The sequence below is a fragment of the Eucyclogobius newberryi genome, unplaced genomic scaffold, assembly GCF_026437365.1.
Source record: "Eucyclogobius newberryi isolate DKJ021-1_F unplaced genomic scaffold, fEucNew1.0.hap1 SCAF_6, whole genome shotgun sequence".
In the NCBI taxonomy this organism is placed as follows: Eukaryota; Metazoa; Chordata; class Actinopteri; order Gobiiformes; family Gobiidae; genus Eucyclogobius; species Eucyclogobius newberryi.
The window spans coordinates 18,740,421-18,812,509 of record NW_027316278.1 but is presented as its reverse complement, the minus strand read 5'-3'; the positions used below and the strand labels follow the sequence as shown (position 1 = coordinate 18,812,509).

Genomic DNA, 72,089 nt, shown 5'->3' with positions numbered 1-72,089 from the left:
GATGATCATTTAAACAAATATGAATACTGCTGTGACAAGTTGGCCACTGTCCAGGGTGTACCCCGCCTAAGGCCCGAAGTCACTGGGATAGGCTCCAGTCACCCGCGACCCCGAAAGGGAACAAGTGGTAGAAAATGGATGGATGGATGGATGAATACTGAAAATAATCAAATGAACCAAACAAAAGGACCGCAGTTGCATTTTTAGCAAAAATCTATCAATTATCACTTGTTATTTCACCTTTGTGTGATAAACAGGCTTTCGGGGGCCCCAAACACAAGTCATAGTCACATCTATGTACATTTCAGGTGGTCAAGTCCAAGACGGGCCCAGGTGAGTATTTGAGAAACTCGCTGTGGCACACGGGCGATACTGAGGACCAGGTCCGACTGCTGTGGAAAGACCCGAGGAATGTGGGCTGGAAGGACAAGGTTTCCTATCGCTGGTTCCTGCAGCACCGGCCACAAGTCGGATACATCAGGTACTTTTAACAGCAGCAAAAAAGACAACATTTTTATTTGTTTTGTTCATGTGCAAAAACAAATTTACTATTTACTCTCAGTAGTGTTTTCAAAAGCCATCTATGTTTGTGCAATAAAAATATTACTACGTATATGGAATTATTTGTTGTTGTATTGTTGTTCAGTACAAGCTTTGCCTGTTTATAAATTCAATATTTTAAATTTGTGCCAACGTCAGTAAAAATGTCTCAGAGTGTGTGTGTTTTATCATTAAACCATTATTTTTTAACTGTCCATTTACTTTTATATGGTTATGATAATATTACACACAGAAGGTAAAAAAAATGTATCCAACTTTATTGCTGAGGTTGTTTGTAGGCTCAGGATGGGCCAGACTGATATGTCTTCTACACATTTATCAAGAGTTTGCTGGCCTGGTCAGGAGGGGCCAGTCTCCTATTAATGAGACACTTGTTATAAAAGGCTGTAGACGAAATACAGTTCCATAGAAATACATCATAATGATAGCAAACTGGTGCTATGTAAACTGTGATAACATACTACAAATGAAAATAAACACTTCATATTTTTCTCATGATCAGGATAACCGACTTGGGTTTGCCGTGTTTCGTTTTAGGGCTCGGTTCTTTGAGGGTTCAGACCTGGTCGCGGACACAGGAGTCATCATTGACACGAGCATGAGAGGAGGGAGACTGGGAGTCTTTTGTTTCTCTCAGGAAAACATCATCTGGTCTGATCTGAAGTATCGCTGCAATGGTTAGTGTCCGACATTTAGCTGAATATTACAGCGCATGGCCTAAACATTATTTTCTGTTTCGATAGACACAATTCCTGTGGATTACCAGCGCCTTGATGCTCAAAATACACGGTGAATTTATCGCAATAAATGATATAGAAGAAACTAAGGGATTTGAGAAAACATGACGACTCAACACTTCTATCAAAGAGCATCATCTATAACATTATGCCAAGATTAGCTAATGCATCTGCTCCTGCAATTGTTTCTCTTTGTAACACTCATATGAGCAAAGTTTTACATTTTTGAAAAAGATATTACGTTCAATAAATGCTGATGGATATTAAATAAAAAAGACTGGGTGTGTGTATCCATAATCCTTTATTATTATTGAATAAATGCAATTGTTCTTGTTATTTATCAAAAAGAAATGCAAACAGTTACAGTATTTGGTAAACACATCTTTGACCTAGTGTATGGCTGTATTATGTAGAGCACCAGAGTTTCTACATTCATTAAACTATTGGTTACATAAATGTATTTTCAGTAATAATAGTTGAATGACACCTAACAATTATGACTGAAATCTCCAAATAACTTAATATAAAAGCCTATTAGTGAGGATAAGTCAAATTAGAAGCTTGCACAATACAGTATATACAATACAATAAAATGTATAACTTGTGAATATATGAATGTCTAAATTCAATTTGGCAGTAAAATCAACATCCAGTGTTGAATAATTTAAACACAAACACTCTCGCTACATGATTTCTACCGTCAGAAGCCACATGTAACACAGTAAAGGCAAAATGCAGTCAGCACTGCATGAAAACTCTTGATCTTAACAGTCTACACATCACACTGACTTGTTTTTTTAAAAACACAATGTTTCTACCCTGTACTTTGGTAAAGGATAGTACTACGTTAGTGCAGTTTGACAGATCTTCTAAAAAGCCCTGCCTAAAACAGCTGACAAAGTGTACAGGTGGTAATGATGGTCCTTCAAATAGATTAGGCTCAAAAGGAGCACAGGAAAATCCAAAAACATATTCACAACACAGATTCTCTAATATAAAAAGCTTTGCATAGAAAACGTCTACAAAAGGGCAAAATGTAACAAAACATGAACAAATACAGGCTTCGATTAACCTGAGCTTAAACAACTTTAACAACATCCAACTATTGAGTTTCTTTCACATACATGGAACATAAAGATCGATTGATCGATTGAGATCATGTTTATACAAGTAAAAACAATGGTTTGATGAAGTTTAGGATTCAACTGAAATGTCAGGCATTTTATGAGAAACACAAGATGAAAAATGAGAACCAAACAAAGGGGACAAAAAATACAACAGATCTAGTCCTCACAATGCAATTTTGAATGTAACAAAAACTTTAAGAAGTCAGTGGTTGTAAAAACAGACCAAATAACCATCGAACCATATTTCAACGTAGCAAATACTAGAGTAAGAAACAAAAGGCAATAGTCCACTTGCAACACTGAGTGTAGCGTCAGGTTGTGTTTTAAGGTAGGACGCAGTTTGAGTTGCAGTGGTCCCTCGTTGGCTCAACCTGAAGCCTACAGTCTGGTGATAGGAGAATCAAGACTGGCTGAGTGAGGATTAGGTCCTAGGCTTCAAAGCGTTTTGGGCAGAGCATGGGAGCTATGAGGGTCAGCATGTAGAGGAACAGACAGACCCAGCTAGAAGCCATCTTTATCCAGAACACAGACCAGCTGTCATCCAGCAGCTTCTCGATCTTGTGGCCGTCGTAGCTACAAAACAACAAAGACATTAAGTTGGACGCAAAACACACATATATATTCCTGGATAAGATTTGTTTTATGCTTAATTATATGTATAAAATAAAACACTTACTGAAACCAGTTGGTGGCTGTCATCATAACGTAAAGAGAGCCTAAGAAAAAGACAAAGTGGAAGTAGGCGTAGCTGTAGACGGTCCCTTCACGCTCATCGTACATCACATTCTGGCCTGAACCGGTCTTCTCCTCATCAAACTCATCTGTGAGAAAAATATACACGTTATGCTGACATGGTTCCATTTCTTTCCAGCAGAGGGCGGTGTGCACTACATATCTGGCATGGCTTCACTGTCACACTGTTCTCCTAGTAACAGTGACATCATGTGCGTTTGCTGACCAATACTTTCTCACTATCCTCTGTCAGGCTGAAGAATAGCAATGAGCAGAGGCTTCTGCATGCCAACATGAGCTGCCAGCACATTATAGCACACACACTTAAGTCAATGACAACAAAAATGTGCACACGGTTGACTTTGCTCACCAGTGTCATCTCCCAGACAGAAACAGCAACGAGCTCTCTGGAATACAAAACAATAGCTGTAGGCTGTATATTTAACTTTATATTTAATTGGTGCTGTTAGATCTTTAATATTTACCCCACTCTCAGGCTCACTATTTCTGTACACTCGCAGAGCAGCAGAGCTTCTCTTGGTGGTGGATGTCAAACTAAAGGCGAGAAGAGGTGGAAAATCAAATGTACAGCAGATGAAAACATTGTTAGGTCACCATTTTTCCAGTAATTTGCATTGCCGAAGACAAATTTGTTCCATTTGAAAAGTAACTAAGATGTGAAATGTCAACCTGAGGCTTAGTGGTTTGATCCTAGCAGTAGTACATACCATACAGTTGTAGTTTACAGTATCTATCTCATTTACATCATTTTTATAACGCATGTGTGAACCTAAATTAAAGTTAAAAAATGCACACTGCACCGCCCGCCCCTTGCCTCGGATCCAGATGGAATCTGCTTGGTCGGCAACTTCATCCTCTCTAATATGTCTAATATGTTGTGTGTTTGTGTGAACACAGTCAATCTGCCCCAGGGCAACTCTAGACACAGGTTTGCCAATGACTGTGACAAGAGGAATTGATAAATAATTAATGAGAATGTTGAGAAAACTTCATGAGAACTTTTGGGATCAAACTACTTTTAGTATCAAAGACAAAGGCTTAATAATAATGTAGAAGGCATGTAGATAAATGAAAATTAGTACAGCTTTTTCCAACCCAGACACATGATCGGTGAAGACACTATAAATGTATTTACAAAACCTAAGTATAGCACAACTTGTGTCTTACCATGAATACAGAACACAGGCAAACAGAATAATAGTTCCAAGCACCGTGACAATCTTCCTGTCGCTCTCAGAGCCAGAGAAGCCAAATACACACACCGTCTGGTTTTTCCCATCAATCTCCATGACTGGAAAGAAAAGAAAACGAGACAGATCAGATTAATGTAAATAGAGGGAGTCTTGTAAGAAGGAAGAGCTTCTGAAACATGTTTGTTTTGGCTGAGCTACACTGAAGAAGGACAACCGAGAATGTGAAGCAATCGTACACCTTATTATAATAAAACTGTCCTTACTTTCTTTTGGTTTGCTTGAGAAGGCAGAGAAAGTGAGGTACATCACATAGACACTGATGACCCCCGGCTGCAGCAGGCCTGATGTGGGCTGCACTGTAAAAACATCAACATAATCAGGTAAGAAATCTCAGCTTCCCTTAATGAACGAAGCAATATTTCTCTTACATTTCTGTATGCACGGGGAGATGGCCAACAGTGAGACAATGAGGCAAAGACTTCCGTTGATGCCTAAAAATATTTTGTTGAGTAAACAGGCCTCAGGGTGAGTGTAGAAGAGCCACAGGAAGACCACCGCTCCAACTGCAGCAGTGAACAGCAGCAAAGTCACAAAGGCCAAGGCTGCGTACCAAAAACGGTTGTACTTTACCCCCGAACTCCTGTAAATGGGGGAGAAGGACAAAACACACACCAAAAACATTTAGAGCAAATCAAGTAAACGTCAAAAGCTAAGGTAAAAACTGAAAATCAACCTGAAAACAATATGGTAAATCAATGCTAGTTGAATCATTAAGACTTATTGGCAGCTTTGCAGTAATTTACAATCTGTTTTAGTGGGCCTGGAAAAGGTTTCTTTTTAACTTCCAGTGCCTACACATGTTGACAGTAGGCTACTTTGGAAAGGGGGAAACGACACCATACGCATCCTGTGAAGTTACACAGAATAGGCACACTGCCAAGATTCCTCTTCCCATAAAAAAACAACATGACTAACTCCTTCCAGTCTGCTTGAGATAGAAAGTATTTGAGTGGATCTTACTCACAATAGCTGATAAATGCCAAGTAAATTCAAAACAACAAAAAATTATGTGCAAAGAGCTCAAATGAAAGACAAAGCAATAATATGATTGTGCTTACCAGTTTGTGTTCCATCTGTGTGCGAACTCAACCAACAGCACGAGCTGGATGAGCAGGAAAATGAAACCTCCACCAGCCCCTACATAGCGCCAAACTGAATAAAGAAACACAATTAAATAAATGTTTTTAACAATTGTCATAGCCCCCAAATATGACTTTCAGTATATTTGACTAAATAATCTGATGGTACAATTAGAATTAAAAAAAACATTCTCCAGTAGTCACTGTATTAAAGAGCGTATTGTTTACCTTCAAGAAAGGTTTCTTGTTGAGGGATAAAGAAGGCTCCAGTGCAGCACAGCACCAGCACAATGAACTTAATCAGCCAAAATCTGACATCAAAACAAGGAGGAAATTAAAGTCAAAATTTAAAGTCACTGAATAAACAATCAAATATTTTGGTAAAGTGTGTTCAATGAGCATTTACCCATTATGTACAGCTGCCCTGCAGCCGGTGCTGTCGTTTACACGTATGGTGAAGATGGCGAAAAATAAGAAGAAGCAGGCCATGCCAAAGCTCATCTTATAAACCGCTGAATAACCAACCAGGGTCTGGCAGTTTTCACCCGCATTCAGCTTTTCACACAGTTCACTGTAAAATGGGATCTGGAAAAGAGATGTCAAATTTAAAACAGATTAGTTTGTATCAAACACTGTTATCAGGTATTTCACAATGTTTTAGACTTTGTGCTGAGCGTCAAGGCTCTAAAAGGAAAGAAAAGAGGAAACAGACAGCAACAACAAGCCCTGTCGGAGCTTTCTTCCCCTACAGGGCTGTTTGTGGGGCCTTACAACCGACTGTCAGTGTACACAGACCAAAGCACAGATGAATAAATTAACCACCTTTTGTGGGCGAGTCCAACATGAGCTAGAATGAAGACTTGGCCATGTCCAAACACAACCACAGAGACAAAGGACATTGGGACGTTGTTGTAAGCTTGATAAAGAAGCATGAAGTGGTTCATTGACAAAATTAACCAACATATGAAAACTGGACACTACATTCTCACTGACAAAACCATAAGTTCTTCTTTTCCACTTGAGTGCAAGTTGATGGTACAACAAGTGCCGATGTGAGAAGCCAAATGGATTGAGTTGTTGTCACCATAGTAAGTCTAGAAGAGGCTAACGCAGATCAGCACATGGAGTAAAAAGCCTGTTTTGGAGCTTTTGTCTCATGTTGAGAGCCATATTAGCATGCCCATAGGTTGTGATTACGAAGGAAAGGGGCCGGCTGCTGTAAATCTCTCCAGAAAAGACCAACGCTCTCAGACGCACAATGACTGCTCTTTTAGCTGGGGCGTCCCACTGGGCCCACTCCCAGTATATATGTGCCGGGACTTTGGTGCCAGGGGGAACATCAGCTTGTATTAAGATGCACATTAGAAATTGTATTACACCATTATTTTACAAACAAAAAACGATAGGTGCACTTGCATGTCCTGCAACATTTCTTTTGATATATTTTTGCCAAGTATATCAACTAAACAGAGTCAATTACACAGAAAACACACCTTAAATCAACATTAAATGAAAGCAATAATACAAACAAAGAACCAGACTTCATATATACTTTAAACTGCGAGCTGTAGACATCACTGCAGGGCTATATGACAAAAATACTTACGTGGTCTTTCATGGCGTCCTCCACAGTGGGTGACATCATGATGACACAGATAACGGTGACCAACATGAAGTAGAGCGCGTACATGAAGCGTGTTCCTGTCGACTGTTTGATGTTGGGGCAGCATTTACAGCAACAGGAGCAGGCCGCGGAGCCACAACAGCAGGCCAGCTACAAACAGACAAGAGACAGAGGACATATGAGTACATTGTGTGGCGTTAAGAGGTGAATCGACAGAAAGGCCTTTTAAACCTGCACTTAACCTTTACTTTCTGCATTCACACTAAACGCCGGTGAGCACATGATCTAATTTATTTACACTTTACACTTTCTGGGTCAAGCCAAGTGAGAGCCTGTAATTTAATAAACTGGCTCCTCTAATAATATTTTTAGCTTAGTTTAGTCTTTATTTGAAGGGACAATGTACAGAGACGTTAAGCTCATAAAAAAGCAAAGATGTTCCGCACCCGATTGTAGCTAAATGGCTCATTTCCATCTGTAGTCCCTGATTTACAGGAATAAATAATACAGTGCAAACAAAACACATTCAACAATGCGATCATTTCACACAGTCCACATTCTGACCCAAATACACACAGCCACACATCTCACAACAAGTATTTACATAAACATAAGGCGTATACAGGACCTACCAGTTTAGCTTTGTACAATTAAAAGAGTCAATAACATACATATTACAATGCATTGGTCAATTTGTCCAGTAAAAAAAGACTAATTATTCATGGGCGTGTAGTTACATATTTACATATTACACACACATTCCTGCAGCATGTGGTGTTTCATGTCATAAAATGGTTAAGAACTACAATAGACTTATTAAGGGGGAGAATGTTTAATTGTTAAGCTCAGTTTTATTGTTCCAAAGCCACTTTCTAAGTTCCACAGAGAATGTTGAATAGTTTGTTTAAGTTACTGTGGTCCGTGTAAATTTGGCAGCAATTTTTAAAGAAGACACAATTATACGGTAGAAAGTAGACATTGACTGTCGAGTTCATTTTTAGTTTCTAGCTCAGAGGGAAAATGTATGCACATCCCTCATAAAGCTGTTCCATTACTCTGTGTTTGCAGGGACCGAGAGCACCAAAATATAGGCCTTGAGTGCTATTTACAGGACAAAGGATAATTATAAGGATCAACATTAAAACTTTTCCAGAGAGCCCCACCTCTGTGGTGAGAGGTGAGCAGTGGTGGTCCTGCTGTGTTTATCCTGAAATACATTTAAACAGCAGTGTATGAGAGCAGGGCAGCTGTTCATGGGCTGTGGATAAAGTGGTTCAAGAAATGGCTTCAAAGTCTTCTAGCAGAAAGGCTTGTATGTCAAATGAAATAACTTGGATTTTATTATGAAAATGTTCCTTCTTTTGTGCGTTTCCTTATTATGGGCCTAAGTCCAGAGGCAAACCCTGCTTTGAAGTAAAACTGGTGTGAAATGTGGCACTGCCTTCAAAATGCCAGTAATGTGTGGTGAAGGTCATCGTCAAGTCAAACTCTAAACTATCACTATCAAGAGATCACATTCTTTCTGCATTCATTTTTGGTCAATATGACTTTTGTCGGCCTTTTATCAGAGATACTACAGAACCAACTGTAAATAGGTCACGGTGTACAGTATTAGGCGACTGAACAGCCGACAGAAGGGAAAAAAGGATGTGTTGTTAACGGCAACACAAAGAACAGCTGTGAGGCCGTCGGTGACACACGGACAATAAAGGCTTTGATTCTTCATAACAGTGACACATTTAAATGAATAGCAAATGGGAAAGTTGGTTAATTTTGTGAAATATGCGTCATGCTAAAAAATGAATGAGAACGATAATAGCACATTAGCAATTCATGACAGAAGACACTTTGAACTCGGAGCAAACGCAACTTAACAGGATAATCCATGTGCTTTGTCTCAGCAGAGCCCACATGTTTCGCTCAATGGACATTTAATTAACCGCATCACACTGCAAGTACGCGAGAAAAAACAAGGCTATTTAGCATGAGAGGGTGTTTAGATTTCATTAGTTAGGGGGTATTTCACTGGAGGACAGCACACAGCGAGGGGCCCCAAGAGCAAACTCGGTAGAACGGATGGGAGGGAGGGGAGACGGGGCCAATGGGGCGTCCAAATGAATTCCACCACACACGGAAACAAAAAGAGTATCCATGGTAATCCAGTGACCCTACACCCCTCGAGGGCGCGCACATCCACTCCGCTACAGCACGCACCAACGGGCCGACAGGTGGTCATCGTGTCTGCTTTGTGGCAGGCTCTTCTTTCAGCGACACAACAACTGTAAATGTTTAACCCACTAACTGGCCCACTTTAGATATTCAGAACAAGACATTTAGATTAACATCCAGTCATAAATAAAGTGGAGAAAGGCTTTACTTTTTTTTTTATTTTCAACTCAAACTACTTTTATTGAGAGTATAAATGCACATACATACTTTTAACAACCAGTGTTAGCAGAGAAAGTACTGAGGTCATTGCATGATTCACCTAATATTACAGGCTACAGCCAAAGCAGAGTCTGTAAAATATGAATTAGGAAAGCACTGTTTGAGAAATACAACATGCAATAATATTTCTTTGTAATATGGTTGCAAACCTCTCGATTGAAAATCACTGAATTAGGAATGGTCCCATATGGATTTTTGGGATGTATGCATCGAAGCTAGAAAAATCATCTTACTACATGATTACATAAACATACTGTCATGTATTGTGGCACAATTGTTCTTCTAGTGCCATTTGTACTCACTAAATTGTTAAAAAAGGAAAATTTGACCAAACCCGATATCTGGGGAAACCCTCTGATATACCAACACAGGACCTCGAAAAGCTTAAACTGTTATATCTATTGTGCAGCCATAATGTAAATAGTACAGGCAAAGTGGGATATTCAGATCTTTCTTGTGCCTTGGGTGGGAGCCGCAGTGACCACAGAGAGGGCCCTTCCCTAAAAGTCCCAGGAGCCTCGTGACGCTATGGCTTGTCTATTACTTTCTTTGCTTTTTCTTACAAATTTGTCGCTATAGACACCAGTGCTGCTTTCCAACTCAGAGGGCTGCTTCTCTCACACAAAGCCTCAATGGGGAATCATTTGTACTTGGAGCCATTGCACGGGCCACAGTGTAGAGAGAAGCCTGAGGAAGTGAAGGCCGTGTAAACCAGACAGTCTTTGCTCAGATGTCCTTCCTGGCTTTCTCCTCATGTTGAAACAGCTGACAATAACCCACAAGCACAAATGACTTACACTGTATTGATTACTAGATGTGACTTGAATAGTTTGAGAATGGTCTCGATCCATCTCAGAACTCAGAAGAACTGGCCACATAAAAACATGATAGTGCCCACAACAGGTCGGACGACTCATTGAACTAACTTGAATCTTGATTAAAATTATTAAAATGTTATCACATAGTAGCACTTTCATTTCATTTCAAGTTTGTAATTGATGGCATCACACTAGGAAAGTCCCCAGAAAACACTGGGCAAAAACGAGAATAAGAAAAATAAGAGTGACTTTATTTTGTTGAATTAATGTTTTAGAGGGTCAAAAAAGTTTTAGAGATAGATAGATTTTTCTATGTTTTCTCAACAGATATATCTACTCGATTGGTGTAAAATTATCATTAACAGGTATAAATATACAAAATAAAGTCAAAATCAGAAATTTGTAAAAACCTGTCATACTCACTTTAGCTACTGTTATTATCGTTGGTCGGTATAGAATCTTTTTCTTAGAATCTAAATGGAGTTTGTATTTTAGTTGCGCAAGATGAAAACAGGAAGTAGTGGTTAGCCCAAATCAAAGACATACATGCCCGTTACAAAAAACTGGGTCACTTGTGCCACAGCGTGCACCACCTCAATGGATAGATATGAAACTAAGGATGTAAAATAAGGTACATATGACAAACGTCTCACAAAGTACAGAACAATAAGCTTCTTTGCTTGAATGCATTGTGTTGTTGCAGGAAAAGCTAAAGAAACAGAGGGAACAACATAGACCATGATCCTTTGCTCCATTTCAGTGCAGACATAAGGAAGCAATATTCAACACTTTTATCATCTTATTAAGTTTAATTTCTACAATTCTCTTTATTTCTCCACTCTATTGCAAATAAAATCATACCATGTAATGAATATTGTGATAATATTGCACTAAGATTTGCATAGTGTTACATCCTACATGAAACTACAAAAAGTTTGATCAACAATATATTTGTTGTTTCACCTGGAGAACATTAGACAACTATTAAAAGATAATCCAAATTTAACTGAATTATTTATATCACAGTCCATACGCATAATCTAAGAATTGTGAGAGTGTTGTCACAATAGTAAAATTCGGTTTTGATACTATTAGGAATAGGTTCAATCCCAGATATCAATTTTGAGGCCAAGTTTTTTTTAAGACAATAGGCATTTTCAACAGAAAGTAATAGTACTTTCTTTATGTTTCTACATAGTCTAATACTCGTCCTGATCAAACTCAACATCCCTCTAAAACTGTTCAGAAAAGGTCAAATTTGATCTTTTCAGTATTGATACTTGCACATTAGTATCTGCTATACTATTTTTAGTATCGCTTAGCATCCGTATTTTGACTCTTTTGACAATCCAACAAAGAATAAATGTTGTATGTGATGTTTGTGGTGTTGCTGCACAATTATTCATTACATCGTCAGCCAGTTGTACAAGTAGAAGTCCGGTGGCTGGATGTTTATCTCCATGATTCATAGCAAGACACACCCTCATGTCTCAGATTACAACAACCCTTTTGTTGAGACGATGTAATGAAACCAAATGTTGAAAAAAAAAAAAAGGCGAGAGAAAGGACCGGAAAAGAAAAAAGTACAAGAAGCTTAAAAAATCTCATATAACTTCATTATTATTTGCGCGATCAACATTCAGAAAATCTAGATGTTGCTTCCAGAATTGGCACGATCATTATCTTTAGTTCTTATTGTGAACTGAATAATCACAATTGTGGATCAACATAATAATCTTGACATACGGTACATCATTTTTAGCACATGGCCTTGTGTTGTGATTGACAGGTTGACCACAGTCTATATACAAAGCAGAAATGTATCACTGCTCTGTTTCCCATATACAAAAGAAAGTCTTCCTTTCTAGCAAATACAGCCCCTAGCAACACTCAACAAAGCCCAAGTCCAATGCAAAGATTTACAGAATCAAAACTAAGAACAAAACCAGACAAGCTTTAGAGGAACCAAGAAGAACAAGATTTATCACGAAATTGCAATCAAATCAAAATTAAGTAAGTAACAATTTCCTCTATATAAAGACATTATTATCATGTCTAATGGGAAATGAATGAATGAAGTTTTGTGCTTTGTGCGAAACTGCTAAAAAGACCTTGAGTTATTGCGATCATAAAGCTTCACTTAGTGTCCGGTCCAAACTGGTTTCATTGTCCCTCTTCTTTCCCCAAACTTTCCTGTGTGACGTGTAAACTTATGTATGAAACTAATCAGCCACAGCCCCTTTTGAGGAAGATTGTACCTCTGCACATGATGGACTTATGTCTCCCCTCTCTTTGCTGTTTTCCTCTGATTTTCTCATTCATGTCAATCCTAACATGTCATTACTAGTTGTGGTTTGGGTATCAGACAAATGTTAACTGCCTTTACCCACAAAAGAGCAGAAACATATCCCTTATTTGGAGGCTTACAACAGGCTGTAGTATAGATATTTTCAATATTCAAATGTTGCATAGCTTCAAACCAACATTCAAATATGATCCATCTCTTGATACTCTGCTCACCTCAATCTGCATAATAGATGATTGTGTTGTGCTTCATGTATAAAGCTAACCCCGCAGCAAATGCAAACAGAACTGTGCCAAAACTGAGAACAAAAGGCACCACGCCGAGTTGGCATTACAGGTGGTTACGTCATCTCCACATGAACCTGTGCTGCCGTAGAGACACTAGGGCTGCAACTAAATGTAATGAAGATATTTGGATTAGATTTGACCCAGATGAAGCTGAAGTGAAGCAGTTTGAGGATCCTGGTAGAGCACATTTGTGGACTAATAGTGTTTTCATCAAATACAATGACTTCACAAATTTTCCACATCATCTTCATGGAATTATGGCTCAATTTCAGTCATAAAAACTGCCTGTCAGCACATGGCATGTTTTGGAACGTATGTAGTAACAATTATTCTATTACTAGATTAGTTGATGATTATTTCAATACCTAATTAGTTGTGATAAATCAATTTACTTGTTGCAGCCCTAAGACAGACAGTATTAATTTATTGTTTGTCATGCAAAGACATAAAATTGAAAAGGCAAACATAGACTTCATCTGAGGCGATACAAGTTGTTTTTTATTGAATTTATCATCGATTTACATTAAAAAATAAATCATTGCAATACTTGCCCACATAGATATGAGATTCCACTTTAAAAATGACCCATAATCTAATTAATATTGAGCTATGCGTTTGTATTACAGTTGTGGTGCACAAAATATTGGAGGAGGTTTTTAATCTAGCAGACGTAATAGTTTGGCCAGGGATTCCGTTTAAAGAGCTTTGCTTTTGGGATGACCTGTAGCGCAGCATCCTGCCCTAACCCTTCATTCATGCCAAAAATATGCTTGTACTGGCTGTGCCCCGTCCAGACCGCTGCATGGCCGGTCCTCACACCGCCAAATGCTCACAGTGCCTGGATAAAAGTCCAATAATGAGTTACAGCTAAACCCCGGCTCACAACATGGCATCCACCACTGATCCCACTGTGAAATTACACCAGTCCAACACTCTCCAAGCCAACTCCCATCCTCCCATCTGTCTCCAAACGGGCTCGCCCTCCAGGAAGAGAAAAGAAGAAAGCGACCACACAACATCTGACATGGACTTGTGAACAATGTCACGATAAAGTAAATGTGCTTTTTGGACCAGCTAAATTGAGATAGTCGATACAAGCGTTCATATTATAAGAGATGCAGTGCAATGGGTGATGGCATTAATAATTCAGCTTGCCTACTTTTAGCCTATAGTTAAATAATAAATAGCAGCAAAGGCATACAATAGTACAGTGAGAGTATAAAGTAGGGCAATAGTTCTGGCTGATCTTTACAACAAAAAGCATGGGAGGAGACAGTTTGCAGACTGTCTTGTGGTGTCCCTCCAAAGTTAAATTGCAGGCTCTGAATAATTGCTGGTTTTCCCGTCAGTCAACACAGTAATGGCCTAAACAGATGAGCTGGCTGTTGTTTTTTTACTTTTTCCATTGATTGGCTGGATAAGGGTATTTATAGTCAAGAAAATGGAAGCAAGGTTGACGATAGTATTCATCCACGTTTAAAAGAAGAGGAAAAAGAAGAAGAATAGTTTGCCATTAATAAGCACTGGCCACATGGAAACAAGTCACGTGGAAAAGCAAAAAGGCGGACAAAAGCTGGAAAAGAACAGTAACAGGAACTGACAGAATTCCCATTGTATCGACGCGTTTTCCCCCTATATTTCCCCCCCAACACAACCGAGAGAGAAAGACTGAATCCGCGCAGGTTAAAAGATCATTTGATGGTAAACACTGAATGCCCGACAGAAAGTAAACATTACAGCGGCGGCTCGAGCTCCTCCATCGCGTTACAATGTGGCCAAACTGTCGACAGAGATGGGATAAAAGTCCACGCCACGCTTACCTGCGAGAAACAGCACGGTGTGCACATGATGCTTCGTAATCGATCGACTGATTCCGCTTCAGAAAAACGAGCTTTTGTTTCGCTACATGGATTTCATAGCACTTCAAGGGAACAACAAACGCGCCTGAGCCGAGTCCTCGTCAGCGGCTGTTCTCCTCTTCCTCCTCCCTCCCCCCGCCGCCCCAGTTTCTCCTCCCACCGCCGCTCATCACCAACGACACAGGCCAGAAAGAAAGCTGCTACTGCACGAAATATAATAGATAATATAATAGATCCATGCACTAAACACTCGAAAAGACGTCTTTCGTCTGCAGCTGTAGAAGGCCTGTACAAAGGATTCTCTGTGGAACCTGGTTGTGCTGTTGGCTTCAGTTCGGCTGATGGAGCGCGAGTGACGTACTAGGGCTTGGACCTCATGGGGTATGAGGTATATACATGGATCTATTATATGAGGTATATACATGGATCTATAATATGAGGTATATACATGGATCTATTATATGAGGTATATACATGGATCTATTATATGAGGTATATACATGGATCTATTATATGAGGTATATACATGGATCTATTATATGAGGTATATACATGGATCTATAATATGAGGTATATACATGGATCTATTATATGAGGTATATACATGGATCTATTATATGAGGTATATACATGGATCTATTATATGAGGTATATACATGGATCTATTATATGAGGTATATACATGGATCTATTATATGAGGTATATACATGGATCTATTATATGAGATATATACATGGATCTATTATATGAGGTATATACATGGATCTATTATATGGGGTATATACATGGATCTATTATACGGGGTATATACATGGATCTATTATACGGGGTATATACATGGATCTATTATATGGGGTATATACATGGATCTACTATATGAGGTATATACATGGATCTATTATATGAGGTATATACATGGATCTATTATACGGAGTATATACATGGATCTATTATACGGGGTATATACATGGATCTATTATATGAGGTATATACATGGATCTATTATAAGGGGTATATACATGGATCTATTATATGAGGTATATACATGGATCTATTATATGAGGTATATACATGGATCTATTATATGGGGTATATACATGGATCTATTATACGGGGTATATACATGGATCTATTATATGGGGTATATACATGGATCTATTATATGAGGTATATACATGGATCTATTATACGGAGTATATACATGGATCTATTATACGGGGTATATACATGGATCTATTATATGAGGTATATACATGGATCTATTATAAGGGGTATATACATGGATCTATTATATGAGGTATATACATGGATCTATTATGATCCATTATACGGGGTATATACATGGATCTATTATATGGGGTATATACATAGATCTATTATATGGGGTATATACATGGATCTATATTAAATAGGGTATATACATGGATCTATTATACGGGGTATATACATGGATCTCTTATATGGGGTATATACATGGATCTATTATATGGGGTATATACATGGATCTATTTTAAATAGGGTATATACATGATCTATTATATGGGATATATACATGGATCTATTATACGGGGTATATACATGGATCTATTATATGGGGTATATACATAGATCTATATTAAATAGGGTATATACATGGATCTATTATATGGGGTATATACATGGATCTATATTAAATAGGGTATATACATGGATCTATTATATGGGATATATACATGGATCTATTATACGGGGTATATACATGGATCTATTGTATGGAGTATATACATGGATCTATTATATGGGGTGTATAAGCCAGGACGAAGGCCCCGGACTAGACCTAGAGGACTCAGAAGGAGGGAAGCAGCCTTGTGTATTCGAACAAAACATTTGTTTGTAGTCAAATACATCCTTACGCACGTGTTGGAGGAATTTTGGACTTCAATAACATTGGAACGGGACAATATGATGAATTTTAATAGAATGCACAAGTTTCTAAAAGCCAGAAACTAAGTCCATCTGGCCTTGTCAAATGTGCAACTGCACTAATGGTTGGAGCTGTAATATGTCTGTTCTTCCATTATTTAATCTATCCGCAGCAAAGTTGGTATCAACAATACTGATGATACCGACTTACATGTACATAATCACATGAAAGTCAATTTTGCAGTATTTGATTATGTCAGTGTTTGGCAGCTGTAGCAGTTATTTGTATACTCGCTCCTGCTGAATCCTGCAGAAATGTCACAATAATTGTAAAAGGAGTGGAGCACTGCAGCTTTATCATAAAACCGGACGTTATTAAAAGGATTGCAAAGCATGTTTTGGCTGCTTTAAGCATTGGGGGACACAGTTTGAGTCAGATCCGTCTAATGTGACAGCAACTAGATGACAGATCCTGATAACACAAGCCTGGAGGAGAAACTGGATTTATATTTTACACCATATACCAATTAACATCACATGCTATAAATTCATAAACACTCACAACACTGCAAGCCATTTATTGGGTTTCTTACAAAAATGCATTTATTTTTGCTTTTTTTCACTTCAATAGAAGTATTTAGAAGATCTCCAAGAGCAGGGCCTTTGATGAAATTAAAGAACTGTCTTTTTATACATCAAGTACTGGCCAGCAGCAGGGTTTGTTCACATACATCAGGTGCAAGGGAGTTCCACAAAACAACCCTGAATGCAGTTCTCATGAAGAGGTTCAAGGTCCACATTGGATTGACTGGATTCATTCTGGTGAAAAAATGAGCTTCTTCTTCATTGCAGCTGTGAAAGGCATAGCAATAGTGAGTCAGTATGTACTAAAGTGAGCATTTTAATCATACGTTTCAATTTATAGCTTGTTAGAATTTTTTGAGACCACAAAGTGAAACCTTTAGAACCTCGAAGTCACACCAGGGCCCCAGTTAAGTACAACGCACCTCACCACGAACAGTATGCATGTGCTCTCCAACTCCACGACATTCTCTAGGTCTGCAGCCAACACCCTCTGAATTACAAGCTCAACTCAAGCATTGATGTGGACTTATAGACTGGGGTGCAGTCATGAGAACAGGCTGACATGCCTAAATTCACAACATGCTAAATGTTAGTTAGGGCAATGTGGGATGTCTTAAAATTTCCAGCTTCTTTCAGGCACATACAAGTTACTGTAGCTACTTTAAGCAAAATGCAATCTTTACATAATAAAAACTTTGTGTTTTGAGACTGCCACATTAGGGTTCATAAGCTAGGGTACACTTCATTGTCCAGTAGGGACATCTATCCTCTGCATTAGATGATTTATTGTGTCAGGACAGTGCATGTTTAATGAATATATATGAAATACATGCTGTAAACACGCCGGATTGTAGCCATGGACTCATTTCCATTCACTGTCTTGCATTCACTCTCACAAACACACTCTAATAGTATTGTACATGTGATTAGAGGTAGGGGAAACCAGACCTGCTTGCTGTACAGTGAGAGCACCAACTGCTGTGCTACCATGTTTGCCCCATCCTTCAGTGGTGCTGGGGAATTCTGTCAGGAGCAGTGCTGCTCAGTGATGCTTTGGGACCCATCTCCAGATCTTGAGTTAGGCTTTGTCAGGACCACCTCAGTATGAGGATTTTACCTTCTGTGCATGTTTAATGTTGCCTGGACATACCAACTCCACAAAGACATCCTTGTAGTCAAACCTAGAACCTTCTTGCTGTGAGGCAAGAGTGCTAGCCCGCGTGCCTCCCATAACTTGGGCTATTATGCAGAGAGACAGGAGGTCAACTATAATTGTCCAAACACCACATGCTGAGTGAGCCAACTGTGGTAATGATACGTTCTGTTGTCACCAAGGACCTGACCCAAACAAGAAATACAAAGAACTCCGCTCTAAAACTGAAGAAAAAATGCTGATAAATAATTGCTAATTACTTGTCTCTAGACCAACAATCTTTCTCTTGAGTCCAACCATTTCCTTTTCCCTCAGGGCTTCACTGGAGCAATTTGGTTTTGGAAGTTGAGGGCCAGGAGTGGGACCAGGCCGATTACTGAAGTATCTCATCTTCAAAGCCTGAGGGCCAGCACAGAATATGTCATCAAATTCACATATGTATAGGAACCACTATTATAGTATTTAACACAAAAGTAAATCCATTTCCATTACCCGAGTGGCTGTTGTCCTTGTTGATGGATTAAAAGTAAAGAATCCTTGTAACAGTTCAAGTAGATCATCTCCAGCAGCACTGAAGATGTGCTCAAGAGGTGTACCAGGAAATATTTTAAATGACACATAATCTGGTAGACTAGTCATCCCCTGCAGAAAGATGTGTTTAACAGGAATGATTTAACAAACAAAAATGTAAAAAAGAAATACACTGACAGGCCATGTCTCTTCAGTGGGAGTGCCCAGAGCCTCAAAGATCTTAGTTAACTGGTCGAGATCGGAGTCTCCAGCGAGAAATGGTATCTATAGTTACAGAGTTAGGTCAGTCTAAATATAGTGAGACTATTAAAGTTTCTGGGTGTATAAGAGGTCATTTTATTACCCGAAGTAATAACTCTGCCAATATGCAGCCCACTGCCCACATGTCGACACCCACACCATACATTTTTGCCCCAAACAGCAGCTCGGGAGATCGATACCACCTGGGAAAAAAGATTAAGTCATCCTCTGAAATTACAATACTAAACAGTTTTAACAACCTTTGCCCATCACAATCAGTGTTAAATATATGCGATTATAATACAATTAATATTAAGTATGTTACTGAGACCTGGTAACAACTTGATGTGTGTAGATTCTGTTTGGACTCCCAAATGATTTGGCTAAACCAAAGTCAGCCAACTTCAACACTCCATTTCCATCTAACAACAAATTATTTGGCTTCAGATCCTGCACAGACAGAAACAAAGCTTTCCAGATGTTTTATGTGAAAAATCCAATAACTAAATTAATACAGAAATAAAGAGTCTTACTCTGTGAAGGACCCAGTGAAGATGCATGTATTCAAGTCCCTGAAGAGTCATGAGGATGTATGCTTTGATGTTGGCTGGAGTCAGGACCAAGCTGGTGTCTTTTATTATAACCTTAAGACAAACAAAGTAGTAGACTGTCATTTTGAATGCACTAAATTAAGTCATTCAACATTCAACAAAAAAAGACTATAAACACTCATAAACATGTATATATATATTTAACCAGACACAATTAACAATAGTGTTAAAATATGCAAAATTAGAAACTTGATTGAGAGGTTTTACCTCTAGGTCCGTCTCCATGAAATCAAATACAAGACTGATGTTTGATTTGTGACCAAACGCATCCAACAACTGAAACACAAAAGAATTTCAGTCCCGGGTAATTTAGTTGTGTAGACACCACTTGATAAATCATTAGAGTGTACAAGAAACAACCTTACAAAAACACATCACAGAGTATGTAGTGCTGACTTACCCCAATAATATTTTGATGATGCAGCTCTTGCAGTAGTTTGATCTCTCGTAGGGCAGTCCTGTTGATTCCTGCCAGAGTTACATTGGCATTTGACTTGTAACTACATCACACATGTTAAAAAGTCAGGGTTATCAATGTTAAACTTACCATCTTTAGCCTCAGTCCTGTGACCAACTTTAATCTGAAGGGTAACCCAATAAGACTTTAGTGCTCTGTTTTTAACAAAGACAAACTTTTTCCATCTTTTTTATTTTTTACCTTTTTAATGGCAACGATTGTGTCAGTAACTCTGTCTCTAGCTTTGTAAACTGTGGCAAACTAAAGAAGAAAGAGACACAGGATCAACACACAACACTTAGCATTAGCATTAGCATCAGGGCTTATCGAGGCAAATGGTCAGACATTTAAAAAAAAAGTTTAAATATAAAGTACCTGAAAATGTTCAGTCTTTTTTATTGATTAATATTAGCTCACCTGACCCTCTCCAAGAAAGTCCAGCTTCTCATACCGTTTGGCTCTAGCTTTCACATCAAGAGCCATGCTAGCAGCCCGGGTCTACTATTTCCGGTTTTGATAAAGGTCATCAGTATTGTTTCCGGGTTATTGTTTCTCACATTGACCAATAATGCCACCTGCCGGCTTGCTTGGCACACCATAATTGCGGAGTGATCTGATGAATGTTAAGTGGGCCTATTTATAACATTAGATTGTTCGCTTTCTGCTTTTTAACTGTCACACCATTGAGCACAGTTTTTGTCTTTTTAGTCTTTTTTCTTTTTTCTTTTTGGTTCCTACTTCCAGTGAAAACTTTATTCTTTTTTTTTCTTTAAAAACTGATACTATCTTTTGGAGTGAGTTGGACATTTGCCTGTTGGGACTGCCTGCTGTCAGTTGGGGAGGTTTAGTGATCCATGCACTGTTGAGCACGTCTTTACATCACATCTCCATACACCACATACCCCACATCCCACTGGATTAGGCACGGCTCCTCTCCTCTGACCCACTATGCCCCCACCACACACACACACACACACACACACACACACACACACACACACACACACACACACACACACACACACACACACACACACACCAGTACACCAGTGACTTTTTGGTCCCACTTTTAGCTTGACAAGAGAACTGTGAAGGATCAGCAGGCCTAATACACCCCTCTTACTCTCCTCTCAGAAGCACGCACGCTGCACCCTGACAGCTCACAGATTGACAGGGCCGTATGTGTCCAAGCAACCATGAAGACAAGAGAAAATACTGCCTTTCATGTCAAAGATAGAAGTCACCCACCTACAATGAAATCACAAGAAAGGCATGTATTTGAGAGTTTGTGTTGTTGAACAGATGGCAATTCTGTCAACCAAGTGTGTGCTTTCTGGGCTGAAACCACAGCGCTGTTTATCAAAATCATAGGAAGTGGGTGTTTTTCTGCAAGGACGGTTCACACGACCACATCCTGCCACAGGGAAGAACTTCAAATGGGAGACTATTCACATGGTCTACTGTAAACAAGTGTAGACTAGGTGGGTTTCTGATGCACTGCATATTTCTCCATAATTAAGACAAAGCTGGTGAAAATTAATTTATAATAGCGTCTCTTGTAGTAGACGATTGACATATTAAAGGCTGATAGACATTAAATATTGACAAATCGGTTTATGGTTTATGATGATTATGAGTATTATTGCAGGTTATAGCTTTTTAGGAAACCTTTATGTCAGCAGGTGCTTGAGTGTGTGAATACATTTCCTCTTTTCACCTAATAAATGTATAAAAGTCGATTCTGTGAAAAGCTACATGTTGAGATCAGATTTGCCCAATGTTTTAAAACTGAGCGATCTTTCTTTTGCTTCTCACATCTCACCTGCAAAAGGACAGAGACTATAATGTGGTTGACAACAGTTTTGTTTTGTATCTCACTCTTCTTCATTTTGGTTTGAACATGCTCAACCACATGTAAACTCTCATAACTCTCATTCATCTCAAATGTGAATCAACATACTGTGTTGAAGGTAATCCTAGTGTTGGGAAGTAAATATGTGTACAAAAAAGTATTTGTAAAAAGTGTATAATAACAGGTGAAAGACAAATAGTTGTTTTAATTCTGTTCAACTGTATAACATAGGGTAATGCAGCTTAATGTCGGAGAAGATCTGTACTAAACTGGCGCTGCACAGCACTCTGACAGCTTGAGGAGCTCGTTCAGTGACAGACAGGCACAGAACGCTCCCCACAGCCATCACACTGTACGACTATTTGCACATTAAACTGTAAATGTTTACATTTTGTGAATTTTAGACTTTGTACCTCCATTGTCCCGTGTAACGAAATATGTTACAAAATACATTTTATGCTGTAACTAAATACATTTTAGATCTATTCCTCCTATGTCTGAGTCCGATACAGTTTTAAATTGGCAACTCATATGTAATTATACAAAGATAAACAATAAAAGAATATTGAAGTTCAGAAGATAAAATCTGATTTCTTTACGTATGACAGGTGATTCAGCATGAAGTAGTTGCTGTATCATGCACCTGCTGTACCTCTTCTCTCTGTTGATGGAGAGGTCTTTCTTCGAGGGGGTTTTTCTGTTTCATTCTCTCACTGCTCATTCTCTGTACTAACACAGCTGCATTTGACCACATGCACAGTTATAACACAGGATGTTGTTTGGTGGATATCGGAGGTGTGAAGGTTTATACAAAACCACCACAAATGAACACTGTATTCTGAGAGATTGTTGAGCTTGAGTTCAAAGGTGTGTGTTTTGTGAAGGATTGCTGCATGAAAAAACAAATGAACAGTAAATTTAAAATGTGTGAACTTCTCTGGCTCGGCTGAGGTGTGATCGCCTTCACATAAATAGTTTTGTCTTATAAGAGTTGACACGTTATATTTATTTATCTTTTTTTACCTAGGCTATAAAATTGCTGTTCAGTGTCTAAATCAAAATGGTAATGTCACGAATTACCAAGAAGAACCAAAGTTTTCTGTCTTGGATGAGAGCCACAGACCGTCCTCAGATCACTATCTATAATCATTGTGCACTGTTGGCTACTTTCATCATGGACATATTACAGACTAACTCAATTTAACTGTTGGTTATACTTGTACAACCATGTCACGTGACAGTGATGAAAAAGAGGATCAGTTTGCTTGTGTAGACACAGGACAGTCTGTAGCAGACATCCAGGTACTTTGAAAAGTGGTTCAGGATCAAAAACACTAATACCTGCAGGCACTCCAGTTAACCTTCCCTTTTGCATTTAAGTAAGTTCTTAACAAAACAAGGAACATATGGTGTCTAAGAAGACTTTCTGACAAGAACACCTCAGAGGGATCTTTGAACTCGGCACATGGCTCCGTCCTCATGTGGGGAGCTTTTTCTTTCAGTGGAATAGTGGTGCTGCAGGGCCCTAGCGTTGAGGAACATACAGACTTCAGTTTTTTTGTTTCATGACACGGTTTATGCAAAACTGGTGTGTTTTTTTTTGTCAAAAGTTTGATCAACTGTATGTTGTCAACAAAGAAACCCCCTCTTTTGGTTCAATTTCCTATTACTGTTTCCATTTTACACTTACACCTTTTCGCGCCCAACATAACCAGCCTTTAAGTGAAACAAAGGTTATGTTATTTTTAAAACAAAACCGCATGTTTCCTCTCACAAGACCAAAGGGTGTTTAAGTTGTTCATCTCTGAAAGGTAAATGCGTTTGGAGCTGGCGATTTATAGTTTATCTGGAGTGTGTGAGGAGCTGAAGATCACCTCTGTGCTGTGTTATCCAAGAAGTCATTTACTTCATTAACCCGGGCAGATCACTGCAGCCCCAGTAATCAACCTTGTCACACGTCCCATTAACTCCCCTCTCCATCAGCCTGGGCCCATGCACTCTTCTGCTGCATCCATCTACGTGTAAGCAGCTCTCACCAAACACTCAGTAACATACACTTACAGCATGTTCACTGTCTTATGTGACTGTTACACACCAATCTAAGTGTGTCTCCCTTACTGTGTGTGCTAACCCCATTAGCCCGGATAGTCCCAGGGGTATCTCAGCTCTGATGAACCCTCCTCTGCCCTGTGAGATTAGTGGACTCCCAGAGAAAAGCCCTTCATTGATTAAACGTGATTCTCCTCCAGCCACAATGTCAACTCAAGGTTACTTTGCATCTTAAGTGCTCATACAAAATAGCAGTCCAAGGAGCTGTAACACGGGCGTCGGCCTGGGGGGTAAAGGTACTCGTTTACCCAGGGCCCAGTGCAGGGAGGGGCCCTCACAACATCTGTCTGCTCTAAAACAGTTTATATATTAATTGTTTAAAAGACACCATTTATATTCCCTATAAAGAACCTCAATGTATTCCTGTTTAGGGATGCCACAATCTTACATTTTAGTGTTACAATAGTGTTACAACGCTCATTCTCCATTATTGAGCCTGTGACCAAACAGTGAAAGCTTAAACTGTCTTTCTTTTTCATTGTAGAACATGTTACTATTCATTAACTTTACAAAGACTGAACTTTCCGAAAAACAGAATAAAGTAACATTTGACAAAAACAGACGGATAAAAACATTTTTGTCTTTTTTTCCCCCAATGTAATGTGTCTCAGTGTGTGTCCAAGCCTTAAAAGAAAAATACTCTTGAACAGTGTTTGACAAAGTGTTCCTTCTATATCGGGCAAGCATTTATTGGAACGTGGAGAAACTAGGGCAGTCTGTTAGGTAAAGGCCACAATTGATTTTCTTTTTTTTATGCAGAAACTTGATGAACACAAATGATGCTGTGGATTCCCTGCAACGGTGACTAGAGATGAAAGGATTATGGAGACATTTAGATCCGTCTCCCGTTCCTCTTCATCATAATTCAATATTTACAGTTTAAGCTGGAAAACTGCTCCCTCTTGGCTGCCGATATCTGGTATCCATGGCAACAGAAGAGAAGAGCGTAGCGTAGTGTCTTTTGTGGGTGTGCGTGTCTCTGTGTGTGTGTGTGTGTGTGTGTGTGTCTTTTGTGTGTGTGTGTGTGTCTTTTGTGTGTGTGTGTGTGTGTCTTTTGTGCGTGTGTGTGTGTGTGTGTCTTTTGTGCGTGTGTGTGTGTGTGTGTCTTTTGTGCGTGTGTGTGTGTGTGTGTGTGTCTTTTGTGCGTGTGTGTGTGTGTGTGTGTGTGTGTCTCTTTTGTGCGTGTGTGTGTGTGTGTGTGTGTTTACAGATAGACTGCGATTGATTGGTTGTAAGGGAGCAGCTGTTGAAACCTCACTCTCAGGGGTCTCTTTGTATTCTTGCACACATCCCAAATCAATAAACTCGCACACATGACACAGGATTATTATTCAGTGTTTTAAAATGTCTGCTGCCTTGTAATTATTTAGCAAAATGCAAAAAGGTTCTCATCTTGTAGTCCCTGGAGAAGGGTCTACGACGCCTAAAATGGAAAGTCTATATAAATTAAAATGCTTTTCGTAAGGTAAATTATGGAAAACTTAAAAAAATAATTAATGGAAATATATTTTGGTGTGAAAATTGTGGAGAATGTATTGATAACAATCTCTTAAAAAAAGGAAATAAACCTGGATGTGATCACTCAAAAAGAAGAAGAAAGAAAACAAATATTTGAGATGAGATATGAGCAGTACTTTTATGTGACTTATAGTAGGACATCCAGAGGAAAGCACTAGGAAGCAAAGGATTGATGCTGTTGACTCTAGAGGAGAAATGATAGTCGAAAAAAAAGATTTGCTGTGGCAGTAAAAACATTGCCGATAAAATTGACTCACAGCCCAGCTTGAGCAAACACACACTGTTGATTTGTGAGACTAGACAGTGTGCCACAGCGGGGGGAGCAAAAACAAAAACACTGCATTTTAAAAAGCACTGGTTACGTGTAGGAGAGCAAATTATTACAGTGTCTCCCAGTGAGTGCCTAGAGTTAGACACAAGAGAGCAGCTGGAAGCCCTGGGACGGCACCAGAGAAAGGTCACTCTGACATCATTTGCATCGCTTGTTAATGTTAAATCAGGTTTTAGATACGAGGAAGGTCACAGTTTGTATGACGGCATAAGGATATAAGGCAGCGGTAGTCTATAGTATTAATGATTAATGTTTCTTCTCTGTAATTTTCCACTCTACGAATAATCTGAGCAGAGGGAAAGCACCAGATCATAACCTGCTGTTACCAAGGCCCACTCATGCAGAGACCTGGTTCCTCTACTACAAGCAAGAGACGTTCCCAGAGTGGTGGAAAGTAACTAAGTACTGTACGTAAGTAGCATTTTAGATTGCTGTACATTTTACAGTGAATACTTTTATGTCACGACATTTGTACTCTCTTCTCTACTATACAGTACCACACACTACATTGAACTGGACTGAAAGTACTTTTCATGTGGTTTGAGGGGTTATGTTTAGCACACTGATGGTGAAATTCTGGCAAACACAAATATACACTTAAAAAGTCTAAAAACAGAGAGATTGACGGGCAAATAAAAAACAAGACAATTCTCCATAACTCTCTAATAGTTATCAAAAATCTGCACAAAGTACCGGTATGTTAACTTTTTATTCCAAAAGTACCATTTCAAACATGTACTTTTAACAAAGTTGATTATTGTATGTAATGTTTTTACTTTTACTTGAGTAATTATTTTTCTCTTGTGTCAGTACTTAAAGGAATCTTATAGAATCCGCGCTCTTACTGGTTAAAAAAATAACAACAACAATCACAACTGAACCTGTGTTGCCAGAGCTTTTACCTGCAGATAAAGTGTTTCACAGACTGCACTAGCACAGATCAATGGGTCTGAACCAACTGGATTTAGTTGTAAGAAATGGCAACCCACATGAGAGTCTCATATGAAGCTCAGTCTGTTTTCTGATTAGAGAATCATCTTGAGAACAAAACACCAAATTGAAATAAAGAATGGAAGTATTATAAATATTGTTTTGAACATGTTTACCTCATATCTATCTGGGGACACAGATTGGTTTATTACATTTGGTTCCTTTAAGTAACTAAATTGAGAACAAATGATTCAAAAGAACAAAACGTTTTTCAATCCAGTTTTTAAGAATTTCATTCAATAATAATTTGCTCAAACTGATTGTTATACCTAGAAGAAAGAGTGTCATTGTTGGCATAATCATGCACTCTAAATCAATCATTAGAGGTGGAAAACACATACATTGTTTTGAAGAATATAGTAAAAAAATATTTCAAAATGTAAAAGTTATATTATGGAGTATTTTGCACAGATATCACTGGCAATATAGCCTTGTAACAGGATTTATAATGACTAAAGAAACACTGGTACTCGACATTTAGGCTGTGGACTTAAAAACACTGAGCTACATCACACAAGGTCACACTGCACACCTATAAACACTAAAGATATTCCCCTAAACTACACACTCATACTTTTAAATCTGGTAAAAAAAACACCACCACCACCACCACCACCACCACCACCACCACCACCACCACCACCACCACCACCACCACCACCAACAACAACAACAACAACAACAACAACAACAACAACAACAACAACAACACCCAGCCAAAGTATTCTTGCCCATAATAATGTGTCTTTAGTGAGTTAGAGGTGGATGCTGCGCAGGACGGTCCGCGGCGGTGCGCTCCCGCGGCTGTGCAGACGCGCCGCCAGGTGGAGGCGGTGTCGCTCCTCCTCTCGCCTCCAGTGTGCGGAGCGGCCACAAGCGCGCAGTCTGCTGGGTGAGATCATTACCAGACACCAGGCTCCGGGACCTGACATTCACCGCGCTGAGAAGTGGAGAAACACACAGAGCGCAGAGAGAGAAACACAGAGCGAGAGAGAGAGACAGATCCTGGACCAGTGCGGACCGTCTCCCCCCGTGGACCTAACGCCCCGACGCGCGCGCGCTCCTGCCGCGGACGTTTCCCCGCTGGACCTCGTCTCGTAGTCGGATGCGTGCTTGTTTTGACTGCAGTAATAGCCCCGCGCCTCCTCCTCCTCCTCCTCCTCCTCCTCCTCGTCGCCACCGTGTAGCGGATTTGCTCCGGGATCTCTGCGCAGTTTGACCAGCTGTATGGTGCGCGGCTCCGGGGCACTTTCTGCGAGCCGCAACTAAACACGCGCGTTCTGAAGATAATACCGCGCGATCGGGGAGAAGGGACCAAGTTCTAAGTGGATTTTCCTTCTTGCGTGCCTTCTTCTTCTTTTTTGACATCACGCCGCCCGCCGGAGTCAGCTTTTTGCCTCCTTTTTCTTTCCCAAATAAACCACTGACGCCATTTTCCACATATTTCTAATCTCCATATATCGTGGCCCCGTTTGACAGCTCCACGGGAGAGTGTCATCTCGTCTGTCGCGGGTGTAAAATGTGGCTAAATGGATTGTAAATGATCTCGATAAAATATTTACACGTACGAGGCGAGTGTGTGACAACATTGAACATGGGTAAGTAGCTCCGCTCCACCGGCCACATTCCTCACCTCAATCATTTCACTCTCTCTCTGTGTGTGTGTGTTTTTTGTGCCATATTGTGATCTGTGCTCGCCTTTTTACGCACGCCACGCGCTTTACTGGGGCTGCGCACATTTTTATTAGCCCCAGTGATTGTTTCATGACCACGTTTGTAGACACAAATATGAACCAGACACATGTAGCACTTTCTTCTTTCTGCTCTTCTGGCTGTTTACACGTTATTGCCTTGTTAATGCAATGGAACAGCTAATGAGGTCATTAGGATGCAGTGGCCACTACACACGAGTATCAACTGATGTAACCTGCTCCTGCACAGCTTCTGCTCCCATGCACCAAATGTGTGTCTGCTTCCCCATGGACCTCTGCATCAATAATGCAAATAGCAGTGTTGACTGTGTACTTACTTCGCTATTACTTGGTATTTAAGGCTGTAGTCGACTAAAAAGAAAAATCTTGTTCGACTAAACCCTCGCTTAGTCGGTTAAAATGGGGGGGTTGACCTGTGGTGCTGGTAAAAGATCTCAAAACTATCAAGTACCTCTGTGATAAGATTTGATTTTGATCCAAAGTGCAGGATTACAGGCTTTCACGCAATATTTTTTACGAGTAAACAATGTGTTTATCCGGAAAACGGCAGAACAAACTCACAATTCACGTCCAAATCCAAAGATATCGCACTCCTTTCTTTGCCTTTCTGCAGTTGTGACTATCAACCCTTTAAAATGGCCCCAAAATAAAGAGTCAACTTATAAAAACTTTGGTCGACCTGGACCCTACCAACCGATTTTTCGCCTTAAGGTCTGCAGCCCTATTGGCCGTGAGTTTGTTTTTTTCCCGGTGCTGTTGTAAATACGTGTCAAAATCCATGTTTTCTCCACACCTGTGACATGTCTTCCCATTGGACTCCATTACAGCGCATCTGAATCACAACATAACCTCCGCGCCGCCTCTTGCATACCATCGGATACTGGATGCCATAACTACCTCTTTGGCTGGTGGCAATGTATTAATCCCGTGTGTCTGCAACATTGTGGAAAGCTGGGATGGCGAGCTATGTGGCCATGACATGTTTGACGAAAGTAGCTGTGATTAAGTGTAGACTGGGACTCCTGAAACAAGATTGGATGATTTAGTGTTGTACGGTGGTCTCTGGAATTGGAAGTGTGTAACAAAACAAATACTATAAGAGGCTATTGCGAAAAGGATTGACTGACTGTGTTCGATAAGTGCTGCTGGGAGATAATTGAGGTGATTCAAACGGTATGGAACCATCGATCTTGTCTTGTTAACAGGTTCTTAAGAGTCGAAACTCCGGCAGCAAAAAAATATTCAGCAGGCTAATAAACCCCCTATTAGGAAATTAGATCTCCGTACCACCTTTTAAATTAAAGCATGAGAAATTGATTAGGTGTATCCCCCTCTTTTTCCGAGGATGGGATAGCTGGGGTTGAAATAGGATCACACAGAGAAGGAGGAGGGAATGTGAATGAGATCCAAGGACAAATCTAACTGTTAACAGAGTATCAGCTCAGGAGCACCTTTTGGCAGAGTACACACAGGGGAGGGAGGGAGAACAGAGGTTGGTGAGGTGTGGGGAAGGAGGAAGACAGTTGGGGAGATTTTTTTTCTTCTTCTTCTTCTTTTTGCTGACAGCCATTTTGTGGATTCGGCAGCAGTAAAATGGTTTAATATTCATCTCTATGTGTGGGGTAGTTTGGTGGTTTGGGTGCTGTCTGGCATATGGCTCACTCGGAGCTGCACATTGCTCAGTCCATCATTTTACATTACAGTCATAGCACACTGGCATCTGCTGCTATGAGAGTCCTTACGTGTGCACACTGCCCGACCATCACAGGTGGGTTATATGTGAGTGCATGTAATAATAACAGTCGATATGAGCACAATAGGATCAGAAGTCCGCTGGATTGTACAAATTTAGAGAAATCCAGAGTCCAGCGTGAGTCTGCGGGGTTCTTGGCACGATTTTAAAGGTGCATTGAGGAATGTTTTGATGCAAAGTACGCAAGATAATAGTTTAATTTCATGTCATACCGTGAAACTTGCCAGGAAAAGCAGTAATGATTTCCATGGAGACTTAATAGTTGGCAGACCCCTCACTGGGACACCCGACTGTATACTGGTAACAGAGCAAATTCTGTTTCCCTGTCAGAGAGTATTATAAAAGCAGAACGTTGTGACAAACTGAGATGCTCTCTGCAAGAATTTTGAATCTCGTAAAACCCAAAGTAATAGTCGAAAGCAGAGCTCTGATTGACTGCACTTTGGTGGTTCACTCCAGTTTCACTTTGCCGTTCAAATGTCTGAAAGTGGATGCATGTAAATATTCATGCACCAAAGGGTTTGCCAGCAACTACCCGATAGTTAGATACATACTTCCTCCTTTTGCGGTTTGAAAATCAAGTACCCTAGCAAGACCTGAAATACTTACGTGCAAAGAAAATGAAATAATGAAACCATCAGAAGAGTACACCTCTAGTCAGATCTCTCAATGGAGGATGTGAGCTTGAAGATGTAGGTGTTGTATTGTTGTATTATACTGCAGCGCCTGTGTTGTCCCGTCTCACATCTGTCCACATGTCGGAGCTCTCTGCAGGAGCAACAGGCTGCTGGGCATGCAACCTTAAAAGGCTGTGTTTCTCCTGCCATCTCCTCCTTCTCTCCTCCTAAAACTTTCTTCAGTCTACTTTTTCATCTCATATACAAGTCAATTACTGCAATTACTGCAAGTTGTTTAAATGTTATGGCAGGGCATTGTGTTCTTTCAAACAGTAATCCTGAAGCCCTTGGTGTGAATGTCCGTATGGTATTCAAAATCAGCCTTGGCGACATGAAATGACTGTCTGTGCTTTGGGTTTTCACAGTCATCTTGCAGTCTGGCACTTGTGAAGGTGTGTGAATCTAAAAAAGAGTGAGGAGACAGTGAAGCGTTAGCCAGGCTGGAGAGGCCCAGAGAGGGGTCAGACTTACATAAACTCTCCAACTGTCTGCCAGGAACATACAGCGCTAACACAGAGCTCTTACACAGCTTATAGGGCACTGAGCCGGGAGGGGCTGAAGTCATGGAGGAAACTCCAATAGTCAGATAGTATTAAGTTGTCATATATGCAGAGACAGGCGGCGCAGTAAGTGGAGGTGAGGTTCTTCAGATAAGGCAGTTCTTGATATGTGTGTACTGTTGGCCCTGGCAGCTGTCTCTTTTTCCTGTCATTGTCGCTGGTCACATGATGGACAGGAAGGTTTTCCCACATGCCATAAGGGCGAGTCATCGACATGACATTTGGGAATATGAAATGGATCAAAAGAGCTTTCGAACAACCACACTTTATGACAAGCTTAGTATTTCTTACTCAGTATATTCTCTCTCTGCCTACTAGAAGCTGTGTTGAAATGGATAAGGTTGTGTTGTGCGTGAGGTAAACAATTTATTGTAATCCTGACAGAGAAAAACCACATGTAAGGAAGGGTATTTTAAAAAATATTTATAGCGGAAGAAGATTAGTTTCCTTCTCCCTTCAAAGAGATAACAAACCAGGGCCAGGTCAGAATAGAAGAATGTTACTGGTTGAGTAGCAAGACCTATTCATTTTGCAAGGTAAGTTTGTTTGACTTTAAACATTTTCTTCAAAAAATATTCTTCTTTTGTTTTAAACTGGGAAAACTACATATTTTTAAGATATTGCTACTATTTAATTTAAACTTGTTTTTTATGGCTTTGATGATATGCTGTGGACTATTATTATTCAATTATTCAATCCTACAGCATGTGGTGTTCAAAGTGCTGGGTATTACAATAGGATCAGTGCGGTGACTGAACTGTTGTATGTATAGTGACTTAAACCTGCGCTGGACTCAGGTCATTGCCCGTCTGTGGGGGCTATCATCAGGTCTTGAGGAGGTGGTCTAGTTGGGGTTGACATCAGTGTAAACAGTGTCAGTTAGAGCTTAGAATGTAGGACAGCATTCCCCACTTCCAGCTCAGTCATGTCCTGTGTCATATTGACTGATGGGATTCCCTGGAGCTGCATCGAGAAGTGTAGTCGACTGTTTGTTTTGGTAGCTTTCTGTCTGTGCAGCGGCGTGTTAGGAGCATAGTGTAACTTGATGGCTTTTCTGTCTGAGTTGGTCATATAACCGGGCTGCCAGGCATGTGCGAGGACCAAAATATAAAAGCTGAATCCTTTAAGAAATGGCTGCCACACAAATGTTGCTGCAGCAGAGCAGAGAGGAAGGGAGGGAGATGAGCTGAAATCTGACAGCAACATTATCACTTACATTTGTACTTATTTATGTATGTACTTTATGTACTTTGTGTAGAGCAATGCTACTGCATGCATGTGTAAAACATTTCAGATGGTGTCTTTTTTTTTTTCTCAGAGCAGCTCGTAAACCACATCTGGGGAAAGAATTTAGATTCCTTCCCTCCATTTTTCTCTCCTGCCTTCTCCTTTCCCCTGCACTCTTCCCCGCCCCCTGCTGAACACAGAAAATTAGCCTCTTTTTCAGTCTTTCAAAATCAACTTTCAGACTCTTCCCACAACAAGAAACTTAACTTTAGAAAAAACTTCCAACACATTTTGTTCTTAATAATGAGTATTAATATGTCTATGATCAATTTCAAGTGTTTGATATCAAGCTGCAATTTTGACATATGATACCAATACTCAATTTATACACAAATTTGGAATGATTTCTGAATAGTTTAGGCGATCTTGCATTAAAAACATCACTGGGAAAACACACATTTTATTTATTTTTTGATCTTTTTTGTCTTTTCACATCGCACTTAAAAAAAAAAAAAAAAATCACCTGTGGCATGACTCATCTTATCAATAATACAATTTGTAATATTTGAGCAATTATCTGAAATATAATTCTGCACTTCTGATGCTGAGGACAGTGCTGATGTATGTGCATGTTGCCAAAAGGTTAAATCTTATATTCACCTACATCTTTGCAGACTCTCCTTGGCTTTGCTGCGTTCCTGTGGGACCATCATCACAACCCCAGTAGCTGACTGATACAACGGGTTGCCCCATAGACTCTTTCTAGCAGGTTTCCCATCCTTGTGGGTCTGGCCAGAGAGTGGATGGAGCCACGGGACCCGGTTGGCTCGGCCCGACCCAAACAGGCGGAGTTACAAGGAGGAAGGCAAGGTCCAAATGAAGAAAACCAGGAAGGAGTTGGAGCTGTCAGCTTGTTGCGTCGTGATGATGCGATTAACGGTACAATTAGTGAAGGGGAGGGGCTAGAGGAGCAGGTCGAGGGCCTGGAGGAGCAGGAGTTCTCCATCAAGGAGGCGAGTTTCAAAGAAGGAAGTTTAAAGTTAAAGATTCAGACAACAAAGAGGACCAAGAAGCCCCCAAAGAACCTGGAGAACTATATTTGCCCCCCAGAGATCAGGATGACCATCAGGCCTCCAGTGGGAGAGGGCAGGAGTGGGCGACAAGGGCGAACATCTGGAGCAGGAGCACGAGCCTCAAAGGATGAAGAGAAAGGCCCACCTCGCAAAAGGGTACGTTGTCACTGGTGGATATTTATTTTTTTATGTGTGTGTTTCAGTGTTTAACATTGTTTGAAATGACAGTCACTAATATGGCTTGTTATACTACTGCTGTTGTGTAGGCTTAGTGGTGACAGACCCCAGTGAGAAGGTGATCATTCTCTGCCACCGAATGAACACACTACTGCGTTTAATACATCTTTTTAGTACCAATATCCCACAATTGCACAAGTGGGTGTGAAAACCACAACAGTATGAGTTCATTATACATTTCTGCTGCTTCTTTAAGGGAAAGATAAATAGAGTTTTGGCATTAGTTTGCACCTATTAGAAAGATTGCGGGGTCAAAGTTTGCCATGTAACTGAGACCATGAGGGCTGAGATCACGGATCACACATGCACAGAAGCTGAGAATAGGGTTGACATAAGCGAGTGACAGCTGGTGTGTGTCCTCTCCATTTGTGGTCATATACACTGGCACCTTTCCTGTCTCCTCTTCTCTAATGCAATCAGCTTTGGCAGGTCACGCCCCTCGCCCCCCTCTATCACAGCCTTTAGTCCTGCGCAGCTTTGGAGTGTGTCACACTATGTACGGACAGCTCCTTTGGGGAACGGGCTGTTTGCTGTGTTTGTTGACCTACATGACGGCGTGTGTGCCCAAACCTGACAACCATCTTGATGCTGCTGAGCGCCACAGGCTCAGCAGGAGTCAAATGTGCTACTCACTGCTGGCTCTTCTTTTGCCAATCATTAATTAATGTTTTAAACATAAATTTAGGGGATTCTTCTTAGAGCTACTAGAATGTTTGAGGACTGCAAACCTGAGTAACAGGAAAATACCTATAGGTGGGATTAAAATGTAAAAGTATTCTAGTAATAAAGCAATACAATCAGCGACATTTTTTGGACTAATATGTTATTTAACAAAGTTGGCTTTATTTTTTATTCACAATTATTTTTCTTATTTGGAATTGCAAACCTATTAACAACGTCTAAAGTCCATTATAGCAAAGGATTGGCTGCTTGGACTTATATATACATGACAAAGTTGTGTGTCTATAACATGGGGCAGGTGCACCCTTAACCTGCTTTTTGCAGATAAATTAGTAGTTGTCTTTAGTACAACAAAAGGAACAGGACCACGCTATACCATGTCTGGCAATCAGTGGTGCAGGCCCTATGTGAAAGCCCACTGCTACAGTCTGATTGACACAGAGGTTGTCATAGTGACAGGGGCAGCAAGCTGCTCTCTATTGAGGTCTGAGGTTTTGGGAGGGGAGCGTGGGATATGTAAGTGTTGATTGAGATCAGTTTCAGGCTTTCGTCCCTCAATCACACCCCCAGCCCCCTGAACCAACACTCTTTCCACTCAGCCCAGCCGTCACCTGCCACCCCACAAGTGTAACACGGCACAGGATCAGTGGAGAGGAACGGGTTAAAAAGCGCCACTCAGCTGTCCTGCTCCTGTCTGTCTGAATGTGGAGGTTAAATACTCCCTTTGTGGTCAGGATGGGGGATGTCGGTCTTGTTTATAGTACATCCATGCACACCTTTACCATTTATGTTTTTTTCACTATTGCTTTTTACTGTTAGTTTCCTTGTCTGTTGTCTTGTAGCAGATGGTAGCATGGGGTAGCAGCCTCTGCCACAACAGCAGCGACAGAGCAGGAGATGAGGAGAGAGAAGGGGGATGTGGAAAGACAAGGTGGGGGTCAGGCATATGGAGAGCCTGGTTAAGGGGCCCCTTGGAGGGAGTGTGCATGTGCAGAAGGGGGAGAGGCAGTATACAATAGATGGCCATTAGGACGGAGATTTGACTCTAATAGACAGAAAAAGAGAAGGATAGACAAGCAGATAAGTAGACAAACATCTAAAATGGTGGAAAGAAAGCTGCTGTGTAGGAACAAAGCTGTGACATACATGGAGATGCCACTGGACATTTCAATATTTTACTAAAATCTCCTTAGTATTGTTTACCCACTCTTAAGTATATGTTAGCTGTTCAAAATTAACTTTGAGCTCCAAAGTTGATAAAATGTGTTTAAGTTATATTCTATATATTATTATATTTGACCTCAATGTAATCCATATAGTTCTTGTATATGGCTCCAAGAAATATGAATTATCCATCTAGATGTTAAAGGTCCTGCGGGCATGGCAGTGTCACATAGAAAAGGAAGGATGCTAAAATCATGGCTGTCAGTTTCAAAAGGAGCATCCCTCATGTTCATTACCGCCTCTGTGAGTGGGTTCCTAAGCAGCATGCTGCGTTGGCGGACAGACACACACAGGGAGGATATGATGGGCTCCTCTTTCTGTCTCCAGCTGACACCATGCACATGCTGGACGTCCTCTCACATACCTTCTTTGTCTGCGCTGGCTGTGTGCATTTACAAGATGAATGCATGTCTCCTAACGTATTGAGTCCTGGGTCAACCACTGCATCATTCCCCAGACACGCATGCCCACACATATACTCTCGGAGCTTGTTACTGGTCCAGTGGCTCCATATTGGGGAGCTCATACCAACTAAAGCTACAATACTGATTCTGCTCCTGTATCTTGCACACACACAAATACACACACAAATCATGTCAAGCCGTGATTGCAGTTAGAGAGTGTTTTTCTGGTTATCTGTCCAGCTCTCTGGACGTGCCAAATGTGCCTCTTAATCCATTTTGCTATCTGTGGTAAAAGATAAGCTCGAGCTTTTCCAAGAGTCTGGGGTATGGCCTGGGTGTTGTTGTTAATGTGCGTTTGTGTATTAGTGGGTGATGCTATATGCACACTTATCTTGTCCTGACAGCCCCGGTGCACATTGGTCCTCCTGGCTGTGTGTGTGTGTGTCCCTGTGTGGTGGTCTCCCAGCAGCATCTCCGAATGATTATGTGTTTGTCAAGTGCATTCACAAGAAAATTAATGCCACCACAGTCGCAGTGCCAAGTGTGTGTGCATGTGTGTGAGATGGTTAGCCTTTTGATGTGAGCTGTTGTATCCCTGGCTGAGATGGCAGTTGGTGACCTGAGGGACTTGATGAGCTCATAAAATAGATGAATGTGTATGTGCAGGCATCTCAAGGAGAGCAATTCTCCACTGATTTATGCATTTGCATGACTTTAAGGGTCACCTCTAATATAGCCTGATCAGACAGTCTCTCTGGGTCTTTTACTATGTGTCATTTTGGTAGAAAATAACAAGGTTTGATTTTGATGTGCATGTGGCCTCATCGCGCTGCCTGAAGGAGTGGGAATGCTGAGGGGCGTTTACTTGTGGTGGATGGGGGATGGGACGTGTGTGTGTGTTTGTGTGTCTGCGTGTGGGGAGGGGTGAGTGATTTAGCACCGCTCAAACACCAGCTGTCTATCTGTGTCTGACCCCATACACACTGCGTATACTTTTGAAATGGACCACTCCGAGCATCTAACCTCTGATCTCTGCCACAGACCTGGGGAAGGCCAGTACCAATGTTCTTAACTCCAAATCACCTCAAATGTTCTCTCATCAGCTTCAGAGCAGTGTGGATGCTGCAGTGTATCACATTGAATGAGTCGGCAAGGTCATTCCCAGTGATCACATACACAAACAATTATAGAAATGAGGACAATTGCCAGTAGAGCAACTCTGACCCAAGTGGACGTTGGAAAATCTAAAGTAATAGCTTGGAGTCCTGCGCAGCTGTGTAAGCCCCAGTGTGTTCTTCTCTATGTGTGCATTGTTTGTTTGTATGAGCAGGTCAGGGTTGAACCAACTGCAGTGTGGCCTTTGCTTTCTTCCCTCAGGGCTAGATTTGAGGTGTGCGTGTGTGTGCTACTGACCATTTGTTTGGAAGTGTAGCTAATTTCTCAATCAGACACACACATAGCATCTTCTCAGTCTGTCCCAAAGGTCAAGCCCTATTCATTGACTATTGTGTCCAGTCCCAGTGGGCCGCGGGTCCTCTACAGGCAGATGTGGACAAGCCATAATAGGTCGTCTAGCCAGAGGTACATTTTAATGAAGACTTGAGGCAGTTGGTTGAGCTTAAAAAAATGCCATAGGCTCAGTCTAGAAACCCCTAATTAATGCCTGGAAAATGTATGAAATTATTATTTAGACACTTCTATGAAGGTGCTCGCATTTGCACATGTGAAGTTTATGATTATACAACAGAATGCTTTTATGCAATGCCTATTCTGTATTTTTTATGTAAAATATTTCAATGACAATGCTATTGACAATGGTAATGAGGTTAATAACTTGCTCTGGGCAAACCTTTTCCCCAATCCATCATGTGACTGCAAACTATATTAACTTGAATTGCATAATGTGTATTACTCATGATGATGTTGACAGTGTAATGAACTGTGACTCACAGAATGGCAGTATCTAAATAGGGACAGTGCTTGTCCCAATCTGTTTGAAAAGATGCCCATGACTCATGGTGAGTTCTGCTCTGAGACTGTGGTCAGTCCACGAGTCTCCCTGGGTCTGAGGGGAGTGTATTCTGTGGTTTATGATGAGCTACAGCTGGGCAAAAAGATGATGTTCAGGACAAAATGTCTTGTAAAAGAATGATGGAAGCCAAGTAGAAGCAGTTGCAGAGTATTGACTTTCACTGTGTCTCACTTGAAGGCTAAGTGTGTTTGTCAGTGAAATCTGATGGCCCCATCAGCTGTCTGGACGTCTCTGCCCTGTGGGCTTTACAAATGCATGTGTTGGTAACTCTGCAGAAAAAATGAGAGGACAGAGCAGCGGTTAACCAGTCCTATAATCAAAGTCAAACCATGGCATCATTTAAAGCCAAAACCTATTAAGTCAGGAGATAACATCTACAATGTCTTTACATACAAACTAAGAGCCATACACATTTACATAATAGGGGCATGATTTTGTTGGCTTTATATTGATATAATGAATGGTTGTCTGTGTGTCTATGTCTCTGTGTTAACCCTGCAACGAGCTGGCCCCTGTCCACGGTGTACCCCGCCTAAGGCCCAAAGTCACGGGGATAGGCTCCAGTCACCCGCGACCCCTAACGGAAACAAGCGGTAGAAAATGAATGAATGTATTGATAATAATTTTATCACCCCTGAAGTAGATCCATAGACACTCTTTATCACCATTATAACTTTAAAGGAACTATGGCGTTTTGATCTCAAGACAGTTTTTGTCAAAAATGGTCACATGTTTTTTAAATATACAGTGGTTTAAACTTGTGAGGGCCTTGTTAAGTGTGTCCTTTGTGCATGGTTGTGTACTCAGACTGATCATATCAATACCCACATGAATAAATGATACAAATGCATGTCTGTCCTTCTGTCTGTGTGTCTGTCCCACGGGGCATCTTAGACTAAACAAACAGCTGTGGTTATGGAGCATGGAAGAGCCGCCAGGGGTCTTCTGTTTAGTGGTCCATTTCAGCAAGCGCACCCGTCCCGTCTCCCCCTGCGCCCCTTATCTTTTACCTGCCCTGTGTGAGTGTGGGACTATGCTACGGCTCTGCCTGTGCTTGGCCTCACTGTTTGGTGCAGCACTCGGGAGGCTTACACTCAGGCCGAGAGGAATGCCACTCCGTGTGACCTCTCACCTACAACTACGAGGGGTACTGCTCAGGATGAGGGAGCAAAGGGGGGGCGGCTGTAGTCTTGTGTCTAGGCCTGTAAAGACGCAAAGTAAAAGGGAAAAAAACACTACATTTGAACAGAAGCACAAGTTGTCTGAAAGATTCGGGATGAGCTATATCTACCAACAACAAAAAAAGTATCACAAAAAAAAGTTTTTAAGTCTGGAGCAAAACAATATTCAAGCTAAACACCAAAATCTAAAGTAATCAAAAGTTCTATACTGAGATGTGGTTTAGAATTATATAAGAAGAACAAAACAAAATGGTTTTAGAACAAAAAGTTCTGTATTGCCCAGCCCTATGTAAATAAATAGCTTAAGGTTTTGTGCGGTGTGTGAATGCCTGTCAAATGGTATAGGATCAAACACATTGGTATTAAGCTGCTACTGAGTCCGTGGTTGCGCGCGAGTGGAGTGCAGCCTATTACAAAGACTTATTGTTAGTTTGAAGGGGGCCTGAGGGGAGGTGGCCAGTCTGATTGGTTAAGAGCATTGTGTCTCACTTTGCCCATTCTTCCTGTCACTGAAGATGTCATTACAACGGCTCTGCTGCACTCACACTCCATGTTGAAAGAACGTGGGGATCATCTAAGGACTTGGAGAAGAAAAATATGGTGACTTGAGTGATTCCAGTTCAACTAAACAGACAAAACTGCCTCTGTAGCAAATAACTATGAGAAGAAGAAAGGCAGCATGACCTCCAATCAATATAATGTATCATTAAATATTTTAGTCTTATTACTATTCATGAGCTACCCTTTTGGCTTTGATTTGTCTCAGATTACTGCTCTTGGCCTTTACGCTAACATCTCTGAGCATAAAGCTTGGAATAACCTGGACAATGGTCAGGTGAAAGGTGATAGATGCAGAGGAAAAAACATAGTCTCCTGTATTTGTTTTTGCCGTTCAGACGTCATCTAATGCACACAGGGTTTGGACAGTTGAACAAAACCATTAGGGACAAGTACACTCCAGCCTAAAAAGCTTGTGGTTGGCTGTTTCAATTCAATTCAATTTATTTTTGTAATGCCCAAAATCACAACACAACTCTGCCACCGTTCACTCGATTTTCTAGGATTATGTTTGTAGATCATTGATCTTTTTGTTGTTTGCAAATATGTTTTGATTAATTACCTCCTTTTGCCTATTTCATGAGCATGTGTATATTTGACATTTAGAACAATGCTATTTTAGATACTACATGTATAACTCATTACCTAAGTGGTGAAGTTCAATAGGACCCTTCTCATTTTTGTGTTGCCCCCACTTCCTCTCAGGCGCTTCATGTGATGGAGTTTTAAATGATTAATCAGAAAGAGGGGGGCTCCGCTCTTACGCACCACCGTTTCCCTGAGAGGAAGCGTTTAATCTTAGTGCAACTTCGGTCTTGAATTACCATCATTCCACGCAGGAAGCTATCCCTAAGGATTAAAAGCAGCTCATTGACTGTTAATTGTTTCCTATTGCACACAATAGGTTTGATTGGGTCATATAGTGTGAACACAGTGCAGAAGACTTTATGTGCTACATTCCAGTGGTTTATGAATTGGGTGTTTGTATTGTATAATTAAATATATATTTAATATGTATAATTTTGTAAGCTCACAGGAACATGTTTACAGGCATTATACAGGATTGTGGTGTCTGTATGTATTTAAAGCACTGACTGAGATGCCTAATACTTTATGGAGGCTGACCTACCACCATAAAAGAAACAATTGCCCCATAATCACTGCAATAATCGCTTGGTACAAACTTTTCTAACGCTGCCTTGGACGCCGACTCTCACTATTATATCTAATAATGGGGATTAGATGTACACTTTGTGTAGCATGTAAATGCAGCTATAATTACTATGGAAGTGAAAAGCCTTGGATTTCGCTGTAATAACATGCTTGAATTCAGCCAATCACAGTCTTTTGTTCAGATTGAGTCATCCTGGGCTGAGCATGTCTAAAGACAGTGTGACAAGAAGACTCTTGGGTGCAGCTATCTTTAGGAGCTCTCATGTGAAGGATTACTGCTGTGGATATAAAGGGCAAACTACTGAACATTTTGCTTTAGCATAAAGCTTAGTTTTGTTCAAACATTTGAAGTTTGGAAGGGGAACACATTTTCAAACTACAGAACAATTTTAATGAACACGCATACCACTGTGTCAAGGTGCTGGAAGTAGTAAAAATGTTGGGCTTGATCTGGCCAAAGTGTCCCACCTTGAACCCCCCTTCTTTCCTAGCCCTTCTCCTCCCTCTTTTCTCCCCTGCTGTGGGTCTCCACAGGCACATGAATGGAAGTCTTTATTCCCGGGAGAACTGGTGGGAAGAACCAGAGAAACGCAGAGTAGCGATGGGAGGGGGACCTGAAGGGAGGGGGGCTGAGAGTGGTCACAAGAGCAACACAGCACCACTTTTTTCTGCCATTGCGTTTCCCTCCTTTTTTTCCAAAAGACCCCCACCCCGTTCCTCTCGCCTGCCCGAGTGCAGCGGACACAAAGCCATGTTAGTATTCATAGTGTTTGTTTGCAGAGGAGCTGTGTGTGAGTAGGACTGTCAGATCACAGGCAAGATGAGGCTGTGAATGGGAGCACAGGGTGCACAGCTCAGAGGAGGTGTAGTTCCCACAGGGGGAGAATGGTCAGATCCAAAAGAAAGAATAAAAGTAGGGACACAGAGTTTGGCATGGTGATGGGGGCATGTTGCACCAGGCCACAGGGCACAACGACAAGGAGAAAACAGGAGAGAGAAGACCATATCAGGCTTAAACGGGTCTAGGCAACGCTCTCCTGTTTTTCTACTGGTACCCCCTCTCTCTTCCTTACCCTGCCTCTCTCTCTCCCTTGCTCTCTTTGTGTGCGTCTGGACAGCTGCCCAGTTCCATACACAGGGAAAAATGAAACACTCTAACCACCGGGCGTGCAGCCAAATAAAAGGCTGCGAAAAACTATTTGAAGGGCAGTGTGTATGTGTGTGAGTGCGCTCTGGTGTATACGTGGGTATATGTGCTGGCTTGTGAAATCAGGGTGTGCCTGTTTAGGGTGTTCTTTCCCAGTATAATGGTGCAGCTAGGTCGTACGAAAAGTTCAATGGAAAAATGCAGTCGAGGAAAGACTAGGAGGGCTGTTAGTGTCCAGACCAGGGAGCTAGTGTTTGTTTGGAGAAGCAGGTTGACTGTAAAAACTAATGTGAGGCTGTGTCTTTGAGTTGTGTCATTGTAGCACTTAGTCACATATTACCAATGAACTCGTCCACTGACTTATCAGGTGGTTACATCACCAGTGGAAAGGAACGCACACAGCCCTAAACCTGCCATTGTTGTGTCCTCCTCTGTGCAAACGCATGAGATCGGTCAATGTTGTTGCTGATTCAAAGCAAGATATCCCCAGAAAGGTTGTTGACCTAGCTGGGAAGTGCAACCTTTGACCTCTGATCACAGTCAAGAGATCTGGTTTGACCCTTGAGGCAGAGTATCTTGTTATTTTAGATCAGATCAAATTGTCTCAAACATTAGTCTCGAATAGAGGTTGTACAAATAGGGGAACAGTGTATTAAAGGTGAGGGAGTCTGGGTTGTAAGCCTCTTGTTTGTTAAGGGTCAGACTCCCAATAATAGTACATAAATTCCAGACCGCTGCCCCCTGCTGTAAGTCTGAAGAACCACACTAAGAGACTGAGCCAGATGTTATGTGTACACAAAGCAATGATAATAATCTTTTTCTAGTGATTTGATTGGGCTGATTTATAAACGTCTTTTATGTTGTAATGTATTCAGTGGCTGGCAAAGGGATAGAAAAGAAAGGGAGGTATGCTAGAGGACTAAGAACAAAAAGCTGAACTTGTGCCAGCTGGAGAGAGGGGGGCCAGCTGCCGAATTTTTATTTTTTTCCTAGACTTGTGTTTGCTTCCTGTCTCAAACTGCAAAGGTGTCTGTAGCTCCACTTGTGGTGTTGGCTCAGAGTTTATTTGTTAGTTCGTGGGAGGGTACACTTTGGTTGTGATGCTTGTTGTTTTGTAGAGCATCAGAATCATAAAAGGTTTATTGCCAGTGCCATTGAACAACATTTACAAACATAAGAACTTGCTTTGGTGATTCGGTGCAACATGCAATGATGAGCACTAATAAAACAACATATATCAAATCAAAAAGGGCATGCATTGAAGCGTGCCAGACATCTTCCATCTTTTTCTTCCATGTCTTTTAACCTGGAGCAGCAGGTATTCTAGGACAGGTTAAATGAGAAGGCATGTGTGTATCAGGTGTTGGTCATTCAATCTCTCTGAGGACTCCTCGTGTGTCCTCTCATGTGTCACTGACCAGACACATTCACACTTACACACAGACTGTGACGATGGCATGAGTTTGTGGGCGAGTGTCTCTGTCTGTTTGCTAATTGATTATTTAGAAGAGTTTGTTAAATAGATAGTAGTGTTTGTTTTAATTGCATTTCCATAAATGTTTCCAATGTCAGAACATCAGATTTCATAAGAAAAAACACACTTTTCAACCTTGTGTATAGTAAAATATGACATCTCTACAATTAGTTATGGTTCCTCTAATCAGCTAATACATGCATATAATGTCAATTAAATTACTTTGGATGGTATTACTGTAACTTAAGCAGTTATTGGCAATATGCAGGTAATTATACTGAAATCCGATTTGTGTATTGTGCAGTTCTCGTTTGAGCATTGGAATGGTCACATTTATATTTCTTGTGTATAGGTCTGCAGGAAGTCAGTGCTAATCATCTGTCAAAATTCTGCAGATCAGGTGTTCAACCCGCTCGCCTTTCCCTCTAATGCTTGTAACTGTGCATCACAGAGGCATCTTAATATTTTGCATGTGAAATCATCATTTGGCAGAGCTTTTCAGATGTGTACATTATGTTGTGTTGCATGCCTGTGTGTACATGCTGAGAGGCAGGCCTGTGGTTAGGTTACATATCCCTGCAGCGCGGCAGAACAGTGTCTTGTTGCGTCACACTGAGTCTGTTAATAACAGGCTAAACCACAAAGGCCATCCGCCGCTCTATTTCTCATCTTCTGTGAGCCATTGATCATGTTGCTGTGGTACAATAAGCCCTGCACACTGCCGTATTTTCAGTTATAACTTGCTTTATACAGTGATTAGACAGTTACTTTGAATACACTTGATTATGTTTACTAAACATCTTCTGTTGGCATACTTGGAGTTTAGTGTGTTATAAATGATGGGACAATAAGGGACATAGCAATATGAGCTTATGCTGTGGCTGTGCTCAATATCCCATCTCTACCCCACCCCCACCTTTCTCAGCATGTTACATCCTTGCCACAGGAATTTAATTGCTCTGTAAACAAGCCCATTGTTTTGTTGCACACTGTGTGCTCATTGAACTTGGATGTATTAAAAGCTTCAGCCTCGCCATGAAAAGAATAGAATACCAGATTAGTGCATGGCAAAACAATGATAAAATGTTCTCACAAAAATGAAACAATTGCCCAAATTAAAGCCATGTGATTGAGTAATGCTAAGTCTTTGGAGAATGGAAATGGAGTAAATGCCTTGGATAATAAATTGATGATTGATTGCTATATATATATATATATATATATATATATATATATATATATATATATATATATATATATATATATATATATATATATATATATACTGACTATTTTTATTTGTGTGCCCACAGACATACGAGAGGCAGTTCAGAATGCCTGAGCAAAAAGAGGGAGGTCTTCTGCAACTTTTGGGAGATCCTACCCCACCCAAGCACCAGTCCCGGACGGGCCCCCTTCCTGCTCACTCACAGCAGACGCAGCAGTTCAACAGGCACGGACATCAACTCACTCAGGACTGGCTTACAGCTAGTGTTCCGTCCACATCACTAGACAATCCCAACCACCCTGAGTCCATCAGGAACACTTTTCTGGATCAGACACAATCTTTCTCACGATCAGCCCACAGCCCTTCGCCGCAGAGGGCTCTTACCCCAGATCTACAACTGCCTGTGGTTACAGATGCCAGCATTCTCAACCTGACATCCCTCAGCAGGTAACCTTTTGGTCTGAAATGCATTATAGCAGCTTGGCCTGTCACAATAATTACTCTATCTTACCATTCTCTAAATTATAGTTGCTACAATATATTTGGGAATAAATATTTACCACGTGTACATGAATTAATTTTAAGTTTCATAGTTTCGGAAAAAAATCAGTCCTGACTTTTTTCAGCAGGTTGCAACAGACAACCATAAAAACACCACAATTACCACACACTTCAGCCAAGAAACCTTTTTAAAGTGGGCTTCAGTGCTGCATGAACTCAAGTAAACGGGGACATCATTCCTCTGCCTCCTGTAGGTGAAAAAGAAAGACCTCTGTCCAAAACGGGGGGTACGATTTGATCCGTAGAGGGTTGATTATGTAACGACTAATTGTTGATACTAATTCTGATATTTAGAAAAGGTACTGGGATTATCCTGCTTTAAGGTTATTGTGTCAGTGGCAGAGTAGTTTCAATATTCAATTTGTTGTTGTAACAGACCTTACTGTTACCACGCTACAACATTTTAAACTCAATTTTTATAAGAAATGGTTCTATGCACTTTAATGATTTCCATACTAGAGTGATTATATAAACAAATATTGTTATACAATAGATTTAATTTTCATTATGAAAATAATCACTGTTTCTTTTATTCGTTTATAAGATCAAGAACCCTTCTATTCTTGAAAGGTCAAACTTTTTTTTTTTTTTTTTATATGATATTTTTTCTTCAGTGTCCATATCCGCTCAAAAAGGTATCTAGTTTTTATATTAATTTTAGTATAATTTAATTAATTCATTCAATTTATTCATACAGGGAAAACCCAATGAGAAAATGTCTCTTTTTCATGTTTACCCTGTTAAAACACAAAACAAAAGAAACAACCAAGAAACTAACCAATTAAGAAATCAACCAATACATAAAAACACATTTATTCATACAATATGAGATCAAATTATATAAAATAAGTGCATCAGCACTGCGGGTAGTCCTGACCGCTGCTTTAAAATCTTTAAAAGGTTGTGATAATTTAATTTAAAAAGTCTCTGTGTTTTGTTCCACACGGAGGAGAAAAAATGTTGAAAGCCTTTTTTCCTGTCTCTGTGTTGACACGATACAAATGTCCTGGGATCTCAAACAGTGAATACCTGAACTGATGTACAATAAACTAGATAAATAATCATGCAAAATGCCAACTAGAGCCTTATTCACAAACAAAAGGCATGAGTGGTAAGGTATTTCAATATTAGTTCCTGGGTATAGTTTTTGACAAACCTAGTGCCAACTAAATTATTTCCATTAGAGTGTAACATATATACTCACATATGACTTGCATGACTTGTGTACTACGATATCCTACTTTGACATAATCAAACCTCAAATGCAAACATTACTGAGGTAAGTCGGTGTAATCCCTCATTCGTCCAGGCGTGTTCCATAGTAGAAAAAGCTTCAGTTGTAGTCATCTGGACTCAGAAAAAAATAGACGTTTCGACTCTCATCCAAGAGTCATTGTCAATAAAAGAATTTAGGTCGAGAACTCCGATATTTATACTATTCTGTGGTAAGTCCAGCCCATTGGGAGGAGCCTTCCTGAAGAGGAAAGAGTTGTTTGTTACAACAGAAACTTACCCTCTTGGTATCTACCGAGCCTATTCAACCCTTTAAAGGGCTATTAGTCTCCCCTTTGTCTTTGTGAGACCCTGGCTCACCCACCCTGAGTACCTGATTAACATCTAAATGTCCTGGTACTGGTCCTCTACCTCTCCAGGGGTTCAGGGTCAGAAACGGAGGACTAAGATTCAATCTTCCTGTAGTGTACAAAGGGACCCTGAACCCCTAAATTCTTTTATTGACAATGGCTCTTGGATGAGAGTCGAAACGTCTATTTTTTTCTAACTGAGTCCAGATGACTACAACTGAAGCTTTTTCTACTATTACTGAGGTAAACAATACACCATCATGGTCTGTGTTAGTGCATGGCATAAAGCCTGCAAATAAAACATATGTTGATACATTATGATGGACACATGACATATGATATGATGTCTTACGATTTTCATGTCTTGTGGATGCTGTGTTTTTTCTCTTTCTTCTTCTCCATAGTAAAATGTAAATCTTCTCTATGTAATCTCTAGGGGAAAGGGCTTGCTAGAGGTCAGTGAACAGCTCTTTGGAAACATCAAGAAGAAGTATGGCAGAAAGGAGTCCCAGAAGATGCAGACTAATCCTCAGAGTGGTGAAATCTCTTGGGAAAAGCAGTCAGGAAAAGACAGCCCAGCTCATTCGGAGGAGAGGTCAAAATACCGGCAGGAAGAGACATGTGAACAGTATCCAGAGGAGAGAGAGGAGGGGAATCGAATGGCAGAGGAAAGCAAAGGAAGAAAGAGACGGTGGAAGCCTTCTTTTGATGAATCTTTTCCCACAGAGTCACATCAGCGGCAAGCCGGCGAATCCGCTGAGAAACATCAAAACGGGCCGCCTGAACCAAAAGTGGCACACAAGAACGACCCACAAAAGAATGATACGCACTTCACAAGTCACAGGGATGGGAGTGGGGATAGAACTGAGAAAGACAGATCAGATAAAAATGATAAAAGAGAGAAGGGAGAGAGGCTAGAAAGGAGAGATAGTCATGACCCTGACCTGAACAGAATTAAGAAAAACCCAGTGGGACGTCCTAAAACAAGCACTGACTCTTTTAAGCATAGAGAACCCACACACATTATTATGAGCAAACCCAGCCCGTCTACAACTCCAAGACTCCCAAGTCCACACCCCATCTCAAGTCCAAGAGCCGGCATGAGTCCCATTCCAAGCCCAAAACCTCGATCCAACAGTAGTCCGAGCCCGAGTCACAGCATTAGCTCCACAGGCAGCTTCAAACCAGCCAAAGGCAAGGACAGGTGGTCATATCTGAAGGCTATGAAACACACCAGTCTTATGTCACCTCAACGAGACAACAAGTCCAGCCCTTCACCCTTCGCCGACCCCCCTTCGCCTTTCCCCATCACCCCATCCAGTCCTTTGTACACTAACACCGACAGCTTGACCGTCCACACGCCAATCAAGAGGAAGCGAGGGCGCCCCAAGAAGCAGCCACTTTTGACCGTGGAGACAATTCACGAGGGGACATCCACCTCACCCCCGAGCCCGCTGTCCCAGGACTCTTCTGCAGCTCTGAACTGCAAAAGGAAGGCACACACATTAAATACATTGGTCCATGTGGCTAGCTCTAAACGTGGAAGAGGGCATCGTCCAGTGAGTCGGGTCAAGCTTGGGAAAATGCAGAGTATCCTGAACGAGATTCTGATCGGTTCTAGTCAAGGTGGTTCTCTTAGTTTGAAGTCTACGTCAGCTCCTGTTACTACAGCGATGACAGCAGTGGCATCTACAATAGAGGCACGGCTCGGAAAGCAGATCAATGTTAGTAAGAGAGGAACAATCTACATCGGCAAAAAAAGAGGGAGAAAGCCCCGAGCAGAAACCCAAGAGTCAAAAATCACCAAGGAAAGGAGTTTGTTTTCTGGTCTCCATGATAGTGTAGTGCCTTCCACCACCTCCTCTCCTTCACTCAGAGCTGATGCCTCTATGCCCAGTCTACAGCCTATTTCTGCGATGCCCTCCAAGCCGCTGGGGCGGGGTTTCCTCTCTGCCGGGTGGAAGTTGTCACCACCGCGTCTTCTGGCAAATTCACCGTCACATCTTTCTGAAGGGGCATCTGTGAAGGAGGTGACCCTATCCCCCATCAGTGAGTCCCACAGCGAGGAAACCATCCCGAGTGACAGTGGGATTGGTACTGACAATAACAGTACGTCAGATCAAGCAGAGAAGGGACCAGCTTCAAGACGCAGGTGAGCATGCCCACTTTGGCTTTAATAAATGAAATACAAAGTAGTACTTCTTTTACGATCACACACGAAATCCAATTTGAGTGTTTTTTTCATTTGGTCTTTACCTTCTTTGTAGGTATTCCTTTGACCTGTGTGGATATGAGACTCCCGAGGCAGCTGCTCTTGAAGCCTCCAGCAGAGATCGCAGGACACAGGTGACTTCAGTGGATAACTTCCTTACGCAGCAGGAGAAGAAACAGAAACATCATCGAAGAAAGAGGAAGTGCTTACAGACCCGTGATCATTTGCACTTTTTGGCTGAATTAGAAGAGGTTAGAAACATGCACATAAGCAATAATCTTCAGTTCAATGTTTGGGCTCGTTTTAATAACAGTTTTTTTCACCACAGGTTGTCTTAAAGCTGCAGCAGTTGAGAGTATCTCACCGACGATACACTTGCTACCCACAGCATCCATATCCCTCCATATTCCGCCTAAACTTCCACCATTTCTACCCCATGACCTATGACTCCTATCCCTGTGAGCCCAGCCCTTACATGCGTCGCAGTGTTGACTTGAAGGCGAAAAGGAGACGGGGTCGTCCAGCCAAAGCCAGCGAGCCAATCACATCAAAGCTGCCTTTTGTACAAGGATATGGCTATCCCCTAGCAGGAGGCAATTACTATGCAGCACCCTATGCCATGCCTTATGCCGCCCCTCTGGGTCTGGGATATTTCCCTCCTGCTCCGCCATTTTACCTGCCCCACCCTTCGCTAGGACCAGCACCTTCATCACCCTTCATGAGGCCAGCTGCCCCCCCTCCCAAAGCCTACCATTCTGCAGCCCACTCAAATCTCCAGCCAGGGGCCAAGCTCCATGGAGCTAATGGCTCAATGCAAGGGGCTTCTGTGAGAGCAGAGAGCCTGGGCAATAGCAGTGCAGGTGGTCTACGCCTTCACAAGAGGAAACACAAGCACAAACATAAGCACAAAGATGAGCCGCTGCTGTCTCCACGCGACCACCAGGATCTAGGAGGACTCTTCAGTGGAGCCAAAGCCAATGCACGCCTGAGCATGATGACAGACAGGAGAGACTTCAGTCAGGGCTCGTCCAAGACTCTGGAAAAGCAGAGAAACAGTGGACGTGCACCAAGCTTAGGGATGTTTGGCGATGACCCGAATCAGCAACCTCACTCTCACTCTCTCTCTGACAACCAGTTCCACCTGCGTCAAACTGGACAACCAATCAAAAGCTTCTTTAACAGCTACAGTAGTGATTCACAGCAGCCAGAACCAGCGTATGACCTCTTTCTGGGGTCACAAGAGGAATGCAATGGAAGAGGCAAGACGTCAAGGCTTCCTATGTTTGGAGATCAAGGCCTCATGTCGTTTCATACTGCAGGGCAGCAGCCTGGACCGAGCAAGTGTACCAGCACCTCACTCACAGGTAATAACAATATACAACATGATACCAAATACTTATTGTGTTTATATATTTGTTATAACAACAGCGGTATGCATTGTTCCAACATGATCGCCCCTATTAGGAGGAAGAGATTCAGGAGTAACTGAAAACCATATCCTGCTAATTACATTACATGACATTTAGGATGTTTTATGGTCTATATTAGCGCTACAAATTCTATAGCTACTGTAATGGTCTATTTATTAGATATTTTATCTATTCTGGTTATCAAGACTATTAATCACACTTATTTTGTATGGTAGCTTAAATGTCTGTATATGAAAGATAAAATTGTGTTTTTTTTTGTGGTGAAGAATATCATTTTGGCTTAATATTTACAACAGTTACTTATTATTTAATGAAAACGATGTGCTGCACAATATTAAAGTAAAAACCAAACAAAGAGGGAGGGTCGTCAAACAAAAGAGCAGAATATGTCTCCTCACTCAGAGGCTGAAATATATTTAGGTACATTCTGTATTAGTCTGTCTTGAACACATCTGGCGGTTATAGAAAGAACGTAATGCATGGATAGAGATGACTATAATTCACCAATCTCTCCGTCTTCTCCCTCCCTCTGCCGCTGCCAATGCCTTTGCCAGAGATATATTATTCACACAGTGTGATTTATTTTCTACAGACACACCGTAAAAGGCCCTTGCCTGTGTTAAAAGAGCTGGCTAGCAGCCAGGGGTTTAATGACTGGGGCCTAGTCCAGTAGTAGGGGAGGAGAAGCCAGGGGCTCAGAGTACACCCCCACCCCAGGGGAACAGCACGGATGACTCACGTAGATCCCCCCACTCCCCCAACCATCCCCCTGGTTTAGAAGCTGCAGTCTTTTTCTACCTTTCTTCCTTCTCATCCTTCCTGGTCCCTCTTGTGCTGTTTCTGCACTTCTTGCCCTTGCTCTGCTCCTGTTCCCCCCCATCCCACATAAACACATCCCTGGTTAGTCCTCTTCCCTCTCTCTGCTCAGTCTACCCTCCCCCTTGTTTCCCCATTACCCTTCTCCTCCTCATCCTCTCGGCCCCTCCTCTTTCAAGACTTACTGCTTCACTTAACAGCTTTAGACCAATTAAAATATGAGCGCCTGTTCCATAAGAAACATATATAAGAACATGAATTTATGGAGACAGTTAGGGATATGCAGTCATTACCTTTTAAACACTCAATGTTTACAATAAAGCACATCTTCCACTAGGCTTTATAACTTGCATGTTGTTTTATGCAGTTGCTCTCAACACATTTGGATGGTTGTGTACTGACTTCCTATTCCACCGAGAAACAGGTCCTCAGTGCTATATGGCCCCTCTCACTGCTGAAGGTCACTGGTTTTATGTTCCGTGTATGCAGCTCATAAATTTCTGCTACTTTGTGTGTGTGTGAGAGAGAACTGGATGGGAGCACACTTGTGTGTAGCTCATAAACTACTGCTACTTAGTGCTTTCTGCATTAGACTAATTTCACTGCCTGGCCTGAATTCTTCTGCAACAATAAGGAGTGATGTTCTCTGGAGTTTTAAATAGGGGTTTTATTTTAAGGTATAATTTGTATATATGTAATTGATTCTATATCCTATTTGTTGTCATCATAATCATTATTTGCTATGTTTGGTGAAACTTTAGGTCATAGCCAATGTTTTTTTTCTTTTGAAATAAAAATCATGTGGCATATGAGCAGCACTGTAAGGGAGAGGGTTTGGTCAGGGAATCCAGCAATTGCAGTAAAAGCTCATAAAAGCAACCCTGCATGTTGTGCACGCTGCTCAGGGACTGGTGTCTGATTGTGCTTTTCCTCCATTTTGGCTGTGCCTTAGTCTCAGCCCTGGGAACAGTGCCCAGACAGAGAGGAGGGAGGAGTCTCCAAACAAGACAGGGATACAAACAAAAAGAAGGACAGACATGGACCAAGACCAGGAAGCATTTCTGAAACTGAAAAGGAAATGGAATATTGCAGGGCTACCAGTTTAATTGAAGATGTAAACTGATGTTCAAGGGTTGAGTGGAACTGGGAATTATGGGTAAAAGAGGAACCGCATGGAAAGGGCATAGTGCCCAATCACCAGTGTGAGGGGAACAATATGGCTCCAATTTCTTGAGCTCAGCCCTTTTGAACTGCTGAAGCCTTAGTTTGTGGGAGCAGTTAGTGTTCTTTCACTTGTGTGGATGTGTAAGGAGATAAATGCATCAGAATGCATGTGTTGATGAATGGTATTCTGGCAGTCTTTGCTCCAGATGTACAGGGTTGTTATCATGTAGCAACATTAAATGGATGAAGGAGACATTTCTGTGGATTTCCTGCTTAGCAAAATGGGATCTCCTCCTCTCCTCTCTCCTCACAGCTCTCGTATAGACAATTACAGGATAGGATATGCTCTCCTGGCTCAGCTGGGCTTTCAAAAGCTACATGAATATGACCGAATTAGCAGGAAGCTCTTGACTTTTTTCACCAGCTAAAAGGGTGTCTTTTATGAATTCATCCTGACTGAAATATGACCATAAAATATTCATTCTGCTTAGCTATATCTGCCTTTCCAAGTAACACCTTGCTTATGATCAATTTCTTTGTTCACAGGTGCTGCTGGCAAGCGGAGGTACAAGCGTCGTGAAGTGGAGCAGATCCAAAATAATGTGAGAAGGATGCATTCACTGAACTTTGAGCATGTGCAGAAGATTCTCCGTGCCAAGCGATTGCAGCGCCAAGCCAAAACAGGAAACAATGTCATCAAGCGACGACCAGGACGACCCAGAAAGCAGCCTGTAGAGTCTGTGGTGGCCAGTGGGCTGGAGCAAGGCTTGGACCTGTTGTCTGACAGAAGAGCTGATGGGAGGACTCTGGGGATGCCTGTACTGGAGAGGTGTGATGACCTGCCAGGCAGACAGAGTGTCAGGCCCAGTCTGACCCCCGAGGCACTGGAGTTCTCCAATCATGACTCTATCGCGGCCACAATAGAGACAGTGGTACATCAGGCCACTTCTGTACCTCCAGCAAAAGGTGGGAAACGTAGGGGCAGGCCCCACAGCAGAGACAACTTGTGGGCTCCCTCCAGCCAGTAGTTTCGAAAAGAGACAAGGACTGTCTAAATCAGCTGAGCACAGGTAGAGAAGTCAGAGGCAGTGCCCTTATTCTGGGACTTTTTGGAGCACTTTGATTAGTTTTTCTTCTCTGTAAAAGTTAAGGAGGAATAGGAAGAAGGGGTCAATGTGCCATTCCTCTATTTGCTACATCGAAACCAGACATGAGCCTTTTAGGTTTCCTCTGCTCTTTCTTTAACATGGCACTATATGGTACTCTTTGACGCTGATCTAATGCTATAGAAATCTATACATACTTGGTCCTGATAGGTTAGGATAATAATGTAATTCTTATGTTTGTGATATGGTGATGTGTATGGTCTTTTATGATGCTATATCTGAATGTGGCTTCAGCCATATATTTACCAGCAGGGGAATGGGAAAGTTGTATTAAACTGTGCATCTCTGCTTATCTTTGTCTTTCTATGAAAGTTTGTCAAAGATTTGGATTACAGCAGTATTAAAGCCACCTTGTCCATTGACTTGGCCCCCACTATACCTTTTGTTGTATCTGTTTAAAGACAACATTTTTTAAACCTCATCTTTTATCTCCAATAGATAGCTGGATGTCTTCAGACAAACCTTGTTTGTTTTATTCTTCCATGTTCGGGCCTCTTTGGCAGTGAATTAAAGGCAATACAGTGGATGAGATTGTTGAGACTGTACATAGAAATTATGTTGTTTTTTGCCTGCCTTGTACAATGGAAAACCAGCTTATAGACATGTACTGGCATACAATATGTCAAATAGATCTGTTGTACCATAGACAATGAAAGATGTGTATTGTTTTATAACCAAAAGCAGACATGGGTGTGACTCAAAACAAGTTTGTTTTCAGACTGAACCACATACTCATTCATACTTTTCATTATTGTGTACTGTATATATCCAGGGGGCATTACAGTATAAAAGTGAATCAGGTGTATTCTTGGAAAACCTTAATGCACTATGAAACATACCCTTGCATCAATCAAATGCAGCACTTACATGCTAGTCCCAGCCTTATGTTTGATCCTCTGCGATGGTGAACCATTGCAGAGAGCATACATTATTTTAATCAGATTGTATATGCAGGCTACGCAGCCAAAAGCGTCAAAGCAACACCCTGATCTAAATAGGGGCTCCCTCTCATTGTTTTCAAAAGTAAATCTCGGTTTTTCAATTTGACTTCATTTTGGTCCAGAGTAGTAGGTTTAGAAACCAAAGTTACACAATTCAGTTTAAGAATGTTTCTGTTTTATTGATTACTTTGTCACTGGCACCAATTAAAAGCATTCCTATGTGAACTCAGAATGTAGCTATCCTGGATGTTCATGTTTTGCTGACATGCTTTTCTCATTTTTAGAGTGTTTGTGGCACAGAATAGTGCTTGGCTTTTCCTCAAGCTATTATTTCAGAATAGAAGCATAGTCTGTTTGATGGGAATATTTTAGTTTCAGTGATTCAACTTGTGCCTTATGTTTTCTTTCATTGGTTTAACCTAAAACAGTGTTAGTGTACCTGACCCAAAATATGAATGTGTCTTAATCTGTCCCAGAGCATGCCACTGTCTCCCACTTCTCTGCCTTCAGTCACTCACATGTTACTGAAGATTTCATACTTAGATATAACAGTTTGAACTGGGTATGCACTCTGCTTTAGGCCTCCTTCAAGCTGACTCAGTACCATCAGTCATTGGACAGCTAAGTGCTGGGCAGAATAGCAGCAGATGATGTTGCCATGGAAAACACATGCTCATACTACATTGTTGTTTGCTATGCATCAGGCCATGCTTTGCAATGACCTTATTAGGAAATTCAGTTCTGGGTCCACCCTGCATCATAAAAAAGTGTTATTTTCATTCATATGGAAAGAATTGTGAATACTAGTAATAATTTGTGCAGAAAGTGACTATCAATACATGAACTATAATTACTGCAGCTCCATGCAGTACAGCCTTAAGCAGATGTAATACTACAGTATTGAAGTGTTGTTGTACTTAGTGTTATTACGTCCATCCCGTATGAATGTTGGCCAAGCTTTGCAGGCTCAGGCTGTTCCCTCACTCACCTATCATCTCTTCTCTTCTAAAATCACTGTTGAGTTGCAACATTAATTGGAGGTAATTGGCATAGTTCTTATAAAATCTACACAACACAAAAATGACAATTACAAAACAATAATAGAGGGCAGTGGGGTTATCAGAATTAGCAGCATCTAGATTTGAGGTCCTTGAGGAAACAGACAAAAACATGTGATGTGAGTAATCCCACTTTACAAAATAAGGTCCTGTGTCTAGTCTGCAGTGGTGAATTGAGACTATGCTCCATTAGTTTTAGGGACCTCTCGCTTAGCAGCTCAGCCCTATCTACACTGGTCTGTGATTGGAGACTTGAAGAGCCAGAAGTCGATTCTGTCTTGTCTGTCTTTTCTACCAGCCAATGCTCCGGTGCCTTCTAACACTGACAAGTATTGTCCAAACCCAGAGCTTTCACTTTACACAGAGACTACAGATGCATGAGTTTATCCGTCAGTCTGGACCAGTGGCTCTAGGTGAAATACTGACATAGGGATGTCTGACTCAGTATCAGTGACTACATCGAGGGCAAAGCAGCAGAATTTCCTCTAGATCTTTGAGTGGGATCCTCCTCAGCAGTTGTGTATGTAGTCATTCTCACATCACCCAGATCTAAGCTATAATGTTCAAAGCTGGAAATGCAGAAAATCTTTGATGAAAACCAATAAATGTACTTATTTTGAGCACAAACTGTGTGGGCATATTTGAGTTTGTATACAACCTACTACGTATATTCAAACCTTTTCTAAAGTGGGTTTTCATTATTTGCATGCTCAACCAGATTGTATGCATAAATATTTTAGACAAGGCAAAAGTTAAATTTGAATTACATTTGGAGCAGAACTTGTACATGGTTTGATATGTTTCTTTTTGTAATGAATTTTTTTAATTCATGAAGCATTTTTGTACATTGTATTAATATGAAAAATATTTGACATATAGAGTAAAAACTAGATGCACATGCATATGCATATATCTTTCAGGTATGTATGTGTAAATGTACACATATATTTTGTATTTGCATTCGCCAGCATACAGATATATGTCTTAAGCACATATGTACATGCAATATATGTATATCCATGTCTGCTGGCATGTTTATGATCTTGTAGGTTATTTTCTGTATTATATTTTCTCTTTCCTCCGAAAGAAAAGCTCATTATTTTGCTAACCTTATGTTGGCTGGCAGCATTGAGCACTTATAAAGAAGAACTACGTCAAAGTTGTTCATGTCATCCATTGTGTGAAATAATAAATGACTTTATTGACAGCTCATGGTGGCACTTCTCTTATTCTTTGGGGGTATTGTGTTTTATTGAAAGCTCTAGTCTAATTAAAGCTCCACTGTTCTATGTCAATAAACTGGTCAGAGATCTAATATGTTAAAGTCAGATGGTCAAAGATATGAATGTTACAGCCCATGGATTCAGCATGTAGTGGTTGAGAGCAGGGAAATCCTCCTCGCTCACTATCACTCTGAACACATGCCTTCGCTGCACTGCACTCTCATGTTCATTAGCTAAGCCTACATCTCTAAATCCTGCCAGCACTAGTCCAACAGTGACAGGTCTTGGAGGGTTGGGCTGCTCGCTGCCTTCTTATTGGATGAGGATAAGTGGGAAGTGCCCCACTATTGGCTGCTGCCAACTAGTAAAATTCTTCTGTTACCATGGTTGCAGGGTGAGCTGCCCAAATGTGTGTATCTTGTGGTACTGATAGTACTGTTGGCACCACTGAGCTTGAGCAGAAAAAAACCTGTGATGAAAGTCAAGGCTGCATAGAGGCTGCACCCACAGCACACAGCACTCATCCCTGTAAATGAGCCCACATGGCTGGGTACACCTCCTCCAGCATGAGATGAGGACCTGCATCAGTAAAACAGCCTAACCACCGCAGGAGAGAGGCACCACGAGGTCGAGTGAGTGCCCGCTGCACTTGACAGTTCAAAGCACACATTTCTTCTCAAGTTGCACCGTCATCTTGAGTGTAATCTGACAAAGCCAATGTGCAAGATGGAGCTCAATGAATTTCACTGACTATGAAGTGCATGCCATGTAACATTACATAATACATTATTAAGCATTAAATCAAGCCACATTTAATAACTTGGTTCAGTAATAAATTATGAAGAGATATGTGCAGAGCAAGTGTGGAAGATGACCCGAGACTTTAACATAAGGGTTAGGGTTTCAGTGCAGCTTTTTAGTTCTGCACAGCCTGTCTTCTAATGTAACAGTTAATTTATTATCACGGGGGCTACTACAGACAAGATGTTTAAGTCTTTGTACACAGTATTGTTTACTTTCAATATACATTTCTAAATATAATACTAAAATTATTAGAAAGCTTTGAATAAGCTCTATGTGGTTAGTTCCGCACAATAAATGAGTATTAGTCACTGGCAACAGAACAGAGCCTCCTAAGTGCCATGTAAATGAGTAATTTATCTGTGTTGGTGTTTTCAGAGGATGACTGTTGCTGGTGTTTATTAAGATGGATAGGACAGGGAGCATGTGCACCCTTCAGTGCCTTCAGTGCTCTGTAATGGCAGCTCTGGAGAGACACCATCTGGTGGTGGAACATATCAGTGCGGCTCAGAGCCCTTCAAAAGCCCTGGGCTCCTGTCACATTCACAGCAAACAGAGCATCACTTTACCTGTCTTGTCCAAGTGGCACCTTGAGAATGTATTTCCCTGCAGTGACTGATAGAAATCTCAACTGCGACTTGAGCCATTCAAATGCACAGCTCAATGTGTTATTCATTGATTCACTCGAAAGATCAGTGCAAGAATGAGTGGCACGGGAAGTTATGTGCGGTTCAAAGATAATGCAGGAGATATGGCAGCGAGGAGCAGCAGTTGCTACGGTGACAGGGTGACTCACAGCAGTTTGACTCTGTCCCCAGCTTCTCCTATTTGGGATGTGTCAGGTTTGTTAGTTACAGTTCCTAGTACAGTGCAGTGATAACCTGCAGCAGAAGGATAAGGTGCTCACTACAGAGACACTTTGGTCCTATCTTTCAATATTACAGATTAAGTGCCCAGACCTGAATTCAAACTGTGTGATGTTCTCAAAATGTTCTCCAGATCCAAACAATGTGGATCTCCAGTAAATCCTGCATGTCATATGAAATGTTTCTAGTTTTGCACTCTTGCCTTCTCTATACAAAATAGATGGACATGTAAAAAAGAGTTTAAGCTCTGTTCAAACTCCTTGTCATGTGACTCCCTTCATAGTTTGTGCTATTGTTAGTATCTTGGCTCTGGATCGTATTAATGATGTGAACACTTAGTCAATGTGGCTTTTTGATGAGAGAAGGCCACTTAATCTCTCTATTCAGGCTCCATCTCCCTCGCACACACACCTCCCCCTTGGTCCTCCTAATAAGCTGTCTTTCTGTCTCCTGTAATTTGGCAGACTGGTCTATTATATGATACAGTCATATTTTATTAATGGACTCCCTGCAGCGAACACACACTCCCCTCGGTGAATGAGATTATGTGACGCGCAGGGAGCATGCCTCCACGTTAAAAATGATTTCAACTCCTCGGTTGGTTTTGGGCCATAGAGTTTGTTAGTGTGTAGAGCAAAGCTGGAAGACTGGCAGCTACACACTTCAACACCTGCATCACCGCGGTAATACACAACAATAATACAATTTATTGCACCCTAAACCTGAATTCAATGTTTAGACAATGAGTTTTTTTGTATCTGTCTCAGCTTTTTGGCAGTGCCTGTGCATAATGTTTTAGCACTGCCACACATTTCTAGACCCACATCTCAAGACAGATCTTTCTATAACTGAGCTGGTGTATTCTGTAGCTCGTCTCCTGCTTACTTCTGTCAGTGGTTACTGGTAGGAGCCTATCCCAGAAACTATAGGCAAGAAGTAAAATAACAATAAAATCCAGATTCAAGCAGCAGGGACTATATACATCCACAGGCGTGATGGGGGGAGCGTACGAGGCCTTTATACACAGTTAGTCCCTCATTCTGATTGATCCCCTTTTCACCATCTATTTCTCCCAGCTGTACCCAGATAGAGTCCACATTACAGAGGGAGAATGCTCAGGCTCTTGAGGAACTGCTATTTTCAACAACCAAAACCCACATGACTCATTTACATATACAGATATTCTTGGTGAAAGCAGAGGAGGAGAGATGTGCGCCACAGTAAACAAATCATTATTCTACATAAACCTGATGTAATTATACACTACGATACATTATTTCAAAGACTTTCACATAGCTTTGTTGGAAAGGTCTTGCTGTGAAAGTTTGTGTATAGCCCCATACAGCGTTAAGGCACTTTCCATCCGATAACCTCCTTCTAATGAGGCTGCCTTGTCTGTTTGGAACACACCCCTAGATTATCATTATGTTTCAGTTCTTTAGATTTTACAGCAGCGGCTTGTCAAAGATCATCTCAAAACAAGAGCTGTGTTTCTAGCTCTAGGAAACAGTCCAGGGCAACAAATGGAAGGAAATGAGATATTTACTGTATCACATGCGTTTATTATGTGAGCACATCCAACATTTTTACATGTGTAAGAGAATCTGCCATGTGTGATCCCATAATGAAGCAGCCAGCTGTCAGATACGCATTAATGTTTAACACCATGTGACAGGCAAGGCACACATCACCGGGGTGGCAAACGTGTGCTAAGAGCTGGGGGAGAAACACACAGCACTCTTCACTGTCATGTGGCAGCATTGAGACAGTTCCATTATTATTAACAACCCACAGTACAAAATAGGGTGGTCAAAAATATTGATACAACACACAAAACAACACTAAAACTAAAAAAAGGACAAAAAAATAATCGTTTCTGAATACAGTTTTAGAATGTCATGATTGCACCAGAACAAGCTAAATAAAACAATTGGCATGTCACAGTAACACCTTGTGTGTAATATATTTCTGAAGAAAATATAGACTATAAATGATAATATAGAAACTAATTCATGCCACTCATCTATGATGAGTCATACAAGTTATTTATTCAACCGGATACGGCTCAGATCTCATTGTTGTGCAGAACATCACAAAATGCCCCTCAATAGTAAAAAGAAAAGGTTAAACATTGACCCCTGCAAATTATTGTTCCGTCTACAATATATTGAACGACAAGGAACAGTCATGCTTGTGACAGGCCAAACCATATAGTAATACAAAATAAACTTATTTTGAGTTGAAAATTCTATTCTCCGAATTAAAATGTGGTCCTGAGAACGAAGCCTTTTCCTCAGTATTGCAATCTAGTTTGAAAGTTTGTGTAAAATACATGCTTATGCATACGACTCTTCTACTCTTCATACGAGTCTTGTATGTACTCACGCACTTACGCTTGGTACTGAATAGTACATTTGTCGTTTTTGTCGTTTTATCAAACCTTCAAATTCTTACTCTGGATTTGTTTGTACTTTAGTGGATGGATTTGATATCAAAATTGCCCCTTTTGGTTGTCGGTCACAAGGTTGAAGGCATTTAAAGTGAAAGATACAGTACAATACATGTAACTAATTGTAACATTTGATGGCATAATGAAAGAAATAAGTAGGTTGAGTAAATCCATTTGCAAATTGGTAAATAAATTATGTTTGTTCCTGATTAAATAAATATGACTTGCTCTGTCATATCACCAGTGGTCATATGGCACTGGTTTTAATTGCTTGGATGCACAGCAAATCAACATAATGAATACATGCACCCTTAGGCTACCACAATAATTGCTCGAATATAAAGCAATAGCGATAATGAGATAAAATAAATCATTGCTGGTGTGTCGTGTGTGGTAATTGTCTATATAGTCTGCTAATAGTGTGTCTGAAGTGGATATGAAGAGCGCTAGGTACAGAATGACCTGCTGCACCTCTGCATTGAACTAACAGCCGTGCTTTCCCTCATCTGTTCCAGCCCTGATGCAGATTACATAACCAAACTATTATTTTTCTATCCATTGCCTTCGTCTCCCCATCAGTCTGACAAGGCACATCCAAACAATAATAATAACAACCACTTTCCCTTCTCTTTTGATCAGTCTGTTTGTCAAATCCCATATACCTTCAGCGGGTTCTCTGCCTCGACACGCCGACAACAAACCAACTGCATTTGTCTTTTCCACAGGTTTTTCCATGAGTTCATTTCCCCTGCTTTAAGGAATTCGTGTGTGGACCGTGTGTCTCCGGAGTCTCCGAACAGTATTATTGTAAACATATCATTTGATGGGGAGAAAGCGGTTGAGGTTGTTGGATGGCTGCCCCGGTTTCATTTGGAACAGAGCTGCCCACATCTGGACTGTGTCAACACTAAAGTACTGACCGTATTTGTGTATGTGTGTGAATTGGGGACTCCACTTTGGCCCTTCAAGCTGTCAGCCATTGGAGCGGGAACATATTTAGCTAGATTAATCAAAAGTGTGTAGTTATTTAAGGTGATGAGTTTTGTTGATGTTTTTAGATAACTTGACTGTGATTTGAATGGTTTGGTCACATGTGGATGGTATGTTAGGGATTAGGTCATAACATTTTATAAGATTTAAACATGTTGAACACGATACAGTTATAAGTAACGTCCAGTTCTACATTTTGTCAAGACACAGGAGCAAAACAATACTCAAATAAAAGAGTAAGTAGTACATTTTAATCTATACTCTAAAGTTTAAAAATTCACTTTTGAGAACTGTTTAAGCATTATATGTGGGGATTTTGATAAAGAATTGTACTGATCTTTGGCCTATTGCTTTTTTCTAGTAAATTGTATATTTTGAACGTGCTAAAAAACAACCCCTCAAAGGGTTATTAGAAAGTAGTAGATAGCAGCAGATAAATACAGATATCTGCTTTAAAATGTAGTGAAGTACAAGTAAAAAGTATCCAAAGTATCTCAAATGTACTAGTAACACAAAAAAAAAGTCTTGTTTATAGGAGTTGATTAAATATACACAGCCCTTAAGACATTGCAAATGATGGCTATATGAGAGGATCAAAGACAGCTGCATCAGTGAGTCAAAGGAAAAAGCAATCTTCCTCATTAATTCATGTAAACTGAGAGCAGATGCATGTTATTGATGTATATAAGTGATGAGGTCAATGCTGGAAGAGATGAAAACAGATTTACATCACTCCAGAGGTAGTTGGCATAAATCACATTTAAAAGGGATATTTACTGCTTAGGATGGGAGTGCTTCACTGCAAGTTTGAGGGTTTAATTCTTCAGTGTGGATGATCCTCAAACTGTCAATTGAGAGTAGATAAGTGATGGTGGAGCTAAATTCACTCCCATAAAAAGAAGGAAAATAAACAAATGAAAAACTTTAAAATTCTCAATAATAGCAAATGCAAAGAATGCTTAGCTCATTTGAGTTAGGCCTAATTTACTAAACTTAAAACTATATATAAGTATTAGCATTACACAGACTGTACAGGAAGAGCCAGAGTCGGCTCTACCTCCTGAGGAGACTCAGGTCTTTTGGAGTGACAGGGCCACTCCTGAAGACCTTTTACGACTCTGTGGTGGCATCAGCCCTCCTGTACGGTGTGGCCTGCTGGAGCAGCAGCATCACAGAGAGGGAGAGGAAGAGGCTGGACAAAGTCATCAAGAAGTCCAGCTCCGTCCTGGGCTGTGCTCTGGACTCGGTGCAGGAGGTGGGGGACAGAAGGGTCCTGGCTAAACTCACATCTATGCTGGACCATGAGTCTCACCCCCTGCAGGACACTCTGTCCACTCTGGAGAGCAGCTTCAGTGAGAGACTGATCCATCCTCGCTGTGTGAAGGAGACGTTTCACAGGTCTTTCATTCTGCTGCTGTCAGACTTTACAACAAACACTGTTAGCTCTGAACACTCAGCCTCATAATCATGTGCAATACTGTTATATTCATGTGCAATACTGTGACATAATGTCAATCATCTCTGGTGCAATATTTTCTGTCCATATAACAGCTGTAAATAAGAGTGTTATTATTATTAAGATTATAAGAGTTATTTCTAAGTTATCTGTTGTTGTTTTTTTCCCACTGGAATATGTTATCTTATCTTAGCAAAGTGATTTGTATAAATCTATCCAAATAGAATCAGTGAGAAATATTATTTGAAATAATTTGTGCTGTGTTGGCTACATCTTTGATATTATCTCTGGTCTGAGTTGAGCTTTTGGTGGTGGAAGTTTTAAATGCTGTGGTTAACTGAAGCATAGACAGTGTTTCTCCATGTGTAACAGTAGATCATGTCATTTTCCAGACAAGAATGTATTTTTGGCCCCGTCTTCGAAATTCATGCATATAATATACTAATTCCTGGTTGGCTGTTGGCGGATCCCCGGGTGTGTGGAGGGATGCAGAGTGGGGATGTATTTGGGTTGGCCTGCTGAGGGATGGGGCCTGTTTGCCTACCGGGGCCCAGCCTCTGCAGGGGGGAAGCCTAATCTGCTGCACCATCCGACAGCTTAATTAGTGTTTCACTGCTGTGCTCTCCAATCAGCACACACACACTTCCTCTGCTGCGCACAGAGGCAGAGCTCGTTAGTCTAATAAAGAGCCATTAAAAGGTTAACTGTGGGTCTCATTAAAGATTAGTCATTTACTACAATGCATAATAAGGCTCTCGTGTGCGCCTGGTCGCTGCTCACATAAAGTAGCTCTGAATGCTGAGAGCACGTTGGACCAGTGCGACGTTCAGAAATGTGAATCTGAAGAATATGAACCCGAATACAGATGTTAAGATACCACAACCTAGAAGAAGCAATCAAGCAGCAGGGAGCCACGCAAGCCTGGATAGATGTAACACCTAAACGCTAACTCAACATGCAAAATCAATGCACAACAGGAAGCAATCAATTTGATATGGCAGCCCCCAGAATAAGAATAAACTGACTGAGAGAAACTTCCAACAGAAATAACAGTGCGATAATAATAACAACTGTATTACTGACACGAGAACTGGTCTGTAATTTAAAAAAAAAAAATCTAAATTGATGCTCAATTGTTCCAAATTGTCAATTAACTTGTTTTTTCCTACTTCAATCCTCTGTCAGTAAAAGGATGTGGTGTTCAGACCTTGTAGAAAAAAGTGTGATTATGTTCTTCTTAAATGGCACTGTCTTGTTAATGGTCATGAAATAGATAGATAGAAAGTTTTTAATTTTAGTTTGTTTTTAATCACAAACATATTTTTGCCATATCATCCTCCATTATTATTATTATTACTACCAGAATGGCAATTAAATATAAAACTTGCCACAATAAATAAAAACGCAAATGGTTTTATAATTGGATGATAAAGGAAATCCAACAAAACATGCAAAATACATAAAAGTAGCTGGCAATTTAGTCAACCAGTTCTCATGCATCTTTCCACGCTAAACGTATTCAGAGTCTTGTGGCTTACACATCAATACACGCCGGTGTTTTAATGCACTTCACACTGTAAATGTTTCAATATGACTGTGACAAGAGACCATTGAAAGGTTTAGAGAGGAAGGGTCTTGAGTAAGAATAAGCCGTTTGAAGAGGGTCTAGATTAGCCTGAATGGATTTGGCCACTCTCTTGGAAGCTCAGACTAAAGGCAGTATTGAAATGTCAGCGATAATAATTTGACTTTTCTCTTTTCCGAGGGCCCAGCTGCTAATGGTTTCGCCAGCTGCTGCAGAGCCGAGCAGTGAGGGACTGTCGGGGTTTGAGGGAGAGGAGAGGGCCTTTGACGTGAGGCAGAGATACACTGAGTTCACTGTGCCAACAAGCATCAAGTGAACCAAGAGTTTATTAACACGCTTTCCCCTGGACACGGGCTGAATAAAAACATATGGATAAAACAAAGTCAAGTCATTTACTAGCTAATGCTATTACTGTGTTTGCACAATACAGACTGTAACAAATATATTGGAATTGTGATGTAATAAAAACAACAAACTAACCATTGGATAAAGAAACATTCAAACGAGACCTGAGCCTTGAAGACACGGTATAACCAAATAAAATCATAATGTAGGTTACTAAAGCTTTAGTTTTTTTATCTTGTATTGAAGGATAACTAATTTTAATACAATTTTATTTTTTAATTAAATACAAATTAATAATTGAATAGTACTTTCATTAACATAAACAAGATGATTGTAATATCTGCCATTAAAAAAACAAACAAACAAAAAACAGTCTAGTTAATCTTTCCAAACAAGTTTTACTGACAAATGAGAAATAACCAAAGCTGATGATTGGCTATTTTAAAAGTGAATCTTGATCCAATTAGAATCCAATTAATTGCCCTGGTTGACACATCTGGTGGTGGGTGGCACAACCTAAAAAAATAAAATAATAATCTCATTAAAACTTCCTGTCAAACTCCACAGACAAGAGCCTAACACCAATCTCCACATTAAGACAAGTTTTAGTGGGAACATCTGTGAAGGCGCTCCATGATCACATAAACCGGAGCAGTAATTTAATTGGAAAACATCGAGCTTCCCGATCCGTTTGATCCTCTGTGTTTTTCTGCCTTGTGTATCATTTATTCAGCTCATTAATCTGTTGACATTGTTTGCAAATTATCAGATTGTGAAGACGAGCATTTATGTGCTTTACTGTGTTTCCACTCGTCAGTGTGTGATGACTGTATGATTATAACAAACTACACACTCTGTACATATGAGCAATTTATTTGACTGACAGAGACTCGGCGCTCGCAGAGAAAGCAGCTAATTTACTATCGTCTGAACAGATGTGTGCAACTATAAGGCAAACATACTTTTACACATCTTAATATGTTTACATCAGTTGTCAAGCAAACCACTGACAGGTCATGTCCAATTAATGATCCTTTTCTGCACATTCACAATTCATACATAGGACAACAACAGACTCTCAGTTTTCAACATTATTTTCCACCTTTTTGAGGGACTAAGTCTATATATCACAATATCTGGAAATCACAACATTGTACATTGTCAGAAACTACAAGTTTATGGGACTCCGCAGACTTGGAGTGTGCGGGTGTTAGCGTGCGTGCGAATGCATGACATGAAGACTTGGGTTGGCTGGGGTCCATGCAGCTGGAAGCCATCATAGGACCAATTACTTCTTGTCTTTTGCTCTCCTTTGCGCCCTGATTTTCCCTCTGCACCGTCCTCATCTGTCTTTCCTTAAGCCCCTATTTTCTCTTTAAAATCTCAGCTTTCAAATACAATAAATTTAATGCCTTCGTTCTAATAAACATTAAGTTTTGCCCATCATCGAAGCACAGACCATTGGCGGTAACCTGTTGGAAACACTAAGCGCACGAGTGAGGGGCAGTAATTGTAAACGCTGAGAGAGTTAATGAAGGCTGGAGGAGGAGGGAGGTTAACAGTATAAACAAATGAGAAGTGTAATGAGGATAAAGCACCACATAGAACAAGAGAGGCTTTGTATCCCTTTTCTGGAACAAGCACGAGGTTAAGCAAGCAGTTCTCAGTACTTTTAAAAACAATACAGTGATACGATACTCATGATTCATAACTGTATATTGTAAAACATAGTTGTAACATGAGTATTGTATTACCGCTACCAGTAATGACTATTAATGATTACTACAAAAACAGAATATGTCAAAGATATGTGATAGGCTTGTGGATGTTTCAAGATTGTGAAAAAGCAATGATTTGGGGTATGGTTCACCTGGTGATCTGCTTGCCACTCCTTCTTGGTTTATTTTCAGATATGCAAAATTAGAATATGGAGTACATTGTCTAAAATAAATAAAAAGCTACAAAAAGAAAAATGCAAAAAATGCAGAAAAAAAGAAAATGCAATGTCAATTTACAAACTTTAATGTTATAAGGTGATATTTCACATTTCTCATTTCTGATCAGATGGACGTTTATTGAGAAAAATTACCCAAAAGTATCAAGATATTCATTTAAACCGAGACCCTTTGATACACAGCAATGACAATTCCTTCAGTTCAATCCCTATGCGGGTTGTATAGCCTCAGATAATGCTTCAAGCTGCTTCAAGCCAAACAATCATTTTACAAAACTGTCTGTGGATGTGACAATGGGGCAAATATTGAAAAAGTAACATGTGCTCACAGAGAGGTAACCGGGTGTCGGGCCAGATGCGCAGAGAGCAAAGAAACTTGCATTCTTGTGATGGGGGGTCATCAAGTATCGTGTTCCTTGGACTGTAGTGGTGCCCCATCCTTCACAAATACTCACACACACAAGCGGCCTCTCTCATCTTTTGCACATGAAGACAGTTTGGCTGCATAAAATGATGACAGGCCATCTCTTCTAATACTGTATAGGCGAATCTTGTTTTTGAAAGAACAATCTGTATCTGGTTGCTCTTGAAAGTTTGATATATTTATGTATGTATATATATACAGTTTTAGAATATTTTAGATTCTTTCTCATCTCTATATTTTTAGACCTATAAATACAACAGCTTCTTCTTTTTCCACTAGATGTCAGCACTGTTCTGCATGGTGTTTCTACTAACAGCTTGCTCCATTTTACACTAAATATGAAGGTACAGTGTATAAATGCTTGGTTATATATTTCAGTAAATTGACGTAAATGTCGCTCAAATATAATAACTGACCACCTGCCAACAATACATGCAGTTAAAGAAAATAATAAATTAGCAGCTAAGAAAATAATAAATTAGCAGCTAAGAAAATAATAAATTACACAAAAAATATTTAGTTTCTTTCCAATTGAATAAACACAATTTTGATGGTTTTGTTTTATTTAGCAAAACCCTACACACAATTAGCACAACCACAAACCCAATTAGCAAAACACCTTAGCTCCTTTGCAAAATGAAACACTCCATATTTTCTTCTCATATGAAACACACACGTTGCATATGACTTAACCATGTTTGCACCAGTTACACACTGTTGAGGAAAACCTTAAACACTTCCGGACAATTCTGCTTCTAAGTGCATAGAGTCGTATGGGTGAAGTACACCGTGAATTTGTAAAACATCGCTCGGATTTGCACAACTATAAACACAATAGACTGGACAAAGTCATCAAGAAGTCCAGCTCCGTCCTGGGCTGCGCTATGGACTCGGTGCAGGAGGTGGGGGACAGAAGGGTCTTGGCTAGATTCACATCTGTGCTGGACCATGAGTCTCACCCCCTGCAGGACACTCTGTCCGCTCTGGAGAGCAGCTTCATTGAGAGACTGATCCACCCTCGCTGTGTGAAGGAAAGGTTTCGTAGGTCTTTCCTTCCTGCTGCTGTCAGACTTTATAACAAACACTGTTAATCCTGAACACTCGCAATACTGACCTAACCATGTGCAATTCCGTCATATGTGCAATTACTGTTGTGATTCATGTGCAATTACTGTGAAATTCATGTGCAATCTATGTGCTGTTGTGACACATATTCATGTGCAATTACTGTCGTGATCACATGCAATGGTATTTATTTATTTATTTGTCTGTGGGAGTTTTTATTTATAGGAGATCTTCTACTGAAAGTGTTTCTCAGACTTCCTATAAGTGATCTGTTCTTTTCTTCTGTATCTGCCTCTATATCTACTTGCGTCGCACCAATGAAATTTCCCCATGTGGGACAATAAAGGAACATCTTATCTTATCTTATCTTATCTTATCTTATGTCTACAACACACACAGTGAACACTACACACACTTGTGTGCATCACTGTAGACACCACACAGGACACAAGACTCATGCTGTTGACAATGTCATTTATTTTTTTCCATATACTCAAGCCAACATGGCAAAAAAAAAAACATTTCCCAGTTTTCATGAACATAACATTTGATCCAGTACAAAAAAGAACCCTCCCAAACTCCTCCCCCTCTTAATCCTGCTTGAAGTCTTCCTCTTCTTCTACCTCGACCTCTACCCCTACCTCCACCTCTAAATCTACCTCAACCTCTACCTCCGGCACAGCCTCTGGCTCCTCCTCCTCCTCCGATTCCCCCTCTCATCCTCACTCTTCCTCTTCCTTCCATTTTGGTTAAGTTTGGTGAACTCACTTGCTGCAGTTTTATAGTGCTTAAACCTGTTTGGTGTGTCTATAATTAAGCGATCTTGTGTTTGCACGCCTGATGACAGTGTTCAATGTGTGCACATAGGTGTGGTTGTTTGACAGTCAGACATTTTAGTGTTTATTCAATCGTAAAAAACTGTAAATACATCACAATTTAATTAATATAAATTAAATTATTTGAGCGTATATAAGTAACTATGTTAAAATGAAAATAATGGATGCATTAAAACTAGCAACACACATGATTTTCTCAAACTATAGATATACATTATAATTGTATATCTATATAACTAATCTGGTCCACATCCTTTCATTGTGAATACTGGTACTTGCACTTGTTCTGTAAACAACTGCAAAACAGGACGAAACTCCGTCTTCCTTCAGTGGTGACCTGATGTCTGTAGTTCTAATGATTTGTGGGCAATTGTGTTTAATGGCTGAATGCAGAAAGCACAAACATATCCTTTGTCGCTTACATAACTCTCGGCTATTCAAGGGTAATGAACGATAACGTTGGGCCTGTCCAGGATAGTAGCCTTATTCCTGGATCTATTTTGTGTTTTTAATAATTACCTGACATAATTTTTAATAATTGACATAATGACAACCTGCTCAAGTTGTCCCCTCCTTTTGGATCCAAGATGGCGCCTGTGTTCGGCCACGCCACTGCTCGACTCCTGTTATGCCGCTTATTTGTGACGATCGTTACATCGTATGCAGTTTTATCAGCCCAGACATTAGTCTGTTGTGTGTCTGCTGTGCGGGTTTATGACCGTGGCGCACTTTTCCTCATCAAAGCGACGATGGAGTCGCTTTTCGACACATGGGACAGGTACAAACAAGCCTTTCCGCCACCCCTTGTTTGTCCACCCAACTCACCTGACGTTTTGCTGCTGTCCCGAGGCCCGGGGAAAAGGAGGAAGCAGAGGAGACGAGGCACAAGATCTGGTGTGCAAGTCAAGCGCAGACGAGCCTTGTGTTCGGAGCTCATGAGCCTGGGCTTTGGGAGACGTGCTCGGTGCTTGCGCCTGGTCCCGCTCCTCGATGTTTGCGGCTGTTCGTCGTCGCTGTCTTCGCCGCCTGCCCGTGTCATCACGGCTGCTTTCCCGGAGCCTGCACGGGTTATTGCGGCTGTTTTCCCGGAGCCTGTCTGTGTCATCGCGGCTGTTTTCCCGCTGCCTGCACGGGCCATCGGGGCCGCACTGGTCCTGGAGCCTGCGCGGGATGTGGCGGCTGTTTTCCTGGAGCCCGCGCGCCGCTGGAATTATGAGCGCTGGGGTCCACCGTCCGCTTCCTTGTTTTCGTCGGCTTACCGGCGAAACAGATGGGAATCACGTGACCGTAAGGCGTGCCTTCGACAGGTCCCGCTGCGCTCAGCTGAACCGATGACGTCATCCACGGTCCGGCTCGGCTTGTTGAATGCCCGTTCAATTGCCAACAAAGCGTTTTCCTTGAATGAACTTTTTACAAGACAAAACCTTGATTTCATGTGTCTTACGGAGACATGGCAGAGAGAGGGTGAGTTTATTCATCTAAATGAACTCTGCCCACCTGGCTGCTCCGTTTCTGCGATGCCTCGCCCTGGTCGACGTGGAGGAGGTCTGGCAGTTGTGTCCCCAGACCGTTACATGTGTAAAGTCATCGACTCACACACTTTCACTTCCTTTGAATCACAGATGATTAAGGTTGGTTCTTCAAGTCCTTTTTACTGTGTTTTAGTCTACCGGCCCCCTGGTCCTGCTGTTG

At 40.9% G+C, this 72,089-nt stretch overlaps 4 protein-coding genes across 5 annotated transcripts in view; 2 read left to right on the top strand and 2 right to left on the bottom strand.

Moving 5' to 3' along the window:
* Positions 1–1,551, top strand: part of thbs4a (thrombospondin 4a) — a 12,436-nt gene extending 10,885 nt beyond the window's left edge. Inside the window, exons 21-23 of the mRNA XM_072432840.1 lie at positions 309–481; positions 1,099–1,238; positions 1,305–1,551. Of these exons, the coding sequence (XP_072288941.1) occupies positions 309–481; positions 1,099–1,238; positions 1,305–1,354 (363 nt within the window). The 3' untranslated portion in view covers positions 1,355–1,551. The remainder of the gene's footprint in view (positions 1–308; positions 482–1,098; positions 1,239–1,304) is intronic.
* Positions 1,552–1,580: 29 nt separating this feature from the next.
* Positions 1,581–14,957, bottom strand: serinc5 (serine incorporator 5). Its single transcript, XM_072432843.1, has 12 exons — positions 14,813–14,957; positions 7,117–7,284; positions 5,917–6,095; positions 5,739–5,821; positions 5,490–5,583; positions 4,800–5,011; positions 4,635–4,727; positions 4,346–4,469; positions 3,643–3,712; positions 3,528–3,564; positions 3,102–3,246; positions 1,581–2,998 (listed from the first exon to the last, which is right to left on the bottom strand). Exons 1-12 carry the CDS (start codon positions 14,837–14,839, stop codon positions 2,854–2,856), a joined length of 1,377 nt encoding a protein of 458 aa, XP_072288944.1. The 5' UTR covers positions 14,840–14,957; the 3' UTR covers positions 1,581–2,853.
* Positions 14,958–17,390: 2,433 nt separating this feature from the next.
* Positions 17,391–20,847, bottom strand: cdk7 (cyclin-dependent kinase 7). Its single transcript, XM_072433509.1, has 12 exons — positions 20,749–20,847; positions 20,533–20,592; positions 20,422–20,455; positions 20,275–20,342; positions 20,082–20,150; positions 19,797–19,907; positions 19,595–19,713; positions 19,367–19,466; positions 19,201–19,287; positions 18,985–19,134; positions 18,753–18,891; positions 17,391–17,606 (listed from the first exon to the last, which is right to left on the bottom strand). Exons 1-12 carry the CDS (start codon positions 20,812–20,814, stop codon positions 17,569–17,571), a joined length of 1,041 nt encoding a protein of 346 aa, XP_072289610.1. The 5' UTR covers positions 20,815–20,847; the 3' UTR covers positions 17,391–17,568.
* Positions 20,848–28,492: 7,645 nt separating this feature from the next.
* On the top strand, positions 28,493–57,613 carry setbp1 (SET binding protein 1). 2 transcript variants are annotated; one of them, XM_072433012.1, is made up of 8 exons: positions 28,493–28,729; positions 33,735–34,289; positions 44,597–44,644; positions 45,558–45,919; positions 48,053–49,768; positions 49,884–50,079; positions 50,157–51,192; positions 53,785–57,613. In XM_072433012.1, the coding sequence occupies exons 2-8, from the start codon at positions 33,864–33,866 to the stop codon at positions 54,264–54,266; spliced, it is 4,266 nt and encodes a 1,421-aa protein (XP_072289113.1). In that variant the 5' UTR covers positions 28,493–28,729; positions 33,735–33,863; the 3' UTR covers positions 54,267–57,613. The 2 variants fall into 2 exon arrangements, with proteins under 2 accessions (XP_072289113.1, XP_072289114.1); XM_072433013.1 differs by lacking the exon at positions 44,597–44,644 and having other exon boundaries at positions 28,495–28,729.
* The last annotated feature ends 14,476 nt before the right edge of the window (positions 57,614–72,089 follow it).

Bases quoted from the DNA above. Each gene is read 5' to 3' on its own strand.
- setbp1 (XM_072433012.1), top strand. From the start codon at position 33,864: ATGGAGCCACGGGACCCGGTTGGCTCGGCCCGACCCAAACAGGCGGAG. The intron at 44,645-45,557 runs GTGTTCAACCCG...GTGTGCCCACAG, and splicing joins GTCAAAATTCTGCAGATCAG to ACATACGAGAGGCAGTTCAG. The intron at 45,920-48,052 runs GTAACCTTTTGG...TGTAATCTCTAG, and splicing joins AACCTGACATCCCTCAGCAG to GGGAAAGGGCTTGCTAGAGG.
- cdk7 (XM_072433509.1), bottom strand. From the start codon at position 20,814: ATGGCTCTTGATGTGAAAGCTAGAGCCAAACGGTATGAGAAGCTGGAC. The intron at 20,343-20,421 runs GTAAGTTTAACA...TAACTCTGGCAG, and splicing joins CAGGACTGAGGCTAAAGATG to GAATCAACAGGACTGCCCTA. The intron at 19,714-19,796 runs GTAAGACTCTTT...CTGTCTGTGCAG, and splicing joins TTCACTGGGTCCTTCACAGA to GATCTGAAGCCAAATAATTT.
- serinc5 (XM_072432843.1), bottom strand. From the start codon at position 14,839: ATGTGCACACCGTGCTGTTTCTCGCAG. The intron at 4,728-4,799 runs GTAAGAGAAATA...ATGTTTTTACAG, and splicing joins CTCCCCGTGCATACAGAAAT to TGCAGCCCACATCAGGCCTG. The intron at 3,713-4,345 runs GTAAGACACAAG...TCTCGCCTTTAG, and splicing joins GCCTGTGTTCTGTATTCATG to TTTGACATCCACCACCAAGA.